We start from the raw sequence: 72,089 nt of genomic DNA, 5'->3' as shown, positions 1-72,089 counted from the left end.
GCGTGCCTTGGACAGCGTGATTGGTGCGGACATGGAGCCGTTCGCCTTCGCCTATTTGGACGATATCATCGTTATAGCCGCCACGGAGGAACAACATTTGGCCAATCTGGGCGAAGTCTTCCGTGGGCTACGGAGGGCGAACCTGTGGCCACGTGATTAGCGCCGAAGGAGTCCAGACTGACCCGGAGAAAGTGACGGCCATTACCAACATTAAGTCCCCTACATGCCTCAAGGAGCTCCGACAGTGGCTAGGCATGGCCTCTTGGTATCGCCGGTTCGTCCCTAACTTCGCAACCAATGACTACCCTGTTGAAGAAAGGACGGAAGTGGGTATGGGGTCCCGAGCAACAGAACGCGCTAGAAGAGGTAAAAAGAAGATTGACCACCGCCCCCGTGTTAGGGTGTCCCGATTTCGACAAGACGTTTGTGTTGCACACTGACGCTAGCGACGTGGGGCTAGGAGCGGTCTTGTCGCAAGATATCGAGGGCCAGGAGAGAGTCATCGCGTACGCCAGCCGTCGACTCACAGCCACGGAGGGCAATTACACGACGACGGAGAAAGAGTGTCTGGCCATCATATGGGCTATAAGAAAAATGCGGTGCTACTTGGAAGGGTATCGGTTCGAGGTGGTTACCGACCACCTAGCCCTCAAATGGTTGAACTCCATCGAAAGTCCCTCCGGTCGGGTAGCAAGATGGGCGCTGGAGTTGCAACAGTTCCAGTTCGACGTGCGGTACCGTCGAGGCAAATTGAACGTGGTAGCGGACGCGTTGTCCCGACAACCCTGTGGAGTCTTGCAACAGATGGCCGAAGTGGACACACCCTGTAAATGGATCCAAGGTATGCGAGTTAAGATAAAAGAATACCCCGAGAAGTTCTCAGACTACATGATGGAAGATGGGCAGCTATACCGGAATTTGGGACACAGAGCTGATGACGTGGACTACTTCCCGTGGAAACTGTGTGTCCCTAGTTCAAATAGAGTCCGAGTCCTCCAAGAATTCCACGACGCGCCCACGGCTGGACATCTGGGCGTCCGAAAACCCGTTTTTCGACTATCTCAGAGGTATTTCTGGCCCGGACTGTTTAGGGACGCGAAGCGTTATATCCAGCGCTGCGAGTCGTGCCAGAAGTTCAAAACCGCCCAGACGAAAGCGGCAGGCAAAATGGTAACCCGCATAACGAGCGAACCGTTTGACGTTTTATGCGCAGACTTTGTCGGCCCACTACCCCGGTCGAAACACGGAAACACCATGCTCCTCGTATTTCATGACGTCTTTTCTAAATGGGTGGAGTTGATCCCGTTACGGAAAGCTACCGCCGCCCAAGTTCAGAAGGCATTCCGGGAACGGATACTGGGCCGAGTCGGCATCCCTCGGAAGTTCGTCTGCGATAACGGTACTCAATTTACCAGCCTCTTGAAAGAGTACTTCCACACGATAGGGGTAGAGATCCAATATACTGCTCCATACTGTCCACAGGAGAACCCTACCGAGAGGACGAATCGGACGGTCAAGACGATGATAGCCCAACTCACGGGCTATTATCGGAAATAGCGCTCGCCATTAACGCAAGTGTATCGGACTCTACGGGATATAGTCCCGCCTTCCTGACATGAGCCCAGACTCCCTACTATGTTATACGACGCGGTCACCCCTGGATCGGCGGTGATATCTAAGGACCCCGCAGAAAAAGGGCTCCAACTCAGAGGAATCTTCGATATTGTCAGATCCAACTTCCAACGTGCTTCCCAAGAGCAAGCACGCCATTACAACCTTCGACGCCGTGAGTGGAGACCGAAGCTCGGTGACAAGGTGTGGCTACGCCAACATTCTCTCTCGAAGGCGGCCGAAGGTTTCGCCGCCAAATTGGCCCCCAAGTATGACGGTCCCTACACCGTAACGAGGTTCATATCCCCTAACCTGGTCCGCCCAGGGGCGTCATCAACATCAGTCAGCTGAAACCCTATTACTCTGAGGACTTTGGGAATGCAGCCACGGAAGAAGACGACGGGGCTGCCTTGGGAGGCGACACGAGAGGTTAAGCACGGTAGAGGCTCGCGTGGTAATTTCTAAGTTGAATTGTACTTACACACAATGTTATTATCTAAGTACTCTAAGTCGAGGTTTCACTGCACCGATAGGTAGGGAGCTTGAGCAATAAGGGTCTTGTATCTATAAGTTTAGTCTCCGCTTTCAGATGGATGAAGTCATCGAGTTGTCGGATAGTTCGGACGATACCGAGGTTTTTCATCACGACCTTTCGGATCGGGACGAGTGGGTCGCGGAAGGGTACAGCGGAGGGGATTCGGAGGCATCGGAAGACGGAGAGGGAGAGGTCGCAGTGGACCAGTTAATCAACGATAGCCAAGGTGAAGAAGACGTACCCGACGGCGCCGAGTCTTCCGACGACCAGGAGTCTGGGGTTACGGGTGGACCTCGGTTTGCGGGCATGTGGAGCCCTAAACCCGGCGAGACACGACGACCCGCTCGACCTTCGACGACGTATACCGTCAAGGATGATCTCAGCAACGCGAGCGACAGCGACGAACGCGACGAGCCTCGAGATTACTCGTGGGGTCGCCGTTCGCAGGGGCCACGGTATCACGCACCGCAAGAAGACGACGAGCAGCCGTGGACCAGGCGAGATCCTCGAGGCGGTCACCCGAGGTACGCAGAGAACCCGGAGGCAGCAAAGACCGATACGGCAGACTCGACCCCAATGGACGAGACCGAGGAGGACGACGTGGCGGGCCAATCGACGTCACACCGGCGCCAATCACCGATCTGCGCCCCGCCAGACGAGCCGCTGGCCGAATGGGAGGACGGAGTCCTCGATCAGGTATTGACCGAAATCCAGGGGACCGGTTGGGACGGGTCGTTCATGGAGGAGTTGACCTCACCCACATCGACCGTGACGGTACCTCTGGACGAGTTAGCCCCGTTACCAGAAGGCTGGACCGGGCCGGGCGAAGTGCGACAACTGCCGGCATCGGCCATTAGTCTGATCGCTGAGAGGGCGGCCGGACAAGCCGGACGAGGACACCGTGTTCGCTTCGCCGTTAAAGGGACGGATTGGCACTATGTCGTCACTGTAAAGAGCGACGGACGGCTCATCATCAGCCCCCGGTAGGAAAGGGGGGGGGGGTGTGACGATCCTGCCCGAAGGCTAGACCGTCACAATATATAGATATATGTAATAATTAACTAAGTTTGCCATTGTTATTATTAGTACGTAAGTGATATGAAATGAAGGATTATGATTTAGTAAGTGGAAAGCGAACATATGGATTTTTGGGGTGCAAAACCAAAATAGGTCAAGTTTGGTTCCGCACCATCCGCCCGAGGTGGCAACCATAAGGAAAAATACTAGAAAATAGAGAAATTGCCAAACCGATCTGGCAAGGCAAAGGGAAGAAGGATGAAATGGGCACACGGCGATCTCCGGTCTCTCTCGTCTCGGGCATCGAAAGATGGACGGTTGCGCACGCGGAAAAGAAAAGGCAAGAAAACACGCGGAGAAAAAAAAGCCCGGTCGGTAGGAAGTAAGGTTAGTGAATCAGTGTAATCGGCGCAGTGATTATAGGCAATTGAACGCTCACTCAGTGCCCGACGCGTACCCCGTCCCCAGGATCAACCACATCTTGGAAAAACTACGTCAAGCCCGATACATTTCGACGTTGGACTTAAAGCACGGTTATTGGCAAATACCCATGGCCAAGGATAGCCGTCAGTTCACGGCCTTCACCGTTCCGGGCAGAGGCCTATACCAGTGGAAGGTCATGCCCTTCGGGCTGCACTCGGCCAGCGCAACCTTCCAGCGTGCCTTGGACAGCGTGATTGGTGCGGACATGGAGCCGTTCGCCTTCGCCTATTTGGACGATATCATCGTTATAGCCGCCACGGAGGAACAACATTTGGCCAATCTGGGCGAAGTCTTCCGTAGGCTACGGAGGGCGAACCCGTGGCCACGTGATTAGCGCCGAAGGAGTCCAGACTGACCCGGAGAAAGTGACGGCCATTACCAACATTAAGTCCCCTACATGCCTCAAGGAGCTCCGACAGTGGCTAGGCATGGCCTCTTGGTATCGCCGGTTCGTCCCTAACTTCGCAACCAATGACTACCCTGTTGAAGAAAGGACGGAAGTGGGTATGGGGTCCCGAGCAACAGAACGCGCTAGAAGAGGTAAAAAGAAGATTGACCACCGCCCCCGTGTTAGGGTGTCCCGATTTCGACAAGACGTTTGTGTTGCACACTGACGCTAGCGACGTGGGGCTAGGAGCGGTCTTGTCGCAAGATATCGAGGGCCAGGAGAGAGTCATCGCGTACGCCAGCCGTCGACTCACAGCCACGGAGGGCAATTACACGACGACGGAGAAAGAGTGTCTGGCCATCATATGGGCTATCAGAAAAATGCGGTGCTACTTGGAAGGGTATCGGTTCGAGGTGGTTACCGACCACCTAGCCCTCAAATGGTTGAACTCCATCGAAAGTCCCTCCGGTCGGGTAGCAAGATGGGCGCTGGAGTTGCAACAGTTCCAGTTCGACGTGCGGTACCGTCGAGGCAAATTGAACGTGGTAGCGGACGCGTTGTCCCGACAACCCTGTGGACTCTTGCAACAGATGGCCGAAGTGGACACACCCTGTAAATGGATCCAAGGTATGCGAGTTAAGATAAAAGAATACCCCGAGAAGTTCTCAGACTACATGATGGAAGATGGGCAGCTATACCGGAATTTGGGACACAGAGCTGATGACGTGGACTACTTCCCGTGGAAACTGTGTGTCCCTAGTTCAAATAGAGTCCGAGTCCTCCAAGAATTCCACGACGCGCCCACGGCTGGACATCTGGGCGTCCGAAAACCCGTTTTTCGACTATCTCAGTGGTATTTCTGGCCCGGCATGTTTAGGGACGCGAAGCGTTATATCCAGCGCTGCGAGTCGTGCCAGAAGTTCAAAACCGCCCAGACGAAAGCGGCAGGCAAAATGGTAACCCGCATAACGAGCGAACCGTTTGACGTTTTATGCGCAGACTTTGTCGGCCCACTACCCCGGTCGAAACACGGAAACACCATGCTCCTCGTATTTCATGACGTCTTTTCTAAATGGGTGGAGTTGATCCCGTTACGGAAAGCTACCGCCGCCCAAGTTCAGAAGGCATTGCGGGAACGGATACTGGGCCGAGTCGGCATCCCTCGGAAGTTCGTCTGCGATAACGGTACTCAATTTACCAGCCTCTTGAAAAAGTACTTCCACACGATAGGGGTAGAGATCCAATATACTGCTCCATACTGTCCACAGGAGAACCCTACCGAGAGGACGAATCGGACGGTCAAGACGATGATAGCCCAACTCACCGAACGAGACCAAAGTTCTTGGGACGGGCTATTACCGGAAATAGCGCTCGCCATTAACGCAAGTGTATCGGACTCTACGGGATATAGTCCCGCCTTCCTGACACAAGGACGTGAGCCCAGACTCCCTACTATGTTATACGACGCGGTCACCCCTGGATCGGCGGTGATATCTCCGGACCCCGCAGAAAAAGGGCTCCAACTCAGAGGAATCTTCGATATTGTCAGATCCAACCTCCAACGTGCTTCCCAAGAGCAAGCATGCCATTACAACCTTCGACGCCGTGAGTGGAGACCGAAGCTCGATGACAAGGTGTGGCTACGCCAACATTCTCTCTCGAAGGCGGCCGAAGGTTTCGCCGCCAAATTGGCCCCCAAGTATGACGGTCCCTACACCGTAACGAGGTTCATATCCCCTAACCTGGTCCGCCCAGGGGCGTCATCAACATCAGTCAGCTGAAACCCTATTACTCTGAGGACTTTGGGAATGCAGCCACGGAAGAAGACGACGGGGCTGCCTTGGGAGGCGACACGAGAGGTTAAGCACGGTAGAGGCTCGCGTGGTAATTTCTAAGTTGAATTGTACTTACACACAATGTTATTATCTAAGTACTCTAAGTCGAGGTTTCACTGCACCGATAGGTAGGGAGCTTGAGCAATAAGGGTCTTGTATCTATAAGTTTAGTCTCCGCTTTCAGATGGATGAAGTCATCGAGTTGTCGGATAGTTCGGACGATACCGAGGTTTTTCATCACGACCTTTCAGATCGGGACGAGTGGGTCGCGGAAGGGTACAGCGGAGGGGATTCGGAGGCATCGGAAGACAAAGAGGGAGAGGTCGCAGTGGACCAGTTAAACAACGATAGCCAAGGTGAAGAAGACGTACCCGACGGCGCCGAGTCTTCCGACGACCAGGAGTCTGGGGCTACTGGTGGACCTCGGTTTGCGGGCATGTGGAGCCCTAAACCCGGCGAGACACGACGACCCGCTCGACCTTCGACGACGTATACCGTCAAGGATGATCTCAGCAACGCGAGCGACAGCGAAGACGACGAGCAGCCGTGGACCAGGCGAGATCCTCGAGGCGGTCACCCGAGGTACGCAGAGAACCCGGAGGCAGCAAAGACCGATACGGCAGACTCGACCCCAATGGACGAGACCGAGGAGGACGACGTGGCGGGCCAATCGACGTCACACCGGCGCCAATCACCGATCTGCGCCCCGCCAGACGAGCCGCTGGCCGAATGGGAGGACGGAGTCCTCGATCAGGTATTGACCGAAATCCAGGGGACCGGTTGGGACGGGTCGTTCATGGAGGAGTTGACCTCACCCACATCGACCGTGACGGTACCTCTGGACGAGTTAGCCCCGTTACCAGAAGGCTGGACCGGGCCGGGCGAAGTGCGACAACTGCCGGCATCGGCCATTAGTCTAATCGCTGAGAGGGCGGCCGGACAAGCCGGACGAGGACACCGTGTTCGCTTCGCCGTTAAAGGGACGGATTGGCACTATGTCGTCACTGTAAAGAGCGACGGACGGCTCATCATCAGCCCCCCGTAGGAAAGGGGGGGGTGTGACGATCCTGCCCGAAGGCTAGACCGTCACAATATATAGATATATGTAATAATTAACTAAGTTTGCCATTGTTATTATTAGTACGTAAGTGATATGAAATGAAGGATTATGATTTAGTAAGTGGAAAGCGAACATATGGATTTTTGGGGTGCAAAACCAAAATAGGTCAAGTTTGGTTCCGCACCATCCGCCCGAGGTGGCAACCATAGGGAAAAATACTAGAAAATAGAGAAATTGCCAAACCGATCTGGCAAGGCAAAGGGAAGAAGGATGAAATGGGCACACGGCGATTTCCGGTCTCTCTCGTCTCGGGCATCGAAAGATGGACGGTTGCGCACGCGGAAAAGAAAAGGCATGAAAACACGCGGAGAAAAAAAAGCCCGGTCGGTAGGAAGTAAGGTTAGTGAATCAGTGTAATCGGCGCAGTGATTATAGGCAATTGAACGCTCACTCAGTGCCCGACGCGTACCCCGTCCCCAGGATCAACCACATCTTGGAAAAACTACGTCAAGCCCGATACATTTCGACGTTGGACTTAAAGCACGGTTATTGGCAAATACCCATGGCCAAGGATAGCCGTCAGTTCACGGCCTTCACCGTTCCGGGCAGAGGCCTATACCAGTGGAAGGTCATGCCCTTCGGGCTGCACTCGGCCAGCGCAACCTTCCAGCGTGCCTTGGACAGCGTGATTGGTGCGGACATTGAGCCGTTCGCCTTCGCCTATTTGGACGATATCATCGTTATAGCCGCCACGGAGGAACAACATTTGGCCAATCTGGGCGAAGTCTTCCGTAGGCTACGGAGGGCGAACCTGTGGCCACGTGATTAGCGCCGAAGGAGTCCAGACTGACCCGGAGAAAGTGACGGCCATTACCAACATTAAGTCCCCTACATGCCTCAAGGAGCTCCGACAGTGGCTAGGCATGGCCTCTTGGTGTCGCCGGTTCGTCCCTAACTTCGCAACCGTGGTACAACCAATGACTACCCTGTTGAAGAAAGGACGGAAGTGGGCATGGGGTCCCGAGCAACAGAACGCGCTAGAAGAGGTAAAAAGAAGATTGACCACCGCCCCCGTGTTAGGGTGTCCCGATTTCGACAAGACGTTTGTGTTGCACACTGACGCTAGCGACGTGGGGCTAGGAGCGGTCTTGTCGCAAGATATCGAGGGCCAGGAGAGAGTCATCGCGTACGCCAGCCGTCGACTCACAGCCACGGAGGGCAATTACACGACGACGGAGAAAGAGTGTCTGGCCATCATATGGGCTATCAGAAAAATGCGGTGCTACTTGGAAGGGTATCGGTTCGAGGTGGTTACCGACCACCTAGCCCTCAAATGGTTGAACTCCATCGAAAGTCCCTCCGGTCGGGTAGCAAGATGGGCGCTGGAGTTGCAACAGTTCCAGTTTGACGTGCGGTACCGTCGAGGCAAATTGAACGTGGTAGCGGACGCGTTGTCCCGACAACCCTGTGGAGTCTTGCAACAGATGGCCGAAGTGGACACACCCTGTAAATGGATCCAAGGTATGCGAGTTAAGATAAAAGAATACCCCGAGAAGTTCTCAAACTACATGATGGAAGATGGGCAGCTATACCGGAATTTGGGACACAGAGCTGATGACGTGGACTACTTCCCGTGGAAACTGTGTGTCCCTAGTTCAAATAGAGTCCGAGTCCGCCAAGAATTCCACGACGCGCCCACGGCTGGACATCTGGGCGTCCGAAAAACCGTTTTTCGACTATCTCAGAGGTATTTCTGGCCCGGCATGTTTAGGGACGCGAAGCGTTACATCCAGCGCTGCGAGTCGTGCCAGAAGTTCAAAACCGCCCAGACGAAAGCGGCAGGCAAAATGTTAACCCGCATAACGAGCGAACCGTTTGACGTTTTATGCGCAGACTTTTTCGGCCCACTACCCCGATCGAGACACGGAAACACCATGCTCCTCGTAATTCATGACGTCTTTTCTAAATGGGTGGAGTTGATCCCGTTACGGAAAGCTACCGCCGCCCATGTTCAGAAGGCATTCCGGGAACGGATACTCGGCAGAGTCGGCATGCCTCGGAAGTTCGTCTGCGATAACGGTACTCAATTTACCAGCCTCTTGAAAGAGTACTTCCACACGATAGGGGTAGAGATCCAATATACTGCTCCATACTGTCCACAGGAGAACCCTACCGAGAGGACGAATCGGACGGTCAAGACGATGATAGCCCAACTCACCGAACGAGACCAAAGTTCTTGGGACGGGCTATTACCGGAAATAGCGCTCGCCATTAACGCAAGTGTATCGGACTCTACGGGATATAGTCCCGCCTTCGTGACACAAGGACGTGAGCCCAGACTCCCTACTATGTTATACGACGCGGTCACCCCTGGATCGGCGGTGATATCTAAGGACCCCGCAGAAAAAGGGCTCCAACTCAGAGGAATCTTCGATATTGTCAGATCCAACCTCCAACGTGGTTCCCAAGAGCCACGGAAGAAGACGACGGGGCTGCCTTGGGAGGCGACACGAGAGGTTAAGCACGGTAGAGGCTCGCGTGGTAATTTCTAAGTTGAATTGTACTTACACACAATGTTATTATCTAAGTACTCTAAGTCGAGGTTTCACTGCACCGATAGGTAGGGAGCAATAAGGGTCTTGTACCTATAAGTTTAGTCTCCGCTTTCAGATGGATGAAGTCATCGAGTTGTCGGATAGTTCGGACGATACCGAGGTTTTTCATCACGACCTTTCGGATCGGGACGAGTGGGTCGCGGAAGGGTACAGCGGAGGGGATTCGGAGGCATCGGAAGACAAAGAGGGAGAGGTCGCAGTGGACCAGTTAATCAACGATAGCCAAGGTGAAGAAGACGTACCCGACGGCGCCGAGTCTTCCGACGACCAGGAGTCTGGGGCTACGGGTGGACCTCGGTTTGCGGGCATGTGGAGCCCTAAACCCGTCGAGACACGACGACCCGCTCGACCTTCGACGACGTATACCGTCAAGGATGATCTCAGCAACGCGAGCGACAGCGACGAACGCGGCGAGCCTCGAGATTACTCGTGGGGTCGCCGTTCGCAGGGGCCACGGTATCACGCACCGCAAGAAGACGACGAGCAGCCGTGGACCAGGCGAGATCCTCGAGGCGGTCACCCGAGGTACGCAGAGAACCCGGAGGCAGCAAAGACCGATACGGCAGACTCGACCCCAATGGACGAGACCGAGGAGGACGACGTGGCGGGCCAATCGACGTCACACCGGCGCCAATCACCGATCTGCGCCCCGCCAGACGAGCCGCTGGCCGAATGGGAGGACGGAGTCCTCGATCAGGTATTGACCGAAATCCAGGGGACCGGTTGGGACGGGTCGTTCATGGAGGAGTTGACCTCACCCACATCGACCGTGACGGTACCTCTGGACGAGTTAGCCCCGTTACCAGAAGGCTGGACCGGGCCGGGCGAAGTGCGACAACTCCCGGCATCGGCCATTAGTCTGATCGCTAAGAGGGCGGCCGGACAAGCCGGACGAGGACACCGTGTTCGCTTCGCCGTTAAAGGGACGGATTGCCACTATGTCGTCACTGTAAAGAGCGACGGACGGCTCATCATCAGCCCCCGGTAGGAAAGGGGGGGGTGTGACGATCCTGCCCGAAGGCTAGACCGTCACAATATATAGATATATGTAATAATTAACTAAGTTTGCCATTGTTATTATTAGTACGTAAGTGATATGAAATGAAGGATTATGATTTAGTAAGTGGAAAGCGAACATATGGATTTTTGGGGTGCAAAACCAAAATAGGTCAAGTTTGGTTCCGCACCATCCGCCCGAGGTGGCAACCATAGGGAAAAATACTAGAAAATAGAGAAATTGCCAAACCGATCTGGCAAGGCAAAGGGAAGAAGGATGAAATGGGCACACGGCGATTTCCGGTCTCTCTCGTCTCGGGCATCGAAAGATGGACGGTTGCGCACGCGGAAAAGAAAAGGCAAGAAAACACGCGGAGAAAAAAAAGCCCGGTCGGTAGGAAGTAAGGTTAGTGAATCAGTGTAATCGGCGCAGTGATTATAGGCAATTGAACGCTCACTCAGTGCCCGACGCGTACCCCGTCCCCAGGATCAACCACATCTTGGAAAAACTACGTCAAGCCCGATACATTTCGACGTTGGACTTAAAGCACGGTTATTGGCAAATACCCATGGCCAAGGATAGCCGTCAGTTCACGGCCTTCACCGTTCCGGGCAGAGGCCTATACCAGTGGAAGGTCATGCCCTTCGGGCTGCACTCGGCCAGCGCAACCTTCCAGCGTGCCTTGGACAGCGTGATTGGTGCGGACATGGAGCCGTTCGCCCTCGCCTATTTGGACGATATCATCGTTATAGCCGCCACGGAGGAACAACATTTGGCCAATCTGGGCGAAGTCTTCCGTAGGCTACGGAGGGCGAACCTGTGGCCACGTGATTAGCGCCGAAGGAGTCCAGACTGACCCGGAGAAAGTGACGGCCATTACCAACATTAAGTCCCCTACATGCCTCAAGGAGCTCCGACAGTGGCTAGGCCTCTTGGTATCGCCGGTTCGTCCCTAACTTCGCAACCAATGACTACCCTGTTGAAGAAAGGACGGAAGTGGGTATGGGGTCCCGAGCAACAGAACGCGCTAGAAGAGGTAAAAAGAAGATTGACCACCGCCCCCGTGTTAGGGTGTCCCGATTTCGACAAGACGTTTGTGTTGCACACTGACGCTAGCGACGTGGGGCTAGGAGCGGTCTTGTCGCAAGATATCGAGGGCCAGGAGAGAGTCATCGCGTACGCCAGCCGTCGACTCACAGCCACGGAGGGCAATTACACGACGACGGAGAAAGAGTGTCTGGCCATCATATGGGCTATCAGAAAAATGCGGTGCTACTTGGAAGGGTATCGGTTCGAGGTGGTTACCGACCACCTAGCCCTCAAATGGTTGAACTCCATCGAAAGTCCCTCCGGTCGGGTAGCAAGATGGGCGCTGGAGTTGCAACAGTTCCAGTTCGACGTGCGGTACCGTCGAGGCAAATTGAACGTGGTAGCGGACGCGTTGTCCCGACAACCCTGTGGACTCTTGCAACAGATGGCCGAAGTGGACACACCCTGTAAATGGATCCAAGGTATGCGAGTTAAGATAAAAGAATACCCCGAGAAGTTCTCAGACTACATGATGGAAGATGGGCAGCTATACCGGAATTTGGGACACAGAGCTGATGACGTGGACTACTTCCCGTGGAAACTGTGTGTCCCTAGTTCAAATAGAGTCCGAGTCCTCCAAGAATTCCACGACGCGCCCACGGCTGGACATCTGGGCGTCCGAAAACCCGTTTTTCGACTATCTCAGTGGTATTTCTGGCCCGGCATGTTTAGGGACGCGAAGCGTTATATCCAGCGCTGCGAGTCGTGCCAGAAGTTCAAAACCGCCCAGACGAAAGCGGCAGGCAAAATGGTAACCCGCATAACGAGCGAACCGTTTGACGTTTTATGCGCAGACTTTGTCGGCCCACTACCCCGGTCGAAACACGGAAACACCATGCTCCTCGTATTTCATGACGTCTTTTCTAAATGGGTGGAGTTGATCCCGTTACGGAAAGCTACCGCCGCCCAAGTTCAGAAGGCATTGCGGGAACGGATACTGGGCCGAGTCGGCATCCCTCGGAAGTTCGTCTGCGATAACGGTACTCAATTTACCAGCCTCTTGAAAAAGTACTTCCACACGATAGGGGTAGAGATCCAATATACTGCTCCATACTGTCCACAGGAGAACCCTACCGAGAGGACGAATCGGACGGTCAAGACGATGATAGCCCAACTCACCGAACGAGACCAAAGTTCTTGGGACGGGCTATTACCGGAAATAGCGCTCGCCATTAACGCAAGTGTATCGGACTCTACGGGATATAGTCCCGCCTTCCTGACACAAGGACGTGAGCCCAGACTCCCTACTATGTTATACGACGCGGTCACCCCTGGATCGGCGGTGATATCTCCGGACCCCGCAGAAAAAGGGCTCCAACTCAGAGGAATCTTCGATATTGTCAGATCCAACCTCCAACGTGCTTCCCAAGAGCAAGCATGCCATTACAACCTTCGACGCCGTGAGTGGAGACCGAAGCTCGATGACAAGGTGTGGCTACGCCAACATTCTCTCTCGAAGGCGGCCGAAGGTTTCGCCGCCAAATTGGCCCCCAAGTATGACGGTCCCTACACCGTAACGAGGTTCATATCCCCTAACCTGGTCCGCCCAGGGGCGTCATCAACATCAGTCAGCTGAAACCCTATTACTCTGAGGACTTTGGGAATGCAGCCACGGAAGAAGACGACGGGGCTGCCTTGGGAGGCGACACGAGAGGTTAAGCACGGTAGAGGCTCGCGTGGTAATTTCTAAGTTGAATTGTACTTACACACAATGTTATTATCTAAGTACTCTAAGTCGAGGTTTCACTGCACCGATAGGTAGGGAGCTTGAGCAATAAGGGTCTTGTATCTATAAGTTTAGTCTCCGCTTTCAGATGGATGAAGTCATCGAGTTGTCGGATAGTTCGGACGATACCGAGGTTTTTCATCACGACCTTTCAGATCGGGACGAGTGGGTCGCGGAAGGGTACAGCGGAGGGGATTCGGAGGCATCGGAAGACAAAGAGGGAGAGGTCGCAGTGGACCAGTTAAACAACGATAGCCAAGGTGAAGAAGACGTACCCGACGGCGCCGAGTCTTCCGACGACCAGGAGTCTGGGGCTACTGGTGGACCTCGGTTTGCGGGCATGTGGAGCCCTAAACCCGGCGAGACACGACGACCCGCTCGACCTTCGACGACGTATACCGTCAAGGATGATCTCAGCAACGCGAGCGACAGCGAAGACGACGAGCAGCCGTGGACCAGGCGAGATCCTCGAGGCGGTCACCCGAGGTACGCAGAGAACCCGGAGGCAGCAAAGACCGATACGGCAGACTCGACCCCAATGGACGAGACCGAGGAGGACGACGTGGCGGGCCAATCGACGTCACACCGGCGCCAATCACCGATCTGTGCCCCGCCAGACGAGCCGCTGGCCGAATGGGAGGACGGAGTCCTCGATCAGGTATTGACCGAAATCCAGGGGACCGGTTGGGACGGGTCGTTCATGGAGGAGTTGACCTCACCCACATCGACCGTGACGGTACCTCTGGACGAGTTAGCCCCGTTACCAGAAGGCTGGACCGGGCCGGGCGAAGTGCGACAACTGCCGGCATCGGCCATTAGTCTGATCGCTGAGAGGGCGGCCGGACAAGCCGGACGAGGACACCGTGTTCGCTTCGCCGTTAAAGGGACGGATTGGCACTATGTCGTCACTGTAAAGAGCGACGGACGGCTCATCATCAGCCCCCGGTAGGAAAGGGGGGGGTGTGACGATCCTGCCCGAAGGCTAGACCGTCACAATATATAGATATATGTAATAATTAACTAAGTTTGCCATTGTTATTATTAGTACGTAAGTGATATGAAATGAAGGATTATGATTTAGTAAGTGGAAAGCGAACATATGGATTTTTGGGGTGCAAAACCAAAATAGGTCAAGTTTGGTTCCGCACCATCCGCCCGAGGTGGCAACCATAGGGAAAAATACTAGAAAATAGAGAAATTGCCAAACCGATCTGGCAAGGCAAAGGGAAGAAGGATGAAATGGGCACACGGCGATTTCCGGTCTCTCTCGTCTCGGGCATCGAAAGATGGACGGTTGCGCACGCGGAAAAGAAAAGGCAAGAAAACACGCGGAGAAAAAAAAGCCCGGTCGGTAGGAAGTAAGGTTAGTGAATCAGTGTAATCGGCGCAGTGATTATAGGCAATTGAACGCTCACTCAGTGCCCGACGCGTACCCCGTCCCCAGGATCAACCACATCTTGGAAAAACTACGTCAAGCCCGATACATTTCGACGTTGGACTTAAAGCACGGTTATTGGCAAATACCCATGGCCAAGGATAGCCGTCAGTTCACGGCCTTCACCGTTCCGGGCAGAGGCCTATACCAGTGGAAGGTCATGCCCTTCGGGCTGCACTCGGCCAGCGCAACCTTCCAGCGTGCCTTGGACAGCGTGATTGGTGCGGACATGGAGCCGTTCGCCCTCGCCTATTTGGACGATATCATCGTTATAGCCGCCACGGAGGAACAACATTTGGCCAATCTGGGCGAAGTCTTCCGTAGGCTACGGAGGGCGAACCCGTGGCCCCGTGATTAGCGCCGAAGGAGTCCAGACTGACCCGGAGAAAGTGACGGCCATTACCAACATTAAGTCCCCTACATGCCTCAAGGAGCTCCGACAGTGGCTAGGCCTCTTGGTATCGCCGGTTCGTCCCTAACTTCGCAACCAATGACTACCCTGTTGAAGAAAGGACGGAAGTGGGTATGGGGTCCCGAGCAACAGAACGCGCTAGAAGAGGTAAAAAGAAGATTGACCACCGCCCCCGTGTTAGGGTGTCCCGATTTCGACAAGACGTTTGTGTTGCACACTGACGCTAGCGACGTGGGGCTAGGAGCGGTCTTGTCGCAAGATATCGAGGGCCAGGAGAGAGTCATCGCGTACGCCAGCCGTCGACTCACAGCCACGGAGGGCAATTACACGACGACGGAGAAAGAGTGTCTGGCCATCATATGGGCTATCAGAAAAATGCGGTGCTACTTGGAAGGGTATCGGTTCGAGGTGGTTACCGACCACCTAGCCCTCAAATGGTTGAACTCCATCGAAAGTCCCTCCGGTCGGGTAGCAAGATGGGCGCTGGAGTTGCAACAGTTCCAGTTCGACGTGCGGTACCGTCGAGGCAAATTGAACGTGGTAGCGGACGCGTTGTCCCGACAACCCTGTGGAGTCTTGCAACAGATGGCCGAAGTGGACACACCCTGTAAATGGATCCAAGGTATGCGAGTTAAGATAAAAGAATACCCCGAGAAGTTCTCAGACTACATGATGGAAGATGGGACACAGAGCTGATGACGTGGACTACTTCCCGTGGAAACTGTGTGTCCCTAGTTCAAATACAGTCCGAGTCCTCCAAGAATTCCACGACGCGCCCACGGCTGGACATCTGGGCGTCCGAAAACCCGTTTTTCGACTATCTCAGAGGTATTTCTGGCCCGGACTGTTTAGGGACGCGAAGCGTTATATCCAGCGCTGCGAGTCGTGCCAGAAGTTCAAAACCGCCCAGACGAAAGCGGCAGGCAAAATGGTAACCCGCATAACGAGCGAACCGTTTGACGTTTTATGCGCAGACTTTGTCGGCCCACTACCCCGGTCGAAACACGGAAACACCATGCTCCTCGTTTTTCATGACGTCTTTTCTAAATGGGTGGAGTTGATCCCGTTACGTAAAGCTACCGCCGCCCAAGTTCAGAAGGCATTCCGGGAACGGATACTGGGCCGAGTCGGCATCCCTCGGAAGTTCGTCTGCGATAACGGTACTCAATTTACCAGCCTCTTGAAAGAGTACTTCCACACGATAGGGGTAGAGATCCAATATACTGCTCCATACTGTCCACAGGAGAACCCTACCGAGAGGACGAATCGGACGGTCAAGACGATGATAGCCCAACTCACGGGCTATTACCGGAAATAGCGCTCGCCATTAACGCAAGTGTATCGGACTCTACGGGATATAGTCCCGCCTTCCTGACACAAGGACGTGTTATACGACGCGGTCACCCCTGGATCGGCGGTGATATCTAAGGACCCCGCAGAAAAAGGGCTCCAACTCAGAGGAATCTTCGATATTGTCAGATCCAACTTCCAACGTGCTTCCCAAGAGCAAGCACGCCATTACAACCTTCGACGCCGTGAGTGGAGACCGAAGCTCGGTGACAAGGTGTGGCTACGCCAAAATTCTCTCTCGAAGGCGGCCGAAGGTTTCGCCGCCAAATTGGCCCCCAAGTATGACGGTCCCTACACCGTAACGAGGTTCATATCCCCTAACCTGGTCCGCCCAGGGGCGTCATCAACATCAGTCAGTTGAAACCCTATTACTCTGAGGACTTTGGGAATGCAGCCACGGAAGAAGACGACGGGGCTGCCTTGGGAGGCGACACGAGAGGTTAAGCACGGTAGAGGCTCGCGTGGTAATTTCTAAGTTGAATTGTACTTACACACAATGTTATTATCTAAGTACTCTAAGTCGAGGTTTCACTGCACCGATAGGTAGGGAGCTTGAGCAATAAGGGTCTTGTATCTATAAGTTTAGTCTCCGCTTTCAGATGGATGAAGTCATCGAGTTGTCGGATAGTTCGGACGATACCGAGGTTTTTCATCACGACCTTTCGGATCGGGACGAGTGGGTCGCGGAAGGGTACAGCGGAGGGGATTCGGAGGCATCGGAAGACGGAGAGGGAGAGGTCGCAGTGGACCAGTTAATCAACGATAGCCAAGGTGAAGAAGACGTACCCGACGGCGCCGAGTCTTCCGACGACCAGGAGTCTGGGGTTACGGGTGGACCTCGGTTTGCGGGCATGTGGAGCCCTAAACCCGGCGAGACACGACGACCCGCTCGACCTTCGACGACGTATACCGTCAAGGATGATCTCAGCAACGCGAGCGACAGCGACGAACGCGACGAGCCTCGAGATTACTCGTGGGGTCGCCGTTCGCAGGGGCCACGGTATCACGCACCGCAAGAAGACGACGAGCAGCCGTGGTCCAGGCGAGATCCTCGAGGCGGTCACCCGAGGTACGCAGAGAACCCGGAGGCAGCAAAGACCGATACGGCAGACTCGACCCCAATGGACGAGACCGAGGAAGACGACGTGGCGGGCCAATCGACGTCACACCGGCGCCAATCACCGATCTGCGCCCCGCCAGACGAGCCGCTGGCCGAATGGGAGGACGGAGTCCTCGATCAGGTATTGACCGAAATCCAGGGGACCGGTTGGGACGGGTCGTTCATGGAGGAGTTGACCTCACCCACATCGACCGTGACGGTACCTCTGGACGAGTTAGCCCCGTTACCAGAAGGCTGGACCGGGCCGGGCGAAGTGCGACAACTGCCGGCATCGGCCATTAGTCTGATCGCTGAGAGGGCGGCCGGACAAGCCGGACGAGGACACCGTGTTCGCTTCGCCGTTAAAGGGACGGATTGGCACTATGTCGTCACTGTAAAGAGCGACGGACGGCTCATCATCAGCCCCCGGTAGGAAAGGGGGGGGGTGTGACGATCCTGCCCGAAGGCTAGACCGTCACAATATATAGATATAAGTAATAATTAACTAAGCTTGCCATTGTTATTATTAGTACGTAAGTGATATGAAATGAAGGATTATGATTTAGTAAGTGGAAAGCGAACATATGGATTTTTGGGGTGCAAAACCAAAATAGGTCAAGTTTGGTTCCGCACCATCCGCCCGAGGTGGCAACCATAGGGAAAAATACTAGAAAATAGAGAAATTGCCATACCGATCTGGCAAGGCAAAGGGAAGAAGGATGAAATGGGCACACGGCGATTTCCGGTCTCTCTCGTCTCGGGCATCGAAAGATGGACGGTTGCGCACGCGGAAAAGAAAAGGCAAGAAAACACGCGGAGAAAAAAAAGCCCGGTCGGTAGGAAGTAAGGTTAGTGAATCAGTGTAATCGGCGCAGTGATTATAGGCAATTGAACGCTCACTCAGTGCCCGACGCGTACCCCGTCCCCAGGATCAACCACATCTTGGAAAAACTACGTCAAGCCCGATACATTTCGACGTTGGACTTAAAGCACGGTTATTGGCAAATACCCATGGCCAAGGATAGCCGTCAGTTCACGGCCTTCACCGTTCCGGGCAGAGGCCTATACCAGTGGAAGGTCATGCCCTTCGGGCTGCACTCGGCCAGCGCAACCAGCGTGCCTTGGACAGCGTGATTGGTGCGGACATGGAGCCGTTCGCCTTCGCCTATTTGGACGATATCATCGTTATAGCCGCCACGGAGGAACAACATTTGGCCAATCTGGGCGAAGTCTTCCGTAGGCTACGGAGGGCGAACCTGTGGCCACGTGATTAGCGCCGAAGGAGTCCAGACTGACCCGGAGAAAGTGACGGCCATTACCAACATTAAGTCCCCTACATGCCTCAAGGAGCTCCGACAGTGGCTAGGCATGGCCTCTTGGTATCGCCGGTTCGTCCCTAACTTCGCAACCAATGACTACCCTGTTGAAGAAAGGACGGAAGTGGGTATGGGGTCCCGAGCAACAGAACGCGCTAGAAGAGGTAAAAAGAAGATTGACCACCGCCCCCGTGTTAGGGTGTCCCGATTTCGACAAGACGTTTGTGTTGCACACTGACGCTAGCGACGTGGGGCTAGGAGCGGTCTTGTCGCAAGATATCGAGGGCCAGGAGAGAGTCATCGCGTACGCCAGCCGTCGACTCACAGCCACGGAGGGCAATTACACGACGACGGAGAAAGAGTGTCTGGCCATCATATGGGCTATCAGAAAAATGCGGTGCTACTTGGAAGGGTATCGGTTCGAGGTGGTTACCGACCACCTAGCCCTCAAATGGTTGAACTCCATCGAAAGTCCCTCCGGTCGGGTAGCAAGATGGGCGCTGGAGTTGCAACAGTTCCAGTTCGACGTGCGGTACCGTCGAGGCAAATTGAACGTGGTAGCGGACGCGTTGTCTTGACAACCCTGTGGACTCTTGCAACAGATGGCCGAAGTGGACACACCCTGTAAATGGATCCAAGGTATGCGAGTTAAGATAAAAGAATACCCCGAGAAGTTCTCAGACTACATGATGGAAGATGGGACACAGAGCTGATGACGTGGACTACTTCCCGTGGAAACTGTGTGTCCCTAGTTCAAATAGAGTCCGAGTCCTCCAAGAATTCCACGACGCGCCCACGGCTGGACATCTTGGCGTCCGAAAACCCGTTTTTCGACTATCTCAGAGGTATTTCTGGCCCGGACTGTTTAGGGACGCGAAGCGTTATATCCAGCGCTGCGAGTCGTGCCAGAAGTTCAAAACCGCCCAGACGAAAGCGGCAGGCAAAATGGTAACCCGCATAACGAGCGAACCGTTTGACGTTTTATGCGCAAACTTTGTCGGCCCACTACCCCGGTCGAAACACGGAAACACCATGCTCCTCGTATTTCATGACGTCTTTTCTAAATGGGTGGAGTTGATCCCGTTACGGGAAGCTACCGCCGCCCAAGTTCAGAAGGCATTCCGGGAACGGATACTGGGCCGAGTCGGCATCCCTCGGAAGTTCGTCTGCGATAACGGTACTCAATTTACCAGCCTCTTGAAAGAGTACTTCCACACGATAGGGGTAGAGATCCAATATACTGCTCCATACTGTCCACAGGAGAACCCTACCGAGAGGACGAATCGGACGGTCAAGACGATGATAGCCCAACTCACGGGCTATTACCGGAAATAGCGCTCGCCATTAACGCAAGTGTATCGGACTCTACGGGATATAGTCCCGCCTTCCTGACACAAGGACGTGTTATACGACGCGGTCACCCCTGGATCGGCGGTGATATCTAAGGACCCCGCAGAAAAAGGGCTCCAACTCAGAGGAATCTTCGATATTGTCAGATCCAACTTCCAACGTGCTTCCCAAGAGCAAGCACGCCATTACAACCTTCGACGCCGTGAGTGGAGACCGAAGCTCGGTGACAAGGTGTGGCTACGCCAAAATTCTCTCTCGAAGGCGGCCGAAGGTTTCGCCGCCAAATTGGCCCCCAAGTATGACGGTCCCTACACCGTAACGAGGTTCATATCCCCTAACCTGGTCCGCCCAGGGGCGTCATCAACATCAGTCAGTTGAAACCCTATTACTCTGAGGACTTTGGGAATGCAGCCACGGAAGAAGACGACGGGGCTGCCTTGGGAGGCGACACGAGAGGTTAAGCACGGTAGAGGCTCGCGTGGTAATTTCTAAGTTGAATTGTACTTACACACAATGTTATTATCTAAGTACTCTAAGTCGAGGTTTCACTGCACCGATAGGTAGGGAGCTTGAGCAATAAGGGTCTTGTATCTATAAGTTTAGTCTCCGCTTTCAGATGGATGAAGTCATCGAGTTGTCGGATAGTTCGGACGATACCGAGGTTTTTCATCACGACCTTTCGGATCGGGACGAGTGGGTCGCGGAAGGGTACAGCGGAGGGGATTCGGAGGCATCGGAAGACGGAGAGGGAGAGGTCGCAGTGGACCAGTTAATCAACGATAGCCAAGGTGAAGAAGACGTACCCGACGGCGCCGAGTCTTCCGACGACCAGGAGTCTGGGGTTACGGGTGGACCTCGGTTTGCGGGCATGTGGAGCCCTAAACCCGGCGAGACACGACGACCCGCTCGACCTTCGACGACGTATACCGTCAAGGATGATCTCAGCAACGCGAGCGACAGCGACGAGCCTCGAGATTACTCGTGGGGTCGCCGTTCGCAGGGGCCACGGTATCACGCACCGCAAGAAGACGACGAGCAGCCGTGGTCCAGGCGAGATCCTCGAGGCGGTCACCCGAGGTACGCAGAGAACCCGGAGGCAGCAAAGACCGATACGGCAGACTCGACCCCAATGGACGAGACCGAGGAGGACGACGTGGCGGGCCAATCGACGTCACACCGGCGCCAATCACCGATCTGCGCCCCGCCAGACGAGCCGCTGGCCGAATGGGAGGACGGAGTCCTCGATCAGGTATTGACCGAAATCCAGGGGACCGGTTGGGACGGGTCGTTCATGGAGGAGTTGACCTCACCCACATCGACCGTGACGGTACCTCTGGACGAGTTAGCCCCGTTACCAGAAGGCTGGACCGGGCAGGGCGAAGTGCGACAACTGCCGGCATCGGCCATTAGTCTGATCGCTGAGAGGGCGGCCGGACAAGCCGGACGAGGACACCGTGTTCGCTTCGCCGTTAAAGGGACGGATTGGCACTATGTCGTCACTGTAAAGAGCGACGGACGGCTCATCATCAGCCCCCGGTAGGAAAGGGGGGGGGGTGTGACGATCCTGCCCGAAGGCTAGACCGTCACAATATATAGATATAAGTAATAATTAACTAAGCTTGCCATTGTTATTATTAGTACGTAAGTGATATGAAATGAAGGATTATGATTTAGTAAGTGGAAAGCGAACATATGGATTTTTGGGGTGCAAAACCAAAATAGGTCAAGTTTGGTTCCGCACCATCCGCCCGAGGTGGCAACCATAGGGAAAAATACTAGAAAATAGAGAAATTGCCATACCGATCTGGCAAGGCAAAGGGAAGAAGGATGAAATGGGCACACGGCGATTTCCGGTCTCTCTCGTCTCGGGCATCGAAAGATGGACGGTTGCGCACGCGGAAAAGAAAAGGCAAGAAAACACGCGGAGAAAAAAAAGCCCGGTCGGTAGGAAGTAAGGTTAGTGAATCAGTGTAATCGGCGCAGTGATTATAGGCAATTGAACGCTCACTCAGTGCCCGACGCGTACCCCGTCCCCAGGATCAACCACATCTTGGAAAAACTACGTCAAGCCCGATACATTTCGACGTTGGACTTAAAGCACGGTTATTGGCATATACCCATGGCCAAGGATAGCCGTCAGTTCACGGCCTTCACCGTTCCGGGCAGAGGCCTATACCAGTGGAAGGTCATGCCCTTCGGGCTGCACTCGGCCAGCGCAACCAGCGTGCCTTGGACAGCGTGATTGGTGCGGACATGGAGCCGTTCGCCTTCGCCTATTTGGACGATATCATCGTTATAGCCGCCACGGAGGAACAACATTTGGCCAATCTGGGCGAAGTCTTCCGTAGGCTACGGAGGGCGAACCTGTGGCCACGTGATTAGCGCCGAAGGAGTCCAGACTGACCCGGAGAAAGTGACGGCCATTACCAACATTAAGTCCCCTACATGCCTCAAGGAGCTCCGACAGTGGCTAGGCATGGCCTCTTGGTATCGCCGGTTCGTCCCTAACTTCGCAACCAATGACTACCCTGTTGAAGAAAGGACGGAAGTGGGTATGGGGTCCCGAGCAACAGAACGCGCTAGAAGAGGTAAAAAGAAGATTGACCACCGCCCCCGTGTTAGGGTGTCCCGATTTCGACAAGACGTTTGTGTTGCACACTGACGCTAGCGACGTGGGGCTAGGAGCGGTCTTGTCGCAAGATATCGAGGGCCAGGAGAGAGTCATCGCGTACGCCAGCCGTCGACTCACAGCCACGGAGGGCAATTACACGACGACGGAGAAAGAGTGTCTGGCCATCATATGGGCTATCAGAAAAATGCGGTGCTACTTGGAAGGGTATCGGTTCGAGGTGGTTACCGACCACCTAGCCCTCAAATGGTTGAACTCCATCGAAAGTCCCTCCGGTCGGGTAGCAAGATGGGCGCTGGAGTTGCAACAGTTCCAGTTCGACGTGCGGTACCGTCGAGGCAAATTGAACGTGGTAGCGGACGCGTTGTCTTGACAACCCTGTGGAGTCTTGCAACAGATGTCCGAAGTGGACACACCCTGTAAATGGATCCAAGGTATGCGAGTTAAGATAAAAGAATACCCCGAGAAGTTCTCAGACTACATGATGGAAGATGGGACACAGAGCTGATGACGTGGACTACTTCCCGTGGAAACTGTGTGTCCCTAGTTCAAATAGAGTCCGAGTCCTCCAAGAATTCCACGACGCGCCCACGGCTGGACATCTGGGCGTCCGAAAACCCGTTTTTCGACTATCTCAGAGGTATTTCTGGCCCGGACTGTTTAGGGACGCGAAGCGTTATATCCAGCGCTGCGAGTCGTGCCAGAAGTTCAAAACCGCCCAGACGAAAGCGGCAGGCAAAATGGTAACCCGCATAACGAGCGAACCGTTTGACGTTTTATGCGCAAACTTTGTCGGCCCACTACCCCGGTCGAAACACGGAAACACCATGCTCCTCGTATTTCATGACGTCTTTTCTAAATGGGTGGAGTTGATCCCGTTACGGGAAGCTACCGCCGCCCAAGTTCAGAAGGCATTCCGGGAACGGATACTGGGCCGAGTCGGCATCCCTCGGAAGTTCGTCTGCGATAACGGTACTCAATTTACCAGCCTCTTGAAAGAGTACTTCCACACGATAGGGGTAGAGATCCAATATACTGCTCCATACTGTCCACAGGAGAACCCTACCGAGAGGACGAATCGGACGGTCAAGACGATGATAGCCCAACTCACGGGCTATTACGGGAAATAGCGCTCGCCATTAACGCAAGTGTATCGGACTCTACGGGATATAGTCCCGCCTTCCTGACACAAGGACGTGAGCCCAGACTCCCTACTATGTTATACGACGCGGTCACCCCTCGATCGGCGGTGATATCTAAGGACCCCGCAGAAAAAGGGCTCCAACTCAGAGGAATCTTCGATATTGTCAGATCCAACTTCCAACGTGCTTCCCAAGAGCAAGCACGCCATTACAACCTTCGACGCCGTGAGTGGAGACCGAAGCTCGGTGACAAGGTGTGGCTACGCCAACATTCTCTCTCGAAGGCGGCCGAAGGTTTCGCCGCCAAATTGGCCCCCAAGTATGACGGTCCCTACACCGTAACGAGGTTCATATCCCCTAACCTGGTCCGCCCAGGGGCGTCATCAACATCAGTCAGCTGAAACCCTATTACTCTGAGGACTTTGGGAATGCAGCCACGGAAGAAGACGACGGGGCTGCCTTGGGAGGCGACACGAGAGGTTAAGCACGGTAGAGGCTCGCGTGGTAATTTCTAAGTTGAATTGTACTTACACACAATGTTATTATCTAAGTACTCTAAGTCGAGGTTTCACTGCACCGATAGGTAGGGAGCTTGAGCAATAAGGGTCTTGTATCTATAAGTTTAGTCTCCGCTTTCAGATGGATGAAGTCATCGAGTTGTCGGATAGTTCGGACGATACCGAGGTTTTTCATCACGACCTTTCGGATCGGGACGAGTGGGTCGCGGAAGGGTACAGCGGAGGGGATTCGGAGGCATCGGAAGACGGAGAGGGAGAGGTCGCAGTGGACCAGTTAATCAACGATAAGCCAAGGTGAAGAAGACGTACCCGACGGCGCCGAGTCTTCCGACGACCAGGAGTCTGGGGTTACGGGTGGACCTCGGTTTGCGGGCATGTGGAGCCCTAAACCCGGCGAGACACGACGACCCGCTCGACCTTCGACGACGTATACCGTCAAGGATGATCTCAGCAACGCGAGCGACAGCGACGAACGCGACGAGCCTCGAGATTACTCGTGGGGTCGCCGTTCGCTGGGGCCACGGTATCACGCACCGCAAGAAGACGACGAGCAGCCGTGGACCAGGCGAGATCCTCGAGGCGGTCACCCGAGGTACGCAGAGAACCCGGAGGCAGCAAAGACCGATACGGCAGACTCGACCCCAATGGACGAGACCGAGGAGGACGACGTGGCGGGCCAATCGACGTCACACCGGCGCCAATCACCGATCTGCGCCCCGCCAGACGAGCCGCTGGCCGAATGGGAGGACGGAGTCCTCGATCAGGTATTGACCGAAATCCAGGGGACCGGTTGGGACGGGTCGTTCATGGAGGAGTTGACCTCACCCACATCGACCGTGACGGTACCTCTGGACGAGTTAGCCCCGTTACCAGAAGGCTGGACCGGGCCGGGCGAAGTGCGACAACTGCCGGCATCGGCCATTAGTCTGATCGCTGAGAGGGCGGCCGGACAAGCCGGACGAGGACACCGTGTTCGCTTCGCCGTTAAAGGGACGGATTGGCACTATGTCGTCACTGTAAAGAGCGACGGACGGCTCATCATCAGCCCCCGGTAGGAAGGGGGGGGGGGGGGGTGTGACGATCCTGCCCGAATACACACAATATATAGATATATGTAATAATTAACTAAGTTTGCCATTGTTATTATTAGTACGTAAGTGATATGAAATGAAGGATTATGATTTAGTAAGTGGAAAGCGAACATATGGATTTTTGGGGTGCAAAACCAAAATAGGTCAAGTTTGGTTCCGCACCATCCGCCCGAGGTGGCAACCATAAGGAAAAATACTAGAAAATAGAGAAATTGCCAAACCGATCTGGCAAGGCAAAGGGAAGAAGGATGAAATGGGCACACGGCGATTTCCGGTCTCTCTCGTCTCGGGCATCGAAAGATGGACGGTTGCGCACGCGGAAAAGAAAAGGCAAGAAAACACGCGGAGAAAAAAAAGCCCGGTCGGTAGGAAGTAAGGTTAGTGAATCAGTGTAATCGGCGCAGTGATTATAGGCAATTGAACGCTCACTCAGTGCCCGACGCGTACCCCGTCCCCAGGATCAACCACATCTTGGAAAAACTACGTCAAGCCCGATACATTTCGACGTTGGACTTAAAGCACGGTTATTGGCAAATACCCATGGCCAAGGATAGCCGTCAGTTCACGGCCTTCACCGTTCCGGGCAGAGGTCTATACCAGTGGAAGGTCATGCCCTTCGGGCTGCACTCGGCCAGCGCAACCTTCCAGCGTGCCTTGGACAGCGTGATTGGTGCGGACATGAAGCCGTTCGCCTTCGCCTATTTGGACGATATCATCGTTATAGCCGCCACGGAGGAACAACATTTGGCCAATCTGGGCGAAGTCTTCCGTAGGCTACGGAGGGCGAACCCGTGGCCACGTGATTAGCGCCGAAGGAGTCCAGACTGACCCGGAGAAAGTGACGGCCATTACCAACATTAAGTCCCCTACATGCCTCAAGGAGCTCCGACAGTGGCTAGGCATGGCCTCTTGGTATCGCCGGTTCGTCCCTAACTTCGCAACCAATGACTACCCTGTTGAAGAAAGGACGGAAGTGGGTATGGGGTCCCGAGCAACAGAACGCGCTAGAAGAGGTAAAAAGAAGATTGACCACCGCCCCCGTGTTAGGGTGTCCCGATTTCGACAAGACGTTTGTGTTGCACACTGACGCTAGCGACGTGGGGCTAGGAGCGGTCTTGTCGCAAGATATCGAGGGCCAGGAGAGAGTCATCGCGTACGCCAGCCGTCGACTCACAGCCACGGAGGGCAATTACACGACGACGGAGAAAGAGTGTCTGGCCATCATATGGGCTATCAGAAAAATGCGGTGCTACTTGGAAGGGTATCGGTTCGAGGTGGTTACCGACCACCTAGCCCTCAAATGGTTGAACTCCATCGAAAGTCCCTCCGGTCGGGTAGCAAGATGGGCGCTGGAGTTGCAACAGTTCCAGTTCGACGTGCGGTACCGTCGAGGCAAATTGAACGTGGTAGCGGACGCGTTGTCCCGACAACCCTGTGGAGTCTTGCAACAGATGGCCGAAGTGGACACACCCTGTAAATGGATCCAAGGTATGCGAGTTAAGATAAAAGAATACCCCGAGAAGTTCTCAGACTACATGATGGAAGATGGGCAGCTATACCGGAATTTGGGACACAGAGCTGATGACGTGGACTACTTCCCGTGGAAACTGTGTGTCCCTAGTTCAAATAGAGTCCGAGTCCTCCAAGAATTCCACGGCTGGACATCTGGGCGTCCGAAAACCCGTTTTTCGACTATCTCAGAGGTGTTTCTGGCCCGGACTGTTTAGGGACGCGAAGCGTTATATCCAGCGCTGCGAGTCGTGCCAGAAGTTCAAAACCGCCCAGACGAAAGCGGCAGGCAAAATGGTAACCCGCATAACGAGCGAACCGTTTGACGTTTTATGCGCAGACTTTGTCGGCCCACTACCCCGGTCGAAACACGGAAACACCATGCTCCTCGTATTTCATGACGTCTTTTCTAAATGGGTGGAGTTGATCCCGTTACGGAAAGCTACCGCCGCCCAAGTTCAGAAGGCATTCCGGGAACGGATACTGGGCCGAGTCGGCATCCCTCGGAAGTTCGTCTGCGATAACGGTACTCAATTTACCAGCCTCTTGAAAGAGTACTTCCACACGATAGGGGTAGAGATCCAATATACTGCTCCATACTGTCCACAGGAGAACCCTACCGAGAGGACGAATCGGACGGTCAAGACGATGATAGCCCAACTCACGGGCTATTACCGGAAATAGCGCTCGCCATTAACGCAAGTGTATCGGACTCTACGGGATATAGTCCCGCCTTCCTGACACAAGGACGTGAGCCCAGACTCCCTACTATGTTATACGACGCGGTCACCCCTGGATCGGCGGTGATATCTAAGGACCCCGCAGAAAAAGGGCTCCAACTCAGAGGAATCTTCGATATTGTCAGATCCAACTTCCAACGTGCTTCCCAAGAGCAAGCACGCCATTACAACCTTCGACGCCGTGAGTGGAGACCGAAGCTCGGTGACAAGGTGTGGCTACGCCAAAATTCTCTCTCGAAGGCGGCCGAAGGTTTCGCCGCCAAATTGGCCCCCAAGTATGACGGTCCCTACACCGTAACGAGGTTCATATCCCCTAACCTGGTCCGCCCAGGGGCGTCATCAACATCAGTCAGTTGAAACCCTATTACTCTGAGGACTTTGGGAATGCAGCCACGGAAGAAGACGACGGGGCTGCCTTGGGAGGCGACACGAGAGGTTAAGCACGGTAGAGGCTCGCGTGGTAATTTCTAAGTTGAATTGTACTTACACACAATGTTATTATCTAAGTACTCTAAGTCGAGGTTTCACTGCACCGATAGGTAGGGAGCTTGAGCAATAAGGGTCTTGTATCTATAAGTTTAGTCTCCGCTTTCAGATGGATGAAGTCATCGAGTTGTCGGATAGTTCGGACGATACCGAGGTTTTTCATCACGACCTTTCGGATCGGGACGAGTGGGTCGCGGAAGGGTACAGTGGAGGGGATTCGGAGGCATCGGAAGACGGAGAGGGAGAGGTCGCAGTGGACCAGTTAATCAACGATAGCCAAGGTGAAGAAGACGTACCCGACGGCGCCGAGTCTTCCGACGACCAGGAGTCTGGGGTTACGGGTGGACCTCGGTTTGCGGGCATGTGGAGCCCTAAACCCGGCGAGACACGACGACCCGCTCGACCTTCGACGACGTATACCGTCAAGGATGATCTCAGCAACGCGAGCGACAGCGACGAACGCGACGAGCCTCGAGATTACTCGTGGGGTCGCCGTTCGCAGGGGCCACGGTATCACGCACCGCAAGAAGACGACGAGCAGCCGTGGACCAGGCGAGATCCTCGAGGCGGTCACCCGAGGTACGCAGAGAACCCGGAGGCAGCAAAGACCGATACGGCAGACTCGACCCTAATGGACGAGACCGAGGAGGACGACGTGGCGGGCCAATCGACGTCACACCGGCGCCAATCACCGATCTGCGCCCCGCCAGACGAGCCGCTGGCCGAATGGGAGGACGGAGTCCTCGATCAGGTATTGACCGAAATCCAGGGGACCGGTTGGGACGGGTCGTTCATGGAGGAGTTGACCTCACCCACATCGACCGTGACGGTACCTCTGGACGAGTTAGCCCCGTTACCAGAAGGCTGGACCGGGCAGGGCGAAGTGCGACAACTGCCGGCATCGGCCATTAGTCTGATCGCTGAGAGGGCGGCCGGACAAGCCGGACGAGGACACCGTGTTCGCTTCGCCGTTAAAGGGACGGATTGGCACTATGTCGTCACTGTAAAGAGCGACGGACGGCTCATCATCAGCCCCCGGTAGGAAAGGGGGGGTGTGACGATCCTGCCCGAAGGCTAGACCGTCACAATATATAGATATAAGTTGCCATTGTTATTATTAGTACGTAAGTGATATGAAATGAAGGATTATGATTTAGTAAGTGGAAAGCGAACATATGGATTTTTGGGGTGCAAAACCAAAATAGGTCAAGTTTGGTTCCGCACCATCCGCCCGAGGTGGCAACCATAGGGAAAAATACTAGAAAATAGAGAAATTGCCAAACCGATCTGGCAAGGCAAAGGGAAGAAGGATGAAATGGGCACACGGCGATTTCCGGTCTCTCTCGTCTCGGGCATCGAAAGATGGACGGTTGCGCACGCGGAAAAGAAAAGGCAAGAAAACACGCGGAGAAAAAAAAGCCCGGTCGGTAGGAAGTAAGGTTAGTGAATCAGTGTAATCGGCGCAGTGAAACCCAGAAACGATTAAACACGCCAAATAAAATTGAATTGAATTGAATCGAAAAGAAAAGGCGAGCGGCATTGATGTACATATTGGGTTTTGTTCCCCCCTCTTCTCGCACCCTTTGTTCCCCGAGCGAGCCAGGCTACCAACGATCGATGACCCAATCGGAAGCGGTAAATTAGTTACGTCGGACATATATATAGCATCCCGATCTTGTGAAGCTCACCCACTCACCTACCTGCACAGTGAGGCGGAAGACCACCTCACATTCCCGCATGAAACCCCACCACCCCCCCCCCCCCACGAGGTGGTATATCGCTTCGTGCCCTATTAATTCCTTCCCCCCCACGAGGTGGCAGATCCCTTCGTGCTCTATTAACTCCCCACGAGGTGGTATATCCCTTCGTGCCCTATTAATTGATCAGAAATCATCGTTCGCCCCGCGAATATTACTCTCTAGCCCTATGTCTCAGTGACTTTACAAATTTCATGTAAAACGACCTCTGGATCCGACAGAGAGTTATATCCTGGCCAGAGAGCATCCTTACAATGTATTATTTTTATTCTACAAAATAGACTTCTGACTTTTTATTTCGAGTAAAAATTTCCTTGATTGATATGTGTCGGCTACTTGCGTGTTGTTGCGCGGTCGTGATTTCAACTCCTATTATGGGACGTGTTAGAGCTAGCAGTCAGTCGTGAGGTCGGTGGCGTGAGGCCCATGATCTTGTCAATGAGCGTGCACCTTCAGACTTGTTCATGTGTCCCTTTTATTCCGGTCAGGTAATAGACAGGGGGGCATGTTCGGGTAGCTCTTGCTTGAATCCCTTTTATGACATGTTAATGACCTTATTGTGGAAAGGAGAGAATCTTAAACAATTGACCAGTTAAATGTTCTGGGGCGGAAACAAAAATGTGTGTTTGAAAATATTCCACATCTGAGAATCATTAACTTGTGAGATTTATTTTATTAGGCTTCTTTTGATTTCTATATTAGTTTTACAATCATAGGAAACATTATTGTCCAACATGATAGGTCATGTTCCTCTAAGATCACCATCTTTGAATACTTTGGGTGTGCGACCTTTCTCACGTGCACAGCAACACCTGTGATAATGAGGCAGAAGGGTACGTGATCACACCTTTCCCCATGATCGGATATGTTCCTCTAAGATAACAACCTTTTTATACTATGGGTGTGTGACCTTTCTTACGTGCACCTTTCTCACGTGACTATTAATTGCTCATAATGAGGGGAAGGATACATGATCAATATTGTCACATGGGGATGTGGGGGCGATGGGGGCAATCTCCTCTGAGATAACAACCTTTGGATATTATGGGGGTGCGATCTTTCTCACGTGCACTTTTCTCACGTGTCTATTAACTACTCATAATGAGGGGAAGGATACATGCAGGGTCCTCTTTTAGAAAAGATGACGCTGACTTAAATAGTATGATGATATGCTTTATTCACATTCGACTTGTTAACTTAGGTTTTACAAAATATACGTGTGCTATTAAACTGTACTCTTCGAGATTCTGGCAGCGAGTGAGTATGGCGGTGCGTTGCCACTTTGCACTCACGTTGCAACTGGGTATCGAATATTACTTAAGAATATCGAGTGTTACTTAGGAATATCGAGTACAGAAAGGGAAAGATATTAGATCAGTAGGTGAGACCGCTTCTAGTGGTCCTTGTCTCTCCAGTACCGCATCCCACAATCGGCCCTCCTGACGCAGGATTCGTCCCGAATGCCTTCATGTACTCTGCGACGGTTGATGTCTTATAAGGCCCATCACCTTCTCCTACCCTTTCAACTTCGTATCTTCCATGGTTTCCTACTTTAACTACTTTATACGGCCCTAGGTACTTTCCTTTCAATTTCAAACCAGTACCATACTGGGTGCGTTTAATGGCTACCAAATCGTTTAACTGGAACTTCTTCTCGACCTTTCTTTTTGCATCAAAAGCTTTCTTGTTTTCCGCTTGGATACTCTGAATGTTCTCCCTTGCTTCCTTCCTTCGTTTGTCGCGTTCATCATCTAACTCTGCAATCAAACAATCCTGTATCAACGACTTGAGCTGGACATCTCCTGAGATACGCATATCTAATCCTGTTAGCAGTTTGAACGGTGAAACTTTGGTACTCCTTGGCTCAGTGTTGTTTATAATCTGCTGTACCTTACCTACATGCTTATACCAGCACCCTGGGCTTTCAAGGCTTAGTTTGGAGAGCATCGGAACAACTATTTTATGCATGCGTTCTACTTGTCCGTTTCCCCTTGGTACGCCTGTTGCTATCAGCAAATGTTGGATCTTCTCCCTATCGCAGTACTCTTTGAACAGGTGGGATGTGAATGCAGCTCCACGATCTGACACTATCCTATACGGATTTCCGAAACAAACAGCCTGGCGCTCCAAACAAATCACTACTTCTTCAACCCCTGTGCTTCGTGTAGGATACAACCATACGTACTTGGAAAAGGCATCTACAATCACGAAGATGTGATTATATCGTTTTTTGGTTAACTCCATCGGACCAACATGATCGACATGGTATGTGACGAGCGGCTTGTCTCCTTTGTCTATTGGTGTAAGGAACCCTTCTTGCCTACCAGCCTTCGCATTCACAAGGATGCACTCTACGCAGCTATCGACCACTCGTGCTACTTTCTCTTTTAGCTTCGGAATGTAGTACGACTTCTCAATCAAATCCTGAGTTTTCTTGGATGAGAAGTGTCCTTGCTTGTGACTGTTCTGGATGATTTCGGTTTCCATGAGTGCAGGAACTACGAGCAACTCTTTGTTAGGATCCTTGAACAGAACTTCGTTCACGATGTAGAAGTCTTCATAGCCTTTGGTCTCAACGACACTTTTGAGCACCTTCGTCCACTCATCTAACAGCTGTGCTTCCCGCAAACGATGAAACAAACTGTCAGTCAACGTATAACATGACGCCCTACTCAACGCATCGACATGTCTCATCTTCGAACCTGACCTGTGTTCTATTTCGTAGTCAAAATCTTGTAGGTACATCGCCCATCTAGACACTCTGAGCGGAATCTCTTTCTTCTTCATGGTCATGGTAAAAGCGTTACAGTCCGTAATGATTTTAAACTTCTTCCCTAGAACGTACACCCGCCACTTTACCGAGGCTCCAATAACTGCAAGTACTTCCAGTTCATAGGAATGATACTTTTCTTCACACGGCTTGGTTTTACGGCTCATGTAGAAAACTGGATGCCACAAGTTATCACAGGGATCTCGTTGAAGCAAAACGGCTCCAAATCCGAACTTGGATGCATCGGTATGAATTTCTGTGTCAAGCGAATGATTATAGAGCTTCAGAACTGGACCACTGATCAACGCTTCTTTGAGCTTTTTGAATGCTGCTAACTGCTGGTCTTGAAACTCGAACCTCACCTCCTTGCGCAACATGTCGGACAACGGTTTGGCAATTACGGCGTATCCTTCCACAAACCTACGGAAGTATGACGTCAATCCTAAGAATCTTTGGACTCCTTTCTTGTCGCGCGGAATCGGAAAATCAGCAACTGCTTGAGTTTTCTCATTACCTGGCTTGATGGTACCGTTTTCAACGACATAGCCTAAGAAATTAACTTTGCGCTTCAACACCTGACATTTACTCCAATTTATGCGCAAACCATTTCCTTGTGCCACTTCCAAAACTCGCTTCAACTTCTGCACGCCCTCATCGATACTCTTGCTCGAAATGATCACATCGTCCATGTATACAACCGCATCCTCGTTCTTAATCGAATCACGCATAACTGCCATGATAAACCTGGTAAACACTGCTGGAGAGTTTGTTATACCGAAGGGTACAAACAGGAACTCATACTGACCACTCTGAGTTACGAACGATGTATACTTTTGGGATTCTGGCGAAACAGGAACGTGAAAGAAACCATTAGTCAAATCTAGAGTTGTAAAAACTTGTCCACCTTGTAGCTTTTCGATCACACAGTCCATTTGAGCTGTTGGGAAGTTATCTCGAACAATCTTTTCATTTAACTTTCTATAATCGCAACACAAGCGCTTCTTCCCGTTCTTCTTATCTACAAGCACCACTGGCGAAGCAAACTCGGATGTACTAGGCTTGATTATCCCTTCCTCTAGCCATTCTTGAACCTGGTCATCGACAATTTTCTGATCGCAATAAGCTAATCGTCTCGGATGTTGGAAAACAGGCAACTCGTCTGTCAACAAGATCTTCATCTCGACTGGTGAAGTGAGATTTCTTTTTGGCTTGTAACTTTCGATCAATGACTCCACTTCAGAAGCTACTTCCTGACTCAAGTGCTCCAGATCTACTGCCGAAACTGTCTTAGAGTCTTTTGTGCTGATCATGCACAGACTTTCGAATTCATTAATTAGCTGCATACAAGTACTTTGCCCTGCCTGGTTATCGTCTGATCCTGTCGTTGGTCTTTGCTGAACACTTTGAACTCTTGGCGAAAATATAGTGCCAGACTTGGTTACCATCATGTCTATGCTGTTTAAGATTGTTGTGCCTAAGATTGCATCAAACTTCATATCGTCATCTGGTATGACATGAAACTCGACTGACATGTCGATTCCATCGATAACGACCTTTGTAACGAAGCTTCCGAATGTTAGCACCTGACTTTCACCGATACCTGTCAAAACTCTCTGACGACCCATCAGACTGCCTACTCCAACGCCTAGCTTCAAGAACACACGCCTACGCATCAAACACAATTCAGCGCCTGTGTCCACAAGTCCTTTGAATTCTGAATTCCTACACATCACAGATTTCAATTCCAAGCTTGAAGAAAAGGACTTACGCGATGGTTGTGAAACGACTTTATCGTCCTGGACGACATTGGTTGCTCTCTCTGTTTTGACCTGTACATCTGCTTTGCATTGCGCTGCTCGGTGTCCTGGTTGATCGCATTTAAAACATTTCTCCTTCACGGGACAGTCTTTCTTCATGTGCGACGAATCTCCGCACCGAAAACATTTCCTAACTGATCCACCTACCGCATCTTGTTTTGTGTCGTGCACAGCCTTGCTACCCTGTAAACCATACTTGTTAACTGGTTTGGATGATCCGCGTGATTTTTGATACGCGTCGATTTGTAACTTAAGATCCTTAAGGTTTCTGGCCTGGTATAGCATTGCCTTATTTGATCTAGCATCTGGGATACCCTCAACGAAATACTCGATCAAACTTTCTTCCTCCAAACAAATGGGCTTTGCAATTTCCATAAGTGCATAAAGGAACTCGTGCAAGGATTCACCCTTATGCTGCTGTCGTTTTCCCAACCTGCGATGAACTTCTGCTGAGGATAACTTGATTCCAAACTCCTCCAACAACTCCGATTTCAAGCTTGCCCAGTCTTTGATATTCCTCTGGCTACGGACAAACATCTTTGCTGCTCCACTAAGCAACTGTTTTGCATACACAAACAACTGTAAAGGGTTCCACTCAACTGTAGCTGCACAATCCTCCAACTCTCCTATCCATTGGTTTATATCTGGGGAACTCGACCCAGAAAACTGCGAAACACTGCCCTCTACATCTTTCAACGTGAACCATGATCTACCCTGCCTTTCGTTTCCTAGTCCTTGATGCCAACCTGCTGCGTTTGGCCGATTTATAGTGGTTTCTGCGGACGTTACTGATAGACCATCTTCACCATTATCCTCCGTTTCCGACTCACCGTCATTGTTTAGACCGTAGTAGGTCAACAACCTGTCTTGCAATTCCGCTTTCAATCCAGTCGTACCCAATTGCAACTCCGACAACTTCCGACGCAACTCTTCAACTCGCAGTGCCAAGATCTCGTTTTTCTCCATTTTACAACTTGGTCCTGTAGATTATTAAGATTAAACAATGTTTTCTTAAATTTAGTATCAAAAGCAAATTGTAAATAGATTAACCACCCTGTCTCTGGAACTGCTTGATTTCAATGTTACCCCACTACTTTGCAAACGACTTGAAATAAACTTTCCGGCAACACTCCTCCAAAAGTTCAGCCACTCGCTCAATGATGTCGCTTTTGGTCGTCGTCGTATTTCTTTGCCACGCTTCCCGCTTTTGTAGCGTCACACATACAATGAAGACTTCCAAACTCAACTGGAACTTTCTGGATGTTTTCGTCTGCTGCCAAGATCTGTGTACCAGCCTTCCGCTTGCACAATCCTGCACGCACGCTCCGATGACCACACCAGATCCAATGTCTTGCTCGCTGTATCTCCACTGCTTCCAGCCCGTGTCTGCTGCTTCTCCTATGTCTCCAGCCACGATCCGCTGCCTCCTAATCCTTCCAGCACTTCGTCCGCTAGTTCTCCAAGTTCTTGCCTTTGCAAAAGCCACCAACTGTGTCTGCTTTCTGCGCCAGTCTTCTTTGTCACACTCCAGCCAAATTGCTTATGACGATTTGAAAATATCTAGCCGATTTGCTCAATTTCACCAGCTCTCCGCTTACGCACTCCACGTGTTTTTTGCCAAGGTGTAAGTTCTGTCGAATGGTAGGCTATATCTCGGTTGAGCCCCCAAAAATTGCAGGGTCCTCTTTTAGAAAAGATGACGCTGACTTAAATAGTATGATGATATGCTTTATTCACATTCGACTTGTTAACTTAGGTTTTACAAAATATACGTGTGCTATTAAACTGTACTCTTCGAGATTCTGGCAGCGAGTGAGTATGGCGGTGCGTTGCCACTTTGCACTCACGTTGCAACTGGGTATCGAATATTACTTAAGAATATCGAGTGTTACTTAGGAATATCGAGTACAGAAAGGGAAAGATATTAGATCAGTAGGTGAGACCGCTTCTAGTGGTCCTTGTCTCTCCAGTACCGCATCCCACATACATGATCAATATTGTCACATGGGTATGTGGGGGCGATGGGGGCAATTAAGTATACTCTTTCTGGACATGATCTTGTCATTTTTATGACTTCAACGCCCAATTAAATCAGTTAATTTATTGGACTATGCTAATTGTCCTAGAACCCGTATATGTTAATGAGGTAGAGAGGTGGACAGGGGGGCAGGGGGCCATTATTATGCTAATTGTCCCAGAAATCATCTTTTCATACTGCTTCAATTCATCAAGGTTCCCAAAAAACCACCGAAGTCTAGGGCACGTGGAGGTATGAGCTTCCAATCAATCCTATCAACTAATCAGGAGGAAGCTATAGACGCAGTGAGTGAATCGCTTAAGAATAGTTCCTTTAGCTAGCTTGCTTTTTCCGCCGATAAAGTTCGTAGCAAAGTTCGAACGACTTCCAAGTGAGTAGCCTTTGTAGAGAAGCAGACAAGGACGGCTATGAAGAACTTGTGGGGTGCCTGGTTACGGGTGGTATGAAATGCTGGGTTAAGCTGAACTCGATCTGCCGGCAAGCCAAAGGATTTATCCGAAAACATCTTAAGCACTTGTTGATAACGCTAGCTATAAACTTGCGACCTCTAAACAGCCAATACCTTGGCCGTAATACGGCAAACAACGCCTGTGATCTTAGGTGTAAGTATTTTTAATGAAAGTAGACGATAATTGTCCTGAACCCTGGGTAATAATATCAGGTGGTTCACCTCGTAGTCCAAGTTAGCGTTCTAAAGCCTTTACCAACACGAAGTATTCCAGCGAAACGCAGTATTGGACTCAGAGAACTCAGCTTAATCGTCTGTGGAAGCGGCCTTCCCTGGCCAAGAACTTCATACTCCTTGTTTAGGACTATCGAATACGAGAATATGGCTTTGCAATTCAAAATGAACCGATTATTGTACGCAAATACCCGCTGCAACTTATCAAAAGAGTTTAATTACTTTAAATTAAAGGAAATGTCTTTGGATGAGTCTTCAGAACATTAAAATGACACTGGTGGTAGGCAGCCTAGGGAGAACATCCCGCAACACCCGGAAAGTGACGATCAGAGCTCCATCACAGAGCAGCGGTCGACCACAACAAATCCGTAATTACACCCGTTACTCGTAGAGTAAAAGGGTATACTAGATTCGTCGGAAAGTATGTAACAGGCAGAAGGAAGCGTTTCCGACCCCATAAAGTATATATATTCTTGATCAGGATCACTAGCCGAGTCGATCTAGCCATGTCCGTCTGTCCGTCTGTCTGTCCGGATGAACGCTGAGATCTCGGAAACTATGAGAGCTAGGCTATTGAGATTTGGCATACAGATTCCTGAGCTTCTTACGCAGCGCAAGTTTGTTTCAGTAGACTGCCACGCCCACTCTAACGCCCACAAACCGCCCAAAACTGTAACTTCAACAGTTTTGATGCTAGATAAAAAATTTTAACTGAAATGTATTGTTCTTACCAATACCTATCGATTGACCCAAAAAAAAGTTTGCCACGCCCACTTTAACGCCTAGAAACCGCGAAAACCTGCGATGCCCACAATTTTCATGCTAGATAAAAAATTTTTTTTTGGGATTTGCTGAGGATTATACAAAAGTTTTGTCAAATTGTAAATACGAGCTAGTGTTGATGCTAACTAAGAATCTTGGTGATGTGTTTCAACAACGCAGAAATGAACAAGCTTTTAAACTGGAAATGATGAATATAACCTCGAAAACAACCCATGTAACTCCGAGCGATTTTGAAAAAATTAAGATGAACGATATTATTAAAAGTGGTGAAAACCTATCAATCGCATTCCGGAGTTGAAATTCATATGAACTTAAATTTAATTCATAGGGGCTATTATTGTGGTTGATCTTTCATATCAAATCGAATCAGTGAAAACTGGTCCTATTGATGTAAGAATTTCAATAGAACTGAAGACACCAAGTCATGAAAATACCCAAGCTTAGTGTCTCCTCATACATGACCGTTTAGTTGAATATAACCCATTAAACGGACTAGTACAACGAGTTTTTTAACATTAGAAAAATGTTGAAAGATACTGTTTCGATTGATGTTCAAGGTTTCTTTGATAATAATAATAATTTTATTCTAAATTGTATTAGAAAAAGATCCAAACTTGAATAATAGTTTTTGAATAGAGCCACCATATTATTTTACTTAGCTAAATACAAAATCTCGAAAGACTGCACTTTGGTTAACCAATACACATCACAAAATTTTTTGGAACGATGGAGAAAACAGTTTTCTACAAACTCGAAAGTATCTAAGGACAATTACAAGTGGAAAACAAATTATTTGTAAAGGTGTGGAAAAGAAACGATTTCTACAGAAGTTTTTCGTCATTAGCTCATTAATATCGAGGAAATGGACTGTCCGTCATTAAACAGGTTTAAAGAAAACCGGTTTTCCTATTGTGAAACTCACCTTAAGGGCGGGGTTTGTGCTCTTAACAATGCATACATTATTTTGACATTTTTTAAAAGTAGCTCCAAAACAATAAAATAATTGTTAAACATCATTTAAAAGTTGAGACTAGATGTGTAAAGACCTACAAGAAAATAGAATTAACAAAATGAAATTTCATGAGGAAATTGACCAATTTATTGAACAATTTAAAGGAGAGATAACTGGTCAGCATTTTCAATATCTTCTAAACACAAAATCTATGTTCATGAATCGAGGTGGACATGATCTCAAAACTACGAATTATGGTGAACACTTTACATTTTGTAATCCAGAAATGACGTCGGAAACGTGCGCCTGCTTCTTCTACGCAAATCGCCGGAATCAAAGCAGAAAATTAATTTCTATGTATAACAAAAATGTTCGCAATACCAAAATAAATGAATAAATGTATTATTATGCTACAAAATAAACTTCTGACTTTTTATTTCGAGTTAAAATTACAGGTACGGAGAATGGAAAATATTTCCTTGACTGAGATATGTCGGCTACTTGCGAGTTGTTGCGCGGTCGTGATTTCAACCCCCATTATGGGAACGTCGTATGAGCTCGTATGAGGGCGTTGGCGTGAGGCCCATGATCTTGTCAATGAGCGTGCGCCTTCTGGGTTGTGCATGTGTCCCTTTTATTGCGGTCAGGTAATTGACAGGTGCGCATGTTCGGGTAGCTCTTGCTTGAATCCCTTTTATGACATGTTTATGACCCATTTGTGGAAAGGAGAGAATCTTAGACAATTTACCAGTTAAACGTTCTGGGGCGGAAACAGAAATGTGTATTTGAAAATATTCCACATCTGAGAATCATTAACTTGTGAGATTTATTTTATTGGTGTTCTTTTGATTTCTAAATTAATATGCTAATTGTCCCAGAACCCGTTTTTCCCTACTACTGTTGTCCCTTGTCTTGCTAGCTGGTCTGCTATGCACTTGCCCTCAATATTTCGGTGTCCAGGCACCCAGAAGAGGTTGATTCTCAGATGAGTGGCCACCTCGTGAAGAGATTTGCGGCATTCAGAGATTGTTTTTGAGTTCGTTGTGTAGGAGTCGAGGGCTTTGAGGGCTGCTTGACTATCCGAGAAGATGAAAATGTCAATGTCGTGATGTACTGATGTGCCCAGGTGGGTCATGGCTTTCTGAGTTGCCATGAATTCCGCTTGGAAAACACTACAGTGATCTGGTAGGCGGAATAAGACTTTTATGTCTAGTTCGGGAGAGAAGACTCTCACCTGTTTGGGAGTTAAGCTTGGAGCCGTCTGTGTATATGTTGGCGTTTTCGAATTGGTGTGTGATGTTGTCCCAGTCAGTACGGGTGGGTATGAAGATCTTGTATCTTCTTTCGAAGCTGACTATGGGTGGAACGTAATCTGTACATGTGGTAAGGATGTATGTTTTGTTAGGATAATGGAGTGACCCGTGGAGCTTGTTGTCCATGCCGCTGCTTCGCGAAGCCTCAGCGCTGTTGCAGATGCCCAGCTTTTGGCAAGTAGGTCCAGGGGTTGGAGATCGAGAATTTTCAGTGCTTCAGTGGCGGTGGTTCCAGCCAGTGAACTATCATGGTGGCGAAACCCCACTTTCTCCCTATGGCTTGTTTACAAGCGAATAGGGCTATGGCCGCTATGCGTGTGCGATCTAAGATGTTGTCTGTCCAGAGGAGCTTTTTGTCAAGGATGACACCTAAGTACTTTGCTTGATTGCTAAGGGCTAGGCGCGTTTGCTGTAGTTTTGGGAGAACTAGATTTGGTACTTTATACTTCCTTGTAAAGAGAACTAGTTCGGTCTTTTCTGGGTCAACTCCCAGTCCACAGACAGCCGTCCACCTGGAAACGGTGGATAAGGGTGTCTCCATTAGATTGCAAAGAGTTTGCGGGAATTTGCCCTGCAGTAGGATAACCAGGTCGTCAGCGTAGGCTACCACTTTAGTGCCCGCCTCTTCTAGAAGTTATAGCAGTTTGTTGGTGAGAGAACGCCCCTTTGTGGGGTTCCTCTGCTGAAATTCCTGGTCGAGTGGGCTGATCCCATAGTGGAGTACACTACTCTGCTGGTTAGCATGGTGTGTATGAGTCCCACTATGGGCCGCTCAATGCCCAGTTCAGTCAGAGCACCAGTAATCGCCGTTGGGGTGACGTTCTTAAAGGCGCCTTCTATGTCTAGAAACGCTGCAAGAGAGTATTCCTTTTTGCGGAAACCTCTCCCTATACTGTACACTAGAGAGTGGAGGGCGGTATCTGTTGATCTTGTTGTGCGTCAGATTTGATTTTGATTTTGTGCGTCAGAGAGTAGGCTATGGTCGATGGTTAGTCTGATATGGGTGTCAACTAGCCTTTCCAACTAGCCTTTCAACAAGAACGAAGAGAGACTAATCGGGCGGAAGTCCTTTGGGTTGGTGCGGGAGGGCTTGCCGGCTTTCGGTATAAAAATTACCTTAACGTCCAGCCACCTTGTTGGAATATGGTTTAGAGCAAGGCAGCCGTGGAAGATGGCTGTCAGTCAGGATAGGGACATATCTAGTGTCCGTTGTAGCTGGGCCGGGAAGAACCCATCTGGGCCGGGTGATTTGAAGGGCTTAAAAGAGTCTTAAGCCCACTGAATGCGGCCAGGGTTCGAAATGTTGTCAATACTCTGGTCGTCTAAGTTCTCCTCTATGTAGAGGTCCTCCACTACATGGGTGTTCTTAGGGAAGTGGGTGTCTAACAGTAGTTCAAGGGTTTCCTGACTGTTTTCCGTCCAGCTGTCAGCATTGGTTTTTAGATAGCCAATGGTTGCTGGAGCTTTCGCTAGAATTCTTCTAAGTCTGGATGCCTCCGCAGTAGATTCTATGCTAATGCAAAAGTTAGCCCAAGCTCTTCGTTTTGATATTCTAATTTCCTTTTTGTATAGGCTTAGTTTTGTATGGTATAAATTCCAGGAGGATTCGCTATTGTTGTATTTAGCTCTATTGAACTAAGTTCTACACTCTCTTTTAAGGTTCGCCAGGGTTGCGTTCCACCAAGGGGGTTTGGTCTTTGTTTTGACTGTTCTGAGTTATTGTCAGTCTAGAGTTATTGTAAATTCTATGTATCGGTGGTCTGAGAATGAGTGTTCGATCCCCACCTTCCACGCTTCTAGCTGGTTAAGTAGGGGATCAGATATTAGTGTAATGTCTAGTAATTCCCTCCTATTTCTAGTGATGAAAGTTGGGTATTACCTTTGTTGCAGATGAATAGATTTGATAGAAGGAGATAGTCGTAGAGTAACTCACCCCTTTCGTTAGTGTTTGTACTTCCCCATTGTGTGTGGTGTGAGTTAGCGTCCCCACCCAGGATGAGTTCCTTAGATGAGTGAGTGCGTATGAGTTGTTGTGTAGTGGTGTTTGGTAGTTTCGTAGTCGTGAGCCAGATAGAATGATGCTATGGTGTGATGAGTGTGTTCGTTTAGCTCCAGTCTGACCGTGGTGAGGTCGCCTTCGCTAAACTGTGGAATAAGAAATGTATTAAAGTGTGTCTTTGTAAGAATACAGGATCTGGTTTTACCCTTATCCTTGGTGTAAAATAGCTTGTATAGGGGGGTTGATAAGCCACAGATGTTGTTACCAACAATCCATGGCTCTTGAATGAGGACTATGTCTATGTTGCCAGGCGGGTGAGGAGGGCAGCTGATGCTGCCTTGCCGTGGTGCAGGTTAATCTGAAGAAACTGCACCATCTTTGGGACCGAGGTCGGGCTGGGTACCCTCCGCTTCCTCCGCTATGTCCTGAAGAACAGTGCGCCCTGGTCGGGTTGTGTCCTGACAGGCTCTCTGTCAGCTCCGAGTCGGTTGACACGTAGCCGGTGACGGTGGCGTCTTCATGTTCCAATTCGTCGTCGCTCGGGGGTTCGTACGACGCACAGGCAACCAGGTTGTCTGCCGGTAACTTATCGAACCCGTCAGTTAATACTGAACCTATTTTACCGGCACAAGTTGGCTCTGCAGAAACACAATCTGCCGCACCAAAACCCCTTTTAGGGGTTCTGCCGAAATGGCAAATGTTTTTTTCTCGGCTTTCCTCTGACCAAACGGCCTCCAAGGTGTTGGACTATTTACAACATAAAACAAAGACCAAAAATATTACCATGGAAAAATTAAATTTTACCCATGCCGGGGACACTTCCCCTTTTAAGATCACTGTTCCAAAAGAGCTCTTTTCAACCACATGCTCTGCAGATTTCTGGCCTGCACGTATAGTTGTAAAGGAATTCGAAACTAAGAATTGGAATTCAAGTAAAAGAAAAAGACCTGAAGAAACAAGACTCCTCAGTAGTGTCGCACTTTCATCTTTTACCGTAGCACAGTTTTCAAAACACTAAAAACTAGCTTAACTTTTTCCTGTCAGAATACCAGAGCGTAGCAAGCTAACTAAATTGTATTCGGATAGTCTTTTTTTTGCATCTCAAATTGTTGTGTCCACTGAGACCAGTTTAAAATCGGATAGTAATCGGATGGTAAATACACCATTTATAGGCATGATCGACCGTCCAGGCGAGAAGGTGCAGTCTTAATTGCCTTGTACTCTACCCTCAAGTCGAAAAGGATACGTGTTGAGGAATTCAATAAAACTCATTTCGAATGTGTAAAACTATCGATTCCTGGTAGTTTTATAAATATCAGCTTCTCGTCCATTCCGCCGGCATCTGAGTTCCCGGAGTACTTAAATCATACTTTTAATATACCTGGAATGACGTGGTTCACAGATGAAAAAACGAATGTCTTATTCCCTTTAGCTCATAATGACTTCACTGAAGGTGACATATCTTTATCTGAAGTTAAATACATTAAAAATTCCTTAGGGACGATTACTGGACCGGTGTTTTGTAACTAATACGGACTGCGTGTTTCTGTCCAAGATAGGACCTCTTACTCAACCCGAAGATCCATACTATCCTGCTTTCGAGGTCTCAATCGACAGTGGTGCTGTGTTAGAAGAAAAATCAGAGAAGTCAACTAAGCGATTACTTTGTTTCCGCAAGGCTGACTTCCAGCGGCTAAATCTATTTAAATCAGGCTTACGGATGATGCTATTAATATTTTCAATTCAATTCTTGTGTTCCGTTATACTATCCGTCAGTCTCCAGCAAACCACCTTGGTTCAGTAAAGAGTTGGCATACCTAAAAAATAAGAAGTCCAGACAATATAGAAAATTCAAAGATACCAGCTCTTAATTTATTTATTTTATATAATAAAGTATTTGGTCTAGTTTTGCCGTGCTTAACTCTCTGTGTTACAAAAACTATTGAAATCGTTGTAATGTTCAATTCTCTCAGAATCCGAGAAAGTTTTATAATTTTGTTAACAACAAGCGCAAATCCACCAATTATCCTTGTTATCTCTTGAAAATATTACCGCAACAACTGATCAGCCCATAGCCGATCTTTTTGACAAGTTTTTTCAAACGACATATTTTACTTTATCTCATTCTTCACATCAAAATTCGTACACTGTGTAGGGGCGGGGTGGCTTGATCGCTGAAAATAGCTAAAGTCCCCAGAACGAATGGTACGCAAAAAAACGGGGGTACTTTGGGGTTTTTACGCGACGTGCATAGATGTTTATTTGTACACTTGGAACCAAGAACTACTTAAGCCTAACTTAACTTAAGCGCTCCAGAGCAGAGCGGAGACTTAGGGGAGAGATGGAGAGGGAGAGCGGACGGCAGTGCGAGCACGCGAGATGTAGACATCTGGATAAAACTGCTGCTCGACACTGCCTCCTGAAATTAAACTCCCTTTTGACGTAAACATTCTCTCTCTTTTGGCAGACTCGGCATTGGTAGGATTCAATACCTCGAGTACGTCTGCCATCCAAGGCGGGGTATGGAACCCAATATTCGGATGGAGTATTCCTAGGAGGGACTTTTTGTACGGAAACTTGCGCTGAATAGGACGAAATGATGTATGGAAGTGAGGCGGATACTGGCCTTGGAGGGCCGGATGGAATCGGCGGAGTAGTAGGGCCGCTGTTTCGATGCAGCAATGTGTGATGCCGATCTTGGCAAGTGAGACAGTTGTGCGCGCTTGTGCAATCCCGGAATTGATGGCTGCTTGCAATTGGAGCTAGGCGATCGTCAACCGTCATTTGTAGGAAGCGTGGACACATACGCACGGGGTGGTTCTTCTTCGAACACAGATCACAGCCTTTGGGTATCGAAATTTATTTTTGGAAATTCTTCCACTCGATTTGTGTCTTTGGACTGGACGTGGTGGAAATTGGCAGATCGGAAGCTATCGACGGCCTCAAGAGCTCGATGGCGCTCTGTCAAATAGGAATCAAGCTCAAGCCACGTATAAATTTCGGCTTTATTTTGAATGGAATGCTCCCATAATGAGAGAGTGAGCTTTGGTAGTTTTGTCGAGCACATATAAACCAGGATAGGGTCCCAATTCTCAATATTAATACCGGAAAATTAAAAAAGAGTTAAGCAACCTTGAAAAGTGCGTTAAAGTTCCTTTAAAGCTGATCCCGACTCCTGTGCTATGGATTGCACATTGAAAAGTGTTTTCAGATGACTGTTCACCTGCAATCGCTTATTTTCGAAGCGCTCAGTTAGGTTATTCCAGGCTGAGCGAAAGCCATCATTGGTGAGTGGGGATCTTGAAACTATGGAATGAGCTTCGCCACTTGTTTTTGAATTTAAGTGGAATAATTTTTGAACGTGCGTTAGACTCGGATTGTAAAAGGTCCCGGAAAGTCGGCCAGCGAAGATAATCGCCAGAGAAAACCTCTGTGTCGATAGGAGGGAGCCGACAGCCATAAGACGTGGAATTTCGGGACGGAGTTACTGGAGCTTGAGGTATTTGGGAGGATTTTTGGATTTGTTCCATCAGCTGCGCGGCAAATATTTCGTAAGTGGAGTAAGTTTGGTAATACTTGGACTTTAGTATGGATTTTGTGTATGCATGGCTCTTGTAGCCAAGAATGCAACTGGCGTGGTACCATAAGTCACCGTTTTCTCTCGCCAGACAATAAACTGAAAAAAATCATCCGGTACATCTTGCAGATGTCTCCACAAAGGGCTAGTTTAAAAAATCTAAAGCGGAGCAGTATGTTAAAATTTGTTTGCTGCATTGGTGGCCCAGCAAGAAGTAAGTCGTTTAGAGAGCTACCAGAAGAAAAAGACGACTCGAAGCTTTGTGCTTGTACTTTCTTGCTTATGTACACAATGGTGATGCAAGAAGAATTGTGCTACCCATGGGTCCTTTGAGGCGAGGGACATATCACCTAAGTATATGTACTCCTTTAGAAGTTCCGAGTACTGAGCTTTCAGACGACGTGCCAGGCAAAGCGAATCACCTAGAGATTCGTATTATGAAGTGCACAAGAGACAGACAGTCTGGTGAAATTTCCTTGAACAATTCTTCGCACCGCAAGCTTTCCGGCAACAAGGATGGCTTTTCTGACCCAAAGTTTTCAATTTCCCAAAATCGTTTCACTATGGCGGCACGAGTGCCATCGTCGGAATGATCAGTAGAATACTTGGTAATGGCTGCTAGGACATCTTTCCAGAAACGATCCAACCAAGTTTGGTGTTATGAAGAGTTGGCAACGTGCTATCCAAATGAATTTGACCCATAGAAATTATTTTGGAAAACAGATCAGTACCAAGGTCAGTTCGTTGTGATTGATTGAAAAAAGGATCAGCGATCGAATTCGAGTCCTCCATCCAGTGGCATTTAAATTGAAATAGGGTTGATAATCGGTGATGCTATGAGTCACGACAGCTGTGAATGACGCTCGATAGCTCTTATCCCGTGATTGCGCTAGAATATCGACTGCCTGATCCGAGTTCAAGGAAGATTCTCCAATATCAGAAATGTATGCACATTTTTCTGTTTCAAATTTAATTGGCTAGCAGGACGAAATGTTAAGAAGTTTAACTGAGAAGCTGATGTGATGACGCGTTAGTGCTGATGATGTCTTTGGTAATGTTTGAGAGCTCAAGAGAGGATCGGATGATGGAGATGAAAATGGGGTAGATGGGGCGGATGGGACCGGAGTCATATGCAACAAGGAGTGCTGCTTCTTCCGACATATCGACAATGAGTCGATTTGCATTGCAGCAAAATGTGCCCCTCGCGCAAATAGTTGAGGCAAAGGTGCTTTTTTTGCTTCTCTAAATCGAATGTTCTCTAGCATCGCAAAATATGCATGCAGGATGATTTGAGTTAGTATCAGATGTAATAAGTGCACTTGGGTTATATCTATGAACGCTGGCCTGGTGTCCGAATTACCAAGGCTTGATCCAAGTTCATCATCATTCTGCACCTCTTCTCCAAAAATGACTCCATAGAAGTCCAGGTAAACTGCTCATTGATTGACAAAACTTCTTCCCACTTCTCACGGGTAGTATGATCATGTTTGTGAGTGACGATATGAATAAGATATACGCGCAATATTTGTTGCGTAGTGGCCAAGGTTCGGATAACCCGGAAGTGAGAATTCATAAAATCACTGAGCTCCCCATGACCCTTGGAAGATCCCTCCTCGACACCTTTTAAGCCAAATATGATCTGAACATCTGCCTGAAAATATAAAACTTTTTTATGAAATCGATTAATAAGCAAGTCCACAGCCTTCTTGCAAGGCCACCAAATCTAGATCGTAAATATTGCAATTTTTCAAGTTGCAAGAAAATCCGGTCACTCAGAATAAAATCCATGAAAACGAGCAATCTCCAAGTTTAGATGTAGAAATGGCAGCCGTGTGGCTTCGTCCCCACATCCATGACAACTACGGATAATTCAAGTCGCGTGTCGTTATAGATCTCAGCTAAATCCAGCCTTTATAGCGAAGTCTGTGCGGAATCAAAGGCTAAGTTTAAGAAACTGACCCATTCCAATTGCGCAAGATTATCAGCATCATCAAACTAATCCAAGGAATCAGCAGTTAAATAATTCTTTATCGCTCTCGTGTCTTGCGGCAGCGTTTTGAGGACGAGCAGCGTCTTCCGGATTAGACAATTTTTGTTTAGTCGCACCATAGAGTAAGAATCTATATAGAGGCGCCAATTGCTCTGCCGCTCTCTTTTGGTACTTTGCCAATGATGCCACCTAGGCGAAAACAGATAATTTCCCGAGCTTTTTCAAAGTTCGATCGAACTTGTAATTCATTCCCACCTCATTCTGCACCGCTCTTGCTCACTGTTTGAATGTGGCGCCTCTATATAGATTCTTACTCTATGATCGCACAAAAAAAGAGAAAATAAAATGACACACAGGGTTAAAAATTGACCCTTTCACCCTTTACATTTTTTTGCGAAAATGCACGCATCTCCAAAAACGCAACGGAAACTTTGACTTTGTTGTAATTGTTATCACAGCATTTTTATACCCGTTACTAGTAGAGGAAAAGGGTATACTAGATTCGTCGGAAAGTATGTAACAGGCAGAAGGAAGCGTTTCCGACCCCATAAAGTACATATATTCTTGATCATGATCACTAGCCGAGTCGATCTAGTCATGTCCGTCTGTTCGTCTGTCTGTCTGTCCGGAAACTATAGGACCAAGGCTATTGAGATTTGGCGTGCAGATTCCTGAGCTTCTTACGCAGCGCAAGTTTGTTTCAGCAATGCGCCACGCCCACTCTAACGCCCACAAACCGCCCAAAACTGTGGCTGCTACAGTTTTGATGATAGAAAAGAGGTTTACTCGACTATAGCGTTCTTCCTTGTTCTGTCTAGCAACAACGAATTGGCTTGGCACACGAATGTATGTGTATGGCGGCTATAAATACATATTTGTATGCTATATGCGCTTTTATTGTTTATATTTATATTTATTTATATTTATATTATTATTAATTAAATTACACACAGTTTTTTTCTTTAAAAGCGCGAAATAAACGAAAAACCAAACGTCAGCTGTGTACACTAATAAACATATGTATGTGCGTGTGTTTGTGACCGAATGACCGCATAAAACAGAAAGCTTTTTGTTTAATTGGTATTAAATAATTGCGAAACCGAAATGCTGATTAGATAACGCGACAGATTTAGCGAGATAAGAAGCGAAGATAGAGGCAAAGAGCTAAAAGAGCACAAGGCGGTTAGTACACCTACGAGCACCTGCCTAGGTGCTGGCGGTCGGATGCGAAGACAGCCTATTTTAAGAAAATTCAGTTCTTACGCTTTTGGAAAAGTTCGCCTGTTTGGCGGAAAAACATCTACAAAAAGCTTAATATCTTACTAAAGCTACAGGCTTAGAAATGTGTTTTGAAATACTATGTACGCTCTCGGCTGAGGAACTTGTGAGATGGTTCCAAAGTCGCCGAGCTGGGGCAACCGAGCGGGTCGCAGGTTGCGGATAGCGGATGACCCCTCTCGAGGCCAACTGTGAATAAGCTGGTGGGATAAGTCAAACACGGAATCGTGGACGGAAGCCCCAGTAAATAAACAGTCCCGGACAGCCAGCGGGTATTTCGCAACGAAGCAATACCGACGATGCGAGTTGTTCAGCCGCATCTTAATAGTTGCTTTACACAAACCCACTCCCAACACAACACCTACCCACCTCCCCTCCCAAACAACATCTCACTCCGGGCCGTACTACGGTGTAATACGGACCGTGCCAAGAGCCAGCCTGGCTGGGGGCCCGGATCAAAACTAGCCCAGTCTCAAACGGTGTGCCCAGGGACATGGCGACCCCCTGTTCTAACTATCGACTTACCCGGGCATCGCGGATCTCTGCACGGGCGGACTTTTCCGCAACTCGTGGGACCAAATTATGGAACACATCAAGAAAACAAACAACACAACACAAAACACAGAGACGGGTACTCTTAAAAAACCCATGGATAAGATGAACACTGGCTCCACCATCCATACCAGCACGGTCCAGAAAGGGCCGCATCCCAAACTGGGGATGATGGGTGGCAGAAAGCCAGCCGCAAACGCCTCCGCCACGTGCGCATCTGCGCCGAAAGCAGCGGTAGGCACTGCCAAGGCGCTCGGGCCACCCGCTGGTGCTAAAAAATACACATACGCAGAAAGGCGGACTGCCGCCCAGACTCTGCGCTCACACACTAGGAGCACCGTTGCCACACCTTCGCCTGAATTGCTAAAAAAGGTAGAGTGGGCAAGGAAGGTGCTTTCAAACTACGGGCAGGATAAGCCCACTCAAGAAGGGACTCAGGCGAAAAGGCAGCGATCCCTCGAACTACCCGGGCCATCGGCGAAGAGATCTAAGATCCAGCCATCGGTCTCTTTCGCCGAAATCACGAAGAACCGTGTACTACTCGGCCTGATTGACAGGGGAAGTCCAGAGGGCAGGATCCCCAGGAACAAGTGGAAGGCAGTAGAGTTCCACCTTTCCCACATTTGCCTGCGCATGGTACGGGAGAAGCCAGGCACCTCGCTCTGCTGCATTGACGCGGGCTGGTACCAGGGCAGCGTCAAGGTGGTGGCCTGCGACAGTCAGCGGTCGGCTGACATGTATAAACAGGCGACGAGCAAGCTCGGCGAGGTATACGAAGGGGCGAACATCGTTGCGCTTTACTGGTGCGATGTCCCCAGTAGACCCCGAGCCAGGATCTGGCTTCCAGCAGCGATCAAGGCGCCGGAGGACAGCCTCTTCATGTTGCGAATGCAACCCGCACCTCCCCACGAAGGACTGGAAAGTCGTCAAGGTGGGGTGAAAGGGACGTCAACCAGGCGGTGTTGGTCCTGAACAAGGAGTCAGTTGCTCCGATCGAGACTGCTCGAGGAGTGCTGAACTTCGGGTTCAGTGCGATACACATCAAGGTGTATAAGGGCGACTCCAACGCCGCTAGCAGCTCTGCCAGCAACCCAGCCGAGCAGGTGCTTGCTGAGGAGTTGGAGGCACCTGGTGGGCCGGAGGACGGCTACTTTAGCGACTCGTCGCTAAGCTGCAAAGTGGCTCTATAAGGGTTCTATCGGCCTACTTGGCCTTTGAAAAGGATGCGCTGGTCAGAGGACTGGCAGAGGAATGCGAAAAGCTGAAGAACAGTTTGGTAATAGGCTGTGACGCCAACGCCCATAACACCCAGTGGGGTTGCCCAAACAACAACGACAGAGGTGAGTCTCTTTTTGATTTTTTTCTAAATTCGAACCTATTCTTATACAAAAGGGGCAATGTCCCTACCTCGCCTTCCTTGACATAGAGGGAGCGTTTAATAATGTGCTTCCCATAGCCCAGAATCTCTCACAGAACTAGGTGTTGAGCCGCCAATGGTGGGGTTGATCCATTAATTGCTGATAAGCAGAATGGTCACAGCCACACTAGGAACCTCAGCCCAGACCAGACTAGTAAACAGAGGCACCCCGCAAGGAGGTGTTCTATCACACCTCCTATGGAATATCACAGTAAATAAACTACTGCGGATTCTGGAGGGAGGTGGCTGTAAGGTAGTGGCATACGCAGACAATGTCGCTATCATCTTTAATGGAAAATATCCAAAAATACTTTGCGATCTTATGACCTCTAAACTTAAAATACTATCGGAATGGACGATAGCAAACGGACTCGGGGTAAATCCCTCGAAAACAGAACTTGTTCTATTTACAAATAGGTACAAAATTCCACAACTTAACCCACCCATTTTAAACATTTGTAATCTCTCTTTTAGCGATCACGACAGGTACTTGGGGTTAGTACTAGATAAGCGCCTCAAATGGGGCTTAAACAACCAAGAGAGAACCAAAAAAGCGACTATTGCACTTTACTCCTGTAAAAAAGCAATCGGGCTAAGATGGGGCATGTCCCCAAGAATAGTTAACTGGATATACACAGCGGTAGTCAAGCCAATCCTACTGTACGGAGTGGCTCTGTGGTGGACCGCCTTGCACAAACAATGCATACTGACTCCTCTAAACAAAGTACAGCGAATTGCGGCTTTGTGAATTAGTGGAGCCCTTCGAACCACCCCGAATGAAGCGCTGACTTAGCCTGGACTTAGCAGGCATGGAAAGGGCCAAATCGGCAGCTATTCGACTGAGGGACACAGGGCAGTGGAAAGCCCAATTTTATGGCCATGCTAAAATTCTCCAGCATGATAAATCGATTCCGAAGATCACGGATCTATGCAAGTCCATTGAATATAGTCACACACCCTTTGAGGCCCTGATTCCTGATAGAGAGGAATGGGAACAGGGCCGACTGGGCACGACGGACGCAATCTGTTTCTATACAGATGGCTCCAAATTAGAAGGACACGTTGGCGGAGGTGTATACTCCGAACACTTAGATATCAGGAAGTCATTCAGGCTCCCGGACCACTGTAGCGTCTTTCAGGCGGAGGTCCACGCTATAAAAGAAGCACTAACATGTTTAGGGAACTGTAGCCTCCAGAGAGGACACCTAAACATATATAGTGACAGCCAAGCGGCTATTAAATCGATCTACTCGACAAACACCAACTCCCGTACAATAGCAGACTGTCGCAGATCTCTCCACGAGATGGCAAATCAGTTTACTATCAGCATAATATGGGTTCCGGGTCACCGGGACATCGTAGGCGACTGCATAGCGGACGAATTAGCCAGGCAGGGCACCACCAAGCCTTTTCTCCCAGGAAAGGAGAATGTCGGTATGCCCATGTCTACTTGCAAGCTAAACATAAAAAACTACTTCAACACACTAGCCAACACCCATTGGCAAAACGCACCACAGTGTCGCAACTCTCACAAGACATGGCCTGTGATAAACAACAAAAAAACCTCGGAGTTACTCAAACTCAGCCGCACAGAGTGTGGCATGTTGATTCGAGCTCTAACAGGCCACTGGCTTGTTGGCGCACATGCCGGCAGGCTAAAAACCCCGCAAAATGATTTCTGCAGAAGCTGTAGGGATGAGGAAGAAGTGGAAACGGTAGAAAACCTTCTCTGCTTCTGCCCAGCCCTATGTAGACTCAGTCTGAAACACTTAAGAAGCCCCTTCATCGACGATCTTACCGAAATATCGGAGATTAATCTCAAAAACATTAGTGCCTTTATTAAATCTTCCGGGTGGAAGACATGCTGATCAGATTAACACAGGCTGGAACTACTAGAAACGAGACCCTAGGAGAAGGAAAAAACGAGATCATGCGGTATCACAATGGACCCATTGAGGTCAAAGTGTGTCGGACTATAGTCCGACAGCCGCCCTAACCTAACCTAACCTAACCTATTATGTACGCTTTTCTAACATGATTTGTCTAAATACCATCGTTTAAAAACTATTGGCATTATTTTTGTTAATTTATTTGTATTCCGATATTGCTTACCTTTTTTTTCTTAAAAACGGCCTTGACGATTTTGGTTTAACTTTGGACAACATTGAATTTTGCATGGGCGTATCCAAACGCTATTTAAGGGTCATGGAATATTTATTCGTTACTCGTAGAGTAAAAGGGTATACAACATTCGTCGGAAAATATGTAACAGGCAGAAGGAAGCGTTTCCGACCCCATGAAGTATATATATTCTTGATCTGGAACACTAGCCAAGTCGATCTAGCCATGTCCGTCTGTCCGTCTGCCTGTCCATCCGGATGAACACTGAGATCTCGGAAACTATAAGAGCTAGGCTACTGAATTTGGCATGCAGATTCCTGAACTTCTTACGCAAGTTTGTTTCAGTAGCGTGCCACGCCCACTCTTACGCCCACAAACCGCCCAACACTGTGGATCCTACATTTTTAATGCTAGAATAAAAATGTTAACTAAAATTTATTGTTCTCATCAAAACCTATCGATTGCAATAAAAACAAGGAAGAACGCTATAGTCGAGTACCTCGACTATCAGATACCCCTTACTCAGCTAAATGGAGATATGCAAGCAGCAAAGCGAGATTAAAATGCGCCACCTACCGGCGGTAGACAGATTTAAGCGTTATGGGCGTTAGAGTGGGCGTGGCAAATTTATTTTTGGATAAATCGATAGGTATTGACGACACCAATACATTTCAGTTAAAATTTTTTATGTAGCATGCAAATTGTGGGCGTCACAGGTTTTCGCGGTTTGTGGGCGTTTAAGTATGCGTGGCAAACTTTTTTTTAGGTCAATCGATAGGTATTGATGAGAACAATACATTTCAGTTAAAATTTTTTATCTAGCATCAAAACTGTTGGAGTTACAGTTTTGGGCGGTTTGTGGGCGTTAGAGTGGGCGTGGCAGTCTACTGAAACAAACTTGCGCTGCGTAGGAAGCTCAGGAATCTGTACACCAAATCTCAATAGCCTAGCTCTCATAGTTTCCGAGTTCTCAGCGTTCATCCGGACAGACAGACGGACAGACGGACAGACGGACAGACGGACAGACGGACAGACGGACATGGCTAGATCGACTCGGCTAGTGATCCTGATCAAGAATATATATACTTTATGGGGTCGGAAACGCTTCCTTCTGCCTGTTACATACTTTCCGACGAATCTAGTATACCCTTTTACTCTACGAGTAACGGGTATAACAAGGAAGAACGCTATAGTCGAGTACCTCGACTATCAGATACCCATTACTCAGCTAAATAGAGATATGCAAGTAGCAAAGCGAGATTAAAATGCGCCACCTACCGGCGGTAGACCGTTAGAGTGGGCGTGGCAAATTTTTTTTTGGATCAATCGATAGGTATTGACGAGACCAATACATACAGTTAAAATTTTTTATCTAGCATGAAAATTGTGGGCATCGCAGGTTTTCGCGGTTTGTAGGCGTTAAAGTGGGCGTGGCAAACTTTTTTTTGGGTCAATCGATTGGTATTGGTGAGAACAATACATTTCAGTTAAAATTTTTATTCTAGCATCAAAACTGTACGAGCCACAGTTTTGGGCGGTTTGTGGGCGTTAGAGTAGGCGTGGCAGTCTACTGAAACAAACTTGCGCTGCGTAAGAAGCTCAGGAATCTTTACGCCAAATCTCAATAGCCTAGCTCTCATAGTTTCCGAGATCTCAGCGTTCATCCGGACAGACGGGCAGACGGACATGGCTAGATCGACTCGGCTAGTGATCCTGATCACGAATATATATACTTTATGGGGTCGGAAACACTTCCTTCTGCCTGTTACATACTTTCCGACGAATCTAGTGTACCCTTTTACTCTACGAGTAACGGGTATAAAAAGTTTGCCACGCCCCCTTTAACGCCCACGAATCTCCCACAAATCGCCCACAAACTCCAAAAAATCGTAAATATGAACGAGGATATCTCGAAAATTATCAAAGATAGAGAATTACGATTTCAGACTTAGATTCCGTAGCCTTGAGCGCAGCGCAAGTTTGTTACGCGAATATGTCACGCACACTCTAACGCCCACAAACCGAGTAAGAAACAAATTTTAAATGTAATGTATTAATCTCTCAACACCTATTGATTGACCAAAAAAAAAAGTTTGTCACGACCACCCTAGCGCCCATAAATCTTTCTACCGCCCACTTAACCATATATTGAGATCGGGGGTAGGTGGCGCATTTTAATATCGCTTTGCTGCTTGCATATCTCCATTTCCCTTTTATCCTTTTAGCTGAGTAAGGGGTATCTGATAGTCGAGGTACTTGACTAAAGCGTTCTTTCTTGTTTAAATTGTTATAAGATGTTCCATATAAGAAACTTGAATTCTACGGCTTTTGGGAAAGTATATGAATATTATAATTGATGTTCAAGACGAAAAACTTCTGATATGAAAGAAACACTTTTTATCGTAGTAAAAATCAACAAACAAAAGTTCTGGTATCAACTTTTGTGACGAAAATGTATTATACGATTTACTACAAAACTACACCTTGTAAAATGTGTACAGTTGCAAATTTTTCAATTGAAAGGCTTTAATCTTAACTTAAGTAAATCTTTTTTAAAACTGAGCGGGTATCTGATAGGCGTGACATTCGATTATAGTGTTCTCTGTTTCTTTACCTGTTACTCGTAGATGAAAAGGGTATATTCTGGGAAAAGTATGTAGCAGAAGGCAGCGTTTCCGACCCCATAGTGAATATATGTTCTTGATCAGGATACCAGCCGAGTCGTCCATCAATCTGTATGAGATCTTGGAAACTATAAAAGCTAGAGTTTTTGGTTTAGGTATGCAAATTCTAAATCTTCTTGCGCAGAAAAGTTTATTTCAACAGGGTGCTTACCCACTCTAAAGTCCACACTTTTTTATATTTTGAAAATTTTATAAATCCATCCAATCATGCATAGCTCCATTTCCTGAGCACTCCCTTAAGCTGAGTAACGGGTATCTAATAGTCGAGGCCATCGACTATAGCGCTATTTCTTGTTAGAAACAATTTCTTTATCAGGTTCACTAACCGGATTAAAAGCCAATCGACGCGTACTTCGGTAAAGAATATTATTATTTAAGAACAAAAACTTTACTTTTCGCTTCCGATTTTCCCAGCATAATTAGTAGAATATTATATAATATATAGTTGTTTGGTAGTATGGTGCACTTCGTCAAATCTTTAAATACGTTTATCTCAAAATGCTATTTTTTGATATGTGTCACTCATCTAGAAAAATAGCTATCGGTAAATTAAAGCGATGAAGCCTTGAATAGACAATTGTAAGGGCTAATTTCCACTCGCATCTAAGGTGCGACTTTAGATACTTGCAAAAAACCGTATGGTAAACTTGACCACTATAATATAAAAATGGGAACAACTAGTTTGAATTGGCCATTTGAACTATTAAATAGTTACTCCCACAAATTATGTAATCGTAAGTGCTACTATAAAAATAGTTTTGCAATTATAAAAAGGGGTGGGATGGTTCCAACCTATAATTACGTCACTGTAGTAATAGTAATAGTTAATTTCCTATATTCTATTGCAATAACAAAAAACACATCACTGGAACATAACTATGTTAATAGTGGTTTAACTATTAAATAATAACGAAACCTTGAGCTATGACATGTACAACAATTTTAAACAGTAAAGTGATATTTTTATGATACAAGTATCTAGGTGACGAGTAGGGCAAGGTGACGAACTCGTCAAAGTTCCAAATAATTGAAGTCGATTTTTCTTATCGTGTCTAAAATATATTTACAATAATTGATTAATTCGTAAGATAATTATAGCCGTTACTCGTAGAGTAAAAGGTTACACTAGACTCGTCGGCAAGTATGTAACAGGTAAAAGGAAGCGTTTGCGACCCCATAAAGTATATATTCTTATTCAGGATCTATATCAGGACAGCGGCTACATTTTTATATATCTGGCCTTAATTGGTCCGACCTCTACTCATACCAAAATATGGGTGATGAAATTTTGTCTAGTATTACCGTGCTTAACTCTCTATTTCAATCACTGTAAAGTTCAATTCTCTCAGAACCCGAGAAAGTTTTACAATTTTGCTAACACTAAGCGTAAATCCACCAATTATCCTTCTTCGTTATCTTTTGAAAATATTACAACAACAACAGATCATGCGATAGCCGATATTTTTGTCAAGTTTTTTCAAACGACATATTCTGCTTTACCTCATTCTTGATAGCCTTGTTCTTGCACTTTATCCAAGTCGAATTAAATATTCTGTCCCACCTTAAACGAAAGCTCTTTGCTTGTTGATTGTCCTGATTGAATTCCTGGCTGCGTGCTTAGATATTGCGCGGAGACCCTATACCAGCCGCTTCTCAAATTATTTACCTTACATTTATTGTTGTTGAACGTTGATGCACTAAGAGCAGTACAAACAAGTGGCCCAAACGACACCAAGCACGTGCTTGTTACGCGCGGGCCCATTTTTATTTCGGGCAAATACGGTTCGCGAGGAAGGTACATAGAACAAATAAAGACAGGCCAAAACATAGATCAACAAGATTAAAGCAAATGAGCTAAGATTTTAGTTTTTAGTACACGGATAGAAGTTGAGGAACAAATTAAATGATACAGGTTGTTATAATTATTAGAAAGAACGCGAAAGGGCTCATGCTGACTAAAATTAGATGAACATCGTGGCAAGTTAATAGGATGATAGTTTCGCATTAGTCTAACAGGAACATTGAAAGTTAGGCGGCTTACCAAATCTACAGAATCAATATCGCCTCTGATAAGATTATTCATAAAAATAGTACCAAGCATAATTCTACGGCTTACTAGACTAGGCAAATTAATTAATAGCAATCTACTCGAGTAAGAAGGCAACCTGACGTTTTGATCCCAGTTCAAACCACGTAAGGCAAAAAGAAGAAATTGTTTCTGTACGGACTCTATACGGTCAATGTGCACTTGATACTGAGGACTCCAAACGGAAGAACAGTATTCTAAATTAGGTCGGACAAGTGAGGTAAATAATAATTTGGTAGTGTATGGATCATCAAATTCTTTAGACCAACGCTTTATAAACCCAAGAACACTCATAGCTTTATTTACAGTAGAGGTTATGTGGGAGTCAAATTTAAGTTTAGGATCTAGGAGAACACCTAAATCGTTTACTGAGTATATTCGGTCCAAGGACATGTTCTGAAGAGAGTAACTCGTGAACGTTTGCGTACCCCTATAAAAAGTCATAACGTTGCATTTAAGATAGTTTAAATTCAAAAGGTTGTACTGACACCATTCCTGGAATCTATTTAAGTCTGACTGCAAGCAGAAACCAGATTCAATGTTATTATATGAAAAACAAAGCTTAACATCATCAGCATACATTAGTACACGAGAGTGATTTACGATAGAAGGAAGATCATTTATAAACAGAGTAAACAGCAAAGGGCCTAAATGACTGCCCTGAGGCACTCCAGATGTCACGTTGATCATCTTGGAAACAGCGTTTTTGAATAAAACCCTCTGAGATCTACCATTCAAATAACTTGAAATCCAAGTTAACAGATTATTCGGAAACCCAAGCAGATCTAATTTGAATAAAAGAAGAGAGTGGTTAACAGAGTCAAAGGCTTTACTAAAATCTGTATATATAACGTCTGTCTGTAATTTTTTGTTAAATCCATCTAGTACAAAAGATGTCAATTCGAGCAGGTGGTCGATCTACGCTTAACAAAACCATGTTGACACGGCGATATTAAAGAGGAGCACAAATGTTGCAACTGAGAGGTAATAATGCGTTCAAATGTTTTAGGAATTGCAGACAATTTGGAGATTCCTCTATAGTTCTGAGCATTAACCTTCGCACCCTTTTTGTGGAGTGGAATAATAAAAGAATCTTTCCAGATAGTAGGAAAAACAGATGATGAGATAGACAAATTAAAAAGTTTAAGAATGGGTTTACAAATAGTTCGGGCACAAAAATTAAGAACACACCCAGGGAGTCCATCTGGCCCCGGAGAATAGGTTGGCGTTATAGTTTCTAAATCCCTTAAGAGAGAACTCTCGGTGATTACAGGAGAAAAAATACAATTTGCCCTGTTTAAGTGATTAGGGTAGCTAGAATTAGACCATGAAACAGAACTATAAGTAGATTGGAAGAATTCAGCAAATAAATCTGCAATTTCGGGATCCGTAGATGCCTCAATAGAGTTTAATCGTACGGATGATGGCAATGCTGAAGACTTTCGCTTAGCATTGACAAAGTTATAAAATTTCCTCGGATCCTTTGAAAATTCAAATTTACATTGGTTCAAATACATGGAATAGCAATGAGTGTTAAGTACATTAAAATTAGTACGAGCCACCACATATCTTGAAAAATCGGATGGCCTACCCGACTTTTTGTACTTTTTATAGAAGTTTGTTTTTAGGTTTCTAAGTCTTTGCAACTGATTGGTAAACCAAGGTGGCCTGTCTAACTTAGGAGGAAAACTGTCAGGAACACATTCACTGAAAAAAGAGTTTAGGACACTATAAAATAGTTCCGTAGCACTTTCAATATCCAAGCAATTATATTAATTTTTCCAGTTATATTGTGAAATCAAGTTGTTGAGTTTACTAAAGTCACATTTACGAAAGCATCTACATTTATTTGGAGAAAGTGAAGGAGAGAGGGTATCAATGCTGGGAAGACAAATTGTAAGTTCTAATGTGGGATGATACTGGTCTTCAGGCACAACTAGTGGGTCGATTCTAGATACAGTGACTTCAGACGGATCTAAAACAAATACTAGATCTAATTGTCTGTTTAGTGAATTACGTATAAAGCTAACTTGCTGTAATGATAATTCTAACAGACCGGCAACGAAGTCATGGTCAGATAAAGGGGTAGAGACAAGTGAGTCAGTGGAAAGGGACCAAGAAATGTCAGGGAGATTGAAATCACCCAAAACAATTAAAAGATCCCTTTCGGAAATATGAGATAAAACAGTTTTTATTGCAGACGAATGTTGCTCATAAATTGTTAAGTCGGATCCAGGTGGAATATAAGAACAAGTTACATAAATAGAAAAAGATTTCAAAGAAACTTTAACACCAACGAATTCTATGTCATTGGGATTAAGAAAGAATATTCTCTCCGATGATAAAGTAGAGGTAACGGCAACCAGCACCCCACCCCCCCTACGAGGAGAGCGATCAGTTCTATACGTATTAAAATTTTTAGACAGAACTTCGGAGTCTGATATCTCCGGTTTCAGCCAAGTCTCAGTAAAGGCCAGAATGTCTTCAGAAAAGGCAGAGGAGTCAGCATAAAGCTTAGGTAGTTTCATATTGAGTATACCAAAACATCTGCAGATGTGGTTTCAGGTGTTAAACGAGACACAAATAATTGCTTCCTATATGGAACAACCGAGAGGCTCTTTCTTCCACCATTTGCAATCTGAACATCGTTCGTCTGATTACCAAGACTAGGGACTCCTATAGAGCTAACTTCACCAGTAGGCACAGAAAGCTGCATAGGGTTTGACCCCTTAGTCTGACTAGCAGAAACAGGGACTCCTCCAGAGCTTTTGGTACCTATGGGTACTGCTGTCAGAGAAACTTTAGGTCCCCCAGACCCAGTAGATGCCGACATAGCTGCCGTTACCGATCGGGTACAAATATTTGGAGCTAAGTTGGGATTTGGAACTGATGCCTTTACGGGAGCAGATTTTGAAAGAGCGGTCTTTTTACGTTTAGGTGACCCTACTGACATTTTTTTATTATCAAGGTCCGCCTTAAACTCTTTAAAATCAGCAACTACGCTCATAAGCTTATCAAAAAGTTTCATAAAACGATCATTTATCAGCGCAACATAGCCATCCAAATCACGGTCTATTTCAACGCAAGAGGCACAAGTCCACGAAAAACCAACACGCAGATCAATAAAATCTTTTACTCTGCCAACAAGTCCAGTACATTTTGGATGAATGACTGTATTGCAGAGACGACAATAAATAAAAACATCATTAGGTGACGATCCAAACTCACAATCTTTCTTGGAACAAAAAAGAGCCATTTTTACGTATTTAAATTTAAGAAAAAAAGTTGTTTATAAAACCAAAGTATCAAAAGAATTATAAATACCTCACTTAATTTGACACTGGGATCAAACAATAAAAATGTAGACACACAAAAACACAAAAGTATAAGAGCGCGAAGAGACTGCGAAAGCGAGAGAGCGCGACAGAGTGGCTGTCGACTGAGCGTGGCTTGCGAAACACAAACAAAATATACACGACAACAGTTGCGACGACAAGAAACGGGAGAGAGATTACAAGAGAGAGAGATTACAGATTATGGGAAACAACAACAAAAGCTATTGAAACAAATGCACCGCAGCTTACAGAAGTTACAATAAACAAATGCACAGGTTAAAAACAGAGTTAGGTTTTGTTAAAATTGCTACAATAAAATAGACAATTAAACGATTAGACGATTTAAAACACAAGCACGGCTGGTTATGTTGGACTAAGACACAAATCAAGGCACCAGTAACACAGATATTAATGACAAATTGACAAAAATCACAGAGCACAAGATAAACACAACCGGTCACAAGCGATGCTAAATCGAAGATCGAATCTTCACAATTTCTCAATATGTGAAAGGAATCGTTTGTAATTTCTCTCCCAAGAAGGGTAGCAAAGCGGCATGCATTTAAAGAGGTATCTCTAAATTGTCAGCGATGCCAAGCCCCTCTATAGATCAGTTATATCTCCGTGTAAACATGGACTTGTGAAACGCAGATCAACAACCACTTTCCTTTTGGAACTTACATTATTTTTAATAAACGGATATAAACAGGCAAGGAATCCGAAGTTTTTATACCCTTGCAGTTATAAAAAATAATTAATGTTAGTGCACCATGTTAAATTTTTAAGGATTGTTGCTAGCTTCAGTGATATTTGTATAAAATTCAATTTGTAATGCTGAAAAGTTACAATATTCTATATCCCAGACTAAAAAAATAAAATCAAAATCATCGTATCAAAATTTTTTAAAAATACTTAGTTTATTGTTTCTCTGACCGTTTTTTTGGCCGCTTTATGTAAGAGTCGTCCAATTTTTATTAAATTTAATTCGAAATTCCTAAAAATACAAAAAATGATATTCTTAATAATACAAAATAATATGTCAAAAAACACCGAAGCAATAACTTGTTTCATATTATATTCCCACCAATTTTCCGATCGTTTCTATGACAACTATATGATATAGTCGTCCAATTTTGATGAAATTTAATTCAAAATTCAGGACTTATTAAAAAATGTTATTTTCAAGCGTAGGAGGTTATTTTTTTTACTTTTTAAAATTTTCTTTTCCGATTACTCCTATAGACTTTTGGGAAAGTTTAGCCCGATAGCTTTAAAACTGAGAGACTGGTTTGCGTAGAAACGGACGGACAGACGGACATGGCTAGATCGACTCATCTAGTGATGCTGATCAAGAATATATTTACTTTATGGGGTCGGAAACGTCTCCTTCACTGCGTTGCAAACTTCTGACTGAAATCATAATACCCTCTGCAAGGGCATAAAAACATCTTCAAGCAGACTCCATACTCCATACATTATACACACTTTAGTAAAGCATTCAGTAAATCGCGTTCTTCTGGATTTAATTTAATTTGTGCAGAACACAAAGAATACATTGTATAATCCACGTTACCTCCGGTGTTCCACAAGGTAGCCACCTGGGGCCGCTACTTTTTACTTCATTTATAAATGGCCTTCCCTAAGTTAAAGCTCATTATTCCGTACGAATATTATGTGAAATTATGCCTGCAGTACAAGGATGCTTCGTGCCAGTCCAACTTACAATCCGACTTTAATAATTTTCAAACATAGTGCACAGACAATTTACTGAACTTAAATGGCTCTAAGTGTAAGGTAATGACTTGTTGTCGAGTCAATATTCAATATGCGACATATACGGGACGGCTCAGTGGATAGAATAACTCTAGTAAACGAACTTGGCGTTCTTTTGGACCCAAGACTAAAATTTGCTCATCATATGTCGTCCATGTTTAATAAATGTAGGGGTGCGCTTGGCTTTATTAAAGGTGGTCAAGACAGACAAGGACAAACCTCATTTATTTCGCTTGCCCTACCCGATACTTGAGTTTGGATCTGCCCAGTACGGAATTCATTTTGATCGTATCAAATTTGTTCAGAAGAACTTTTTGCTATTGGCCTTAAAGCATCTAAACTGGAATGCAAACCTGATTTTACCTTCTTGTTCTAGTAGATTACTCCTAATTAATTTACCCTCCCTAGCCAACCGCAAAACGATGCTTGGAACAGTCTTTATTGATAACCTTAGTCGAGGTGGAATTGATAGCCCCAGGCTTGGTTAGCCACCTAAATTTTCTGTTCCATACAGATTAACAAGAAATTACATTCCTCTAATGTTAAATCATTGTAGATATAACTATGACTTGCATGAGCCTTTCAGAGTATTATTTTCGGACTATAATACCCTTTATCCTATTATCTCAAACTCTGATTACTTAATTTTAAATTTTCTAGCACAGATTTAGATCCTAGTTATTTCGTCGAACTATATCTTTATTTTTCTAAGCGTCTATCATCTCGCGAATTGGAGCCGTACGACACACGGCAGCGCCCATCGTCTTAAGAAAAATGAAAACATATCCGATTAGAACTGGAGAATGACCCTCTGGAAGATCCTTTCCTGTATCCAGGCCATTTCGACAAAATTTGGAGAAGGTATGGAGGTCCATTAGCACAAAGAGAATGCTTTAGCCATTCTTTCGGGGTGCATCCTCGAGACACCACATTTGCCGGGTTTAAGCTTGTTGGAATGTAATGCCATGTAATTTATACCAATACGTTAAACTCCCTTGGAGGTTGCCAAATCCAAGCAAACACAATGAAAGAGTTAGACCAGCAATGAAAGGCACAGTTGAAATCGATGGTTTCCCTGACGCTGACGATAAGTTCCGCCAATAAAAGCGACGCAGGAAGTTGCAACCTTGAAATTGTTAAGGCCTTTAAAGTGGCTACTCTGGACTTTGCGCAGAGAATGTGGGCTTTTGCGTCTCCATTGACCTCCCACCGCAAGTATAAGCATATACCATCCATATATATCATCCCAATCCACGTTAGCACTCCATAAGGATTGCTAAAAGATTTTGGATTATGTAAAGATTGGTGTTATCAAACCGAGCGGATCATTGAATTGGTATGAGACGAAATTTGGGAGAAAATAAATAAGAGGTGGTCAGAAGATACGTCTCAGTTTAGTCCCAATGCCTTGGCGATATCTGTTAGATCGTGAAATTTTATGAGCTGTTGTTTGTCTTGATCAGATTCCCCGTCGAGGGAACTTGACTCACTCGAACACCATTATCGGATTGGAAAGTGCCCTCGCGACAGCAGCTCCTTTACCTGACGACGAATTTCTCTCACCTCCTCAATTGAAACCCCACCCTCTGGTGGTTATCCGCCTAGAAATCCATATGAACAATTTTCGATCCAGTTGGAAATGATTCCTATTCATCGTAAGATAGCTGATGCATTGGTCTTGTAGCCAAGAAGGCAGCTGGCTCGTGCTATAAGTCACCGTTTTCTCTCTACAAAGGGATAGTTTGAAAAATCTAAGGCAAAGGAGTATTTTAAAATTTGTTTGCTGTATTGGTGGCCCAGCAAGAAGTAAGTCGTTTAGAGAGCTACCAGAAGTCGTTTTAGTAGACCCATCGAAGACGACACGAAGCTTTGTACTTGTACTTTCTTGCTAATGTACACTATGGTGAGGCAAGAAGAATTGTTCTACCCCTGCGTCCTCTGAGGCCAGAGACATATCACCTAAGTATATGAACTCCTGTAGAATAAATTTCCCAAAATCGCTTCACTATGGCGGCACGAGTGACATCGTCAGAATAATCAGTAGAATTCTTGATAATGGCTGCTAGGACTGATTTATGATTTGGCTTACCTGACATCTTTCCAGAAACGATCCAACAAAGTTTGGTGTTCTGAAGAGTTGGCAACGTGCTATCCAAATGAATTTGACCCATAGAAATTATTTTGGAAAACAGACTAGTACTAATTATCCGAGTTCATGGAAGATTCTCTAATACCAGAAATGATCGTATGCACATTTTTCTGTTTCAAATTTAATTGGCTAGCAGACGAAAAGTTAAGAAGTTTAACTTAGAAGCTGATGTGATGATGCGTTAGTGCTGATGATGTAGTTGGTAATGGTTGAGAGCTCAAGAGAGGATCGGATGGTGGAGATGAAAATGGGGTAGATGGGGCGGATGGGACCGGAGTCATATGCAACAAGGAGTGCTGTTTCTTCCGACAATATCGACAATGAGTCGATTTGCATTGCAGCAAAATGTGCCCCTCGCGCAAATAGTTGAGGCAAAGGTGCTTTTTTTGCTTCTCTAAATCGAATGTTCTCTAGCATCGCAAAATAGGCATGCAGGATGATTTGAGTTAGTAGCAGATGTAATAAGTGCTCTTGGGTTATATCTATGTACGCTGGCCTGGTTTCCGAATTACCAAGGCTTGATCCAAGTTCTCCATCATTCTGCACCTCTTCTCCAAAAATGACTCCATAAAAGTCCAGGTAAACTGCTCATTGATTGACAAATCTTCTTCCCACTTCTCACGGGTAGTATGATCATGCTTGTGAGTGACGATATGAATAAGAAATACGCGCAATATTTGTTGGCCAGGGTTCGGATAACCCGGAAGTGAGAATTCATAAAATCACTGAGCTCCCGATGACCCTTGGTAGATCCCTCCTCGACACCTTTTAAGCCAAATATGATCTGAACATCTGCCTGAAAATATAAAACTTTTTTATGAAATCGATTAATAAGCAAGTCCACAGCCTTCTTGCAAGGCCACCAAATCTAGGTCGTAAATATTGCAATTTTTCAAGTTGCAAGAAAATCCGGCCACTCAGAATAAAATCCATGAAAACGAGCAATCTCCAAGTTTGGCAATCGTGGCTTCCGAAACAGAAACGAAAGATCCGCATTGGTATTTATATCTATAGATGTAGAAATGGCAGCCGTGTGGCTTCGTCCTCACATCCATGACAACAACGGATAATTCAAGTCGCGTGTCGTTATAGATCTCAGTTAAATCCAGCCTTTCCAGTGAAGTCTGCGCGGAATCAAAGGCTACGTTTAAGGAACTGACCCATTCCAATTGCGCAAGATTATCAGCATCATCAAACTAATCCAAGGAACCAGCAGTTAAATAATTTTTTATCGCTCTCGTGTCTTGCGGCAGCGTTTTGAGGTCGAACAGCGTCTTCCGGACTAGACAATTTTTGTTTAATCGCACAAAAAAAGAGGACATAAAATGACACACAGGGTTAAAAATTCACCCTTTCACCCTTTAGATTTTTTTGCGAAAATGCACGCGTCTTCAAAAACGCAACGCAAACTTTGACTTTGTTGTAATGGTTATCACAGAATTTTTATACCCGTTACTCGTAGAGTAAAAGGGTATACTAGATTCGTCGGAAAGTATGTAACAGGCAGAAAGAAGCGTTTCCGACCCCATAAAGTATATATATTCTTGATCATGATCACTAGCCGAGTCGATCTAGTCATGTCCGTCTGTCCGTCTGTCTGTCTGTCCGGATGAACGCTGAGATCTCGGAAACTATAAGACCTAGGCTATTGAGATTTGGTGTGCAGATTCCTGAGCTTCTTACGCAGCGCAAGTTTGTTTCAGTAGACTGCCACGCCCACTCTAACACCCACAAACCGCCCAAAACTGTGGCTTCTACAGTTTTGATGATAGAATTAAAGTTTTAACTGAAATGTATTGCTCTCATCAATACCTATCGATTGATTCAAAAAAGTTTTCCACGCCCACTTTAACGCCCACAAACCGCCCAAACCGGTGACGCCCACAATTTTCATGCTAGATACAAAATTTTAGCTTAAATGTATTGGAACCGTCAATACCTATCGATTGATCCAAAAAAAAATTTGCCACGCCCACTCTAACGCCCATAACCCGTAAATCTGTCTACCTCCGGTAGGTGGCGCTTTTTAATCTCGCTTTGCTGCTTGCATATCTCCATTTCCCTTTGGTCCCTGACTTAGCTGAGTAACGGGTATCTGATAGTCGAGGTACTCGACTATAGCGTTCTTCCTTGTTCTGTCTAGCAACAACGAATTGGCTTGGCACACGAATGTATGTGTATGGCGGCTATAAATACATATATGTATGCTATATGCTCTTTTATTGTTTATATTTATATTTATTTATGTTTATATTATTATTAATTAAATTACACGCAGTTTTTTCTTTAAAAGCGCGAAATAAACGAAAAACCAAACGTCAGCTGTGTACACTAATAAACATATGTATGTGCGTGTGTTTGTGACCGAATGACCGCAAAAAACAGAATGCTTTTTGTTTAATTGGTATTAAATAATTGCGAAACCGAAATGCTGATTAGATAACTCGACAGATTTAGCGAGATAAGAAGCGAAGATGTAGGCAAAGAGCTAAGAGAGCACAAGGCGGTTAGTACACCTACGAGCACCTGCATATGTGCTGGCGGTCAAATGCGAAGACAGCTTATTTTAAGAAAATTCAGTTCTACCAATTTCGGAAAAGCTCGCGTGTTTGGCGGAAAAACATCTATAAAAAGCTTCATGCTTAGAAATGTGTTTTGAAATACTATGTACGCTTTTCTAACATGATTTGTCTAAATACCATCGTTTAAAAACTATGGGCATTATTTTTGTTTATTTATTTGTATTTCGAATTTGGTCAAAAACGTCCTTGACGATTTTGGTTTAACTTTGGACAACATTGAATTTTACATGGGCGTATCCAAACGCTATTTAAGGGTCATGGAATATTTACTCGTTACGTTTACGTAGAGTAAAAGGGTATACAACATTCGTCGGAAAGTATGTAACAGGCAGAAGGAAGCGTTTCCGACCCCATGAAGTATATATACTTTTGATCAGGAACACTAGCCAAGTCGATCTAGCCATGTCAGTCTGTCCGTCTGCCTGTCCGTCCGGATGAACACTGAGATCTCGGAAACTATAAGAGCTAGGTTACTGAATTTGGCATGCAGATTCCTGAACTTCTTACGCAAGTTTGTTTCAGCAGCGTGCCACGCCCACTCTTACGCCCACAAACCGCCCAACACTGTGGATCCTACATTTTTAATGCTAGAATAAAAATGTTAACTAAAATTTATAGTTCTCATCAAAACCTATCGATTGCAATAAAAACAAGGAAGAACGCTATAGTCGAGTACCTCGACTATCAGATACCCGTTACTCAAAGGGAAAAGGAGATATGCAAGCAGCAAAGCGAGATTAAAATGCGCCACTAACCGGCGGTAGACAGGGCGTGGCAAATTTATTTTTAAATTAATCGATAGGTATTGACGACACCAATACATTTCAGTTAAAATTTTTTATCTAGCATGCAAATTGTGGGCGTCACAGGTTTTCGCGGTTTGTGGGCGTTAAAGTGGGCGTGGCAGTCTACTGAAACAAACTTGCGCTGCGTAAGAAGCTCAGGAATCTGTACGCCAAATCTCAATAGCCTAGCTCTCATAGTTTCCGAAATCTCAGCGTTCATCCGGACAGACAGACGGACAGACAGACGGACAGACGGACATGGCTAGATCGACTCGGCTAGTGATCCTGATCAAGAATATATATACTTTATGGGGTCGGAAACGCTTCTTTCTGCCTGTTACATACTTTCCGACGAATCTAGTATACCCTTTTACTCTACGAGTAACGGGTATAAAAAGTTTGCAACGCCCCCTTTAACGCCCACGAATCTCCCACAAGTCGCCCACAAACTCCAAAAAATCGTAAACATGAACGAGGGTATCTCGAAAATTATCAAAGATAGAGAATTACGATTTCAGACTTAGATTCCGTAGCCTTGAGCGCAGCGCAAGTTTGTTACGCGAATATGTCACGCACACTCTAACGCCCATAAACCGAATAAGCCTGCGGCGCCCACAATTTTCATGCTAAAACAAATTTTAAATGTAATGTATTAGTCTCTCAACACCTATTGATTGACCCAAAAAAAAGTTTGCCACGACCACCCTAGTGCCCATAAATCTTCCTACCGCCCACTTAACCATATGTTGAGATCGGGAGTAGGTGCCGCATTTTAATATCGCTTTACTGCTTGCATATCTCCATTTCCCTTTTGTCCCTTTAGCTGAGTAACGGGTATCTGATAGTCGAGGTACTTGACTAAAGCGTTCTTTCTTGTTTAAATTGTTATAAGATGTTCCATATAAGAAACTTGAATTCTACGGCTTTTGGGAAAGTATATGAATATTATAATTGATGTTCAAGACACAAAACTTCTGATATAAAATAAACACTTGTTATTGTAGTAAAAATCAACAAACAAAAGTTCTGGTATCAACTTTTGCGACGAATATGTATTATACGATTTACTACAAAACTACACCTTATAAAATGTGTACATTTGCAAATTTTTCAATTGAAAGGCTTTAATCTTGCCTTAAGTAAGTCTATTTTAAAACTGAGTAGCGGGTATCTGATAGGCGTGACATTCGATTATAGCGTTCTCTGTTTCTATACCTGTTACTCGTAGATTAAAAGGGTATATTGTATTCTGGAAAAAGTATGTAACAGACCCCATAGTGTATATATGTTCTTGGTCAGGACACTAGCCGAGTCGTCCGTCAATATGTATGAGATCTCGGAAACTATAAATCCTAAAGTTATTGGTTTCGTATGCAAATTCTAAATCTTCTTGCGCAGAAAAGTTTATTTCAACAGGGTGCTTACCCACTCTAAAGTCCACACTTTTTTATATCTTGTAGATTTTATAAATCCATCCAATCATGCATAGCTCCATTTCCTGAGCACTCCCTTAAGCTGAGTAACGGGTATCTAATAGTCGAGGCCATCGACTATAGCGCTATTTCTTGTTAGAAACAATTTCTTTATCAGGTTCACTAACCGGATTAATCTAGCCAATCGACGCGTACTTCGGTAAAGAATATTATTATTTAAGAACAAAAACTCTACTTTTCGCTTCCGGTTTTCCCAGCATAATTAGTAGAATATTATATAATATATAGTTGTTTGGTAGTATGGTGCACTTTGTTACGTACGCCCTCCACATAGAAAGATTCACATAGAGAAACAACGACGAATCTTTAGCCAGGGGGAGGGGTGCATGTGACTAACCAGACTCATACTGGTAAAGGCAGAAGAAAAAGCAATTCGGCAATTCTCGGGTGTCGCGTGGTCAGAACAACGGCCACTATCAACCTATTGGTAACCATACTCCGGTAGCTGGCAAAGGGCAACAGCCGGCCGTTGACTTCCAAGATAGCAGATATCAAGAAACAGTAATTCTAGGTGGGAACACCTAGTTTATCCGATCCATACCCGCAGCCAAGTAAAAGCTCTAGTCTGGTATAAAAGACCTTAGACAAATAGAGAAAGGGAGAGAATCCATTTGGGTGTCTTGCTGACGGAAGCCGGCAGCTTCGAGGGAAGGCGACTTTCCCTGGGGCAGTCGTCCATGGAGTCTTCTGCCACCAGGACTAGCCACCATATCCAACAGTCCTTGAGGAGAACACCATTGCAGCTCGAAATAATCTTGTGTCGAACCAGCGCCGCTATTGCCATCAAAGAACGTGGAGAAGATCAACAATAAGGACGGCATCCGACATACTGCGATGTTTGTGGACGCAGTATCCGTGATCTCCATGCTCCTGAAATTTGTTCAGCTGTAGGAACCATCCGTTCAGAGCGTAGCGACCAATAGCATACGTCGGAGAAAGTAGTGATGCAATATAAATGTGTTAATCGAGCCAACCAAAGCTAAAGTGAACTCATGCATAACCAAGGACCAATATCCTCAAATAATACAATTGGATAACAAGTGAAAATCAAGCATTCAAACATGCATTGAAATATATTTAAACCAACCGAATCAATAGACAAAGTGCGAATCATGATAAACAATTAGAGAGGACGAATCTCTCCACCTGCCGTTGAAGAAGTCGCATGCCTCTAGCATAATATATATATATTTTGTGTTTAAGTGAATTGATATACTTAAGAACAGCCATATTTTGGTGCACGTATATTTATATATATATATCCAACATAATATTTTCCCAAAGCCCAGGATCCGGAGCGTCGAGATCTCATCGCCCAGGATTTAAAGAGGGGGTAAGTTTGTCGGGACACGGTTCCTTTCTTATAAACATACATATATAAATATTCGTGCAGTATCCTACAATTTTATAGACTACTATAAACTTTTGCAGCGGCGAGTATCAGCCTTGTAGTTATTTGATAATTGCAAGAGCCCTCTGAGCGACGTTTATAGTCGTGAATAATCAGTATTTTTCTGATGTGTGCACCTTCATAGGTGATAAATTCGATACTCTCCGCTAAAACAATAATTGTCAATTAGTTTGATTCCTATATGAAGTAGCCAATATTATGTTATTCAACACCGGCGCACGCCGACCTAAATATTATTTAATAAATTTATAACGTGAAAAAGAATTTGAAAACCATGGTGTGCTAGAACTATAACAAAGGGGGTGTGCTGAC

Source organism: Drosophila suzukii (genome assembly GCF_043229965.1).
Source record: "Drosophila suzukii chromosome 2 unlocalized genomic scaffold, CBGP_Dsuzu_IsoJpt1.0 scf_2c, whole genome shotgun sequence".
Lineage (NCBI taxonomy): Eukaryota > Metazoa > Arthropoda > Insecta > Diptera > Drosophilidae > Drosophila > Drosophila suzukii.
The sequence above is the reverse complement of the archived record's forward strand: the minus strand, read 5'-3'. Positions refer to the sequence as shown.